The following is a 72,089-nucleotide window of genomic DNA, read 5'->3' on the forward strand; positions in this document are numbered from 1 at the left end:
CAGTTGACCAACTTTTATCTCTGTTGTTAATGCTGATATTTTGTATAATTTGTATTTATTTCATTAAACTCTGGAGATTGTTACTAAGACAAAGAACATGATTTTCTGGCCTATAGGAAATCAAGATTCCCTCAAACTGTCTGTATTTCTGAAAGAAGAGAACTCTGAGATTACAAAATTATTTACTTAGAAAGTTAGTAGATATAAACTCCAGGAAGATAGAAACTTTTGTTTACTGAAGTATTGCAAGTTCCTGAACAGCATCCGGCAGGAACTCAGTCCACTTTGGAAAAATTAATTAACATCTAATAATTTATAGAACTTCATATTTATCCAACACACATTTATTATATGATTATTTTATGTATGGCTATTTCCATGTGAATTAGACTTTCAGTGTATCCATTTTTAAGTTCTCCAAATATTGAAACTTCCTTCACTTTCTTAGTGAGACTTACAGCTCTTCTAGTTAAGGAGCTTTCCCTGACAATCAGATGTTTCATTTTTCTTTTTATTCTTCCACACTACTCAATCCTTCAGTTTCCTTCTCAGTTGATCTTTACTATGTGCAGTATCTTTTCTGCACTATATGACTTGGGCTGAATAAAGCATGATATGCCAGCTGTGAACTCTTGAGTCATTTTTGCAAGGACATATCAGTTCTCTGGATTAAGCACAATAATTAGTTCTAGTTTTTGTTGCATTGAGTTTTCATATTTTTCACTGACATAATTGCTAATGAGAATTACCTCTTCTTTTTTAACCTTCATTTGGGGCTTTTTCAGGATGACTGTCTTTTGAGTTTTCTTCAATATGTTACTTAAGCTAATATCTAAACAACTTCTACAACTAACTTGAGGAGTCATTTTATCTACATTATCTCATGCAATTCTCACAAAATAAAATCTCTGTGACATAAATACTACCATTGTGGCCATTATGTAGATAGAGGACAAGGTCACACAGCTGTATCTGAAATGTGAATCTGTTTGTTGTGACCCAAACCCTTAACCATTTTGCTCTTGTTGTCACACATTAGATTGAGTTTATTTACACTGCCTTTCCTTGACTACTTGTGATTTAATATTTAAACTCCTGTGCTTATTGTTGTTCTATATCTAAAGGACAAAATCTTAGAACTTAATTTTCTCCATGCTTGGTATAGTAATACACATTCAATTCGGAAGTAGATGTTTGTTGGTGGCATACCAGATATCCATTTCTCTTTCCCCTTCCTAAGAGCAACAAGATTTTCCTTTTGGGGATTAATCTCCCATTGTGCAGCAGGCATGTGATTTGAACAAAATTGACCCCACTTCCTGCTTTAGGTGTAGACTCCGAGTGACATCAATTCATCTATTAATGTAATCCCTGGTGGCTGAGGAAGGAACAGTCATTTAGATTACAAGCAGGACATGACACTCATTTGATTTCAGAGACTGGTTTCACTTGGTCTAGGGTGAAATTCAAGTGTTTATGACACGGTGAAGGGAAGAAAGGCCCTTCTCTGTCTCTGGGTAGCGTCGTATATGCAAATGAAACCTGCAATTGCTGCAAATGTTTGGTTATTATGATTGAGGCCGGTCTAGACAAACCAAATGCATAAAGTGAAACAGGATCAGGTGAACTGATAGGAATTTTAGCCAGTTTCCTGGTCAAAACATGACTGAGAACCACTCAGTACAGATGAACTAGTAGTTGTATGATATATGCCAGTAAATTTTTTCTGACTTTCGTTACTTAGAACTGACATCATCCAAACTGATAGACCGACTCTTGTTTCTATTTCTTTTAAATTTTCCTTTTCTTTTACTTTACCAAGAAGTTTCTCTCAAATTGCTTCTTTTGAAGGATACATTCTACGTTTAACTTTGTCCTGCGAATAACATAAGATTTAAAACCTTATTTAAATTAGTTTCTAGAGTTCTCTAATATCCTAGTTGTTTCCTTTTTTGGTGAATTATTCACTTGAAATTCTTTCCCTGAAGCCTGTTTATTAGTGTACTGAATTATCACAGTTCAAGGTCATCATAGCAAAGTTGCCTCTTAATTTCACATTGCAAATTAATTAGTTCCTGCCAATAAGATATAAATATAAATATTCCTGCCAGTAATCTGTGAATACAATATGGCTTTGCATCCATTCAGTTCACAAAAACCACATAGTCTTAATGCAAAAGGAGCCTTTGTGGTTGTTTAGTCGCTAAGTCATATCCGACTTTTTGCGACCGCATGGACTATAGCCGGCCAGACTCCTCTGTCCATAGAATTTCCCAGGCAAGAACACTGGAGTGGGTTGCCATTTCCTTCTCCAGGGGATCTTCCTGACCCAGGGATCGAACCCGCGTCCCCTGCACTGTTAGGCAGATTTTAACCACTGAGCCACCTGGGAAGCCAGAAAGGAAACTTAGAGGTTATTTAATCTGGCTTAGGGCTTTCCAGGTGGTGCTAGTGGTAAAGAGCCTAACTGTCAATGCAGGAGACTTTAGAGATGCAGGTTTGAGCCCTGGGTCGGGAAGATCCCCTGAAGGTGGGCATGGCAACTCACTCCAGTATTCTTTCCAGGAGAATCCCATGGACAGAGGAGCCTGGCAGGCTATAGTCCATAGGGTCACAAAGAGTCAGACAAGACTGAAGCAACTTAGCACAGCACAGTAATCTTGCTTAATTATTTTACAGGTTGGGAAATTGGAGCCAAAAGGAATTAAATGACCTGTCTAAGGTCACACAGTTAATGACAGGTCTCCTGTGATTCCTGGTTCTTGCCATTAAATTATGCCTCCTGGTGTGCAGTGATGCCTACCAGAATTGAATAAATACAATCCAGTATTTCGGGAGACTAGTATAATTCTGTGATGTCTGGTGTAACCAGTGTGCCATAAACCATGGAAGCAACATAAAAAGGGCACTGAATGAATTGATTTTCAAGTCTCAGTGGAAATTAATATAATTTTCTGTGGTTTAAACTCTGTTTGAACTTTGACAATCACTGAAAATTAATTTTTAATACATTTTGGATCATAAAGTTGACTTCTTAATGCTAAAATTTTTTCACTGATGATAAAATGTAAATTTATTTTTATAAAACAAGAGAAATTTTAAGTGCAAAAGAATTTGATTTGGGGTGGACTCTTCTTTCCCTACTTTAAGACAGTGATATTTATATATTAAAATTATTTTTCATGTACTTCTGTAGCACAGATAGATGTTCCTCTTTTTTCCTCCTCTTCTGTGGTGTGGCTCTCAAAATCTCTCTAATCACCAGAATCAGTCTGGGAGATTTCTAAAATTGCAGATTCTCAGCTGCATCTAGAACCAGAAACTCAGGGGAGTTCAGATATCTGTATTGTTTTAATAGCTCCTCTGGTGATTCTGCTCGGAGAAGACAATGGCAACCCACTCCAGTGTTCTTGCCTGGAGAATCCCATGGATGGGGGAGCCTGGTGGGCTGCCGTCTATGGGGTCACACAGAGTCGGACACGACTGAAGCGACTTAGCAGCAGCAGCAGCAGCAGCAGCTGGTGATTCTGCTAGTCGGACAAATTTAGGAAGTATAGCTCTATAGCATTCTATGCAATACATGTTTAGAAATGTCTTACTGTAAGAAGAAACAAAAATACATCAGCGTACAAACCCACACATCTATTCTGTGAACAGTGGATGATGACTACAAAACCTAACATGATAAATAGTCACATCTTCCTTGTTGGTGAAAATAAGTGGGCAAAAAAGGGCAAATTTCATTGACTCTTAAGACACCATTGACTCAGAAGCACCATTATTTCTGTACCACTGAGGGGAAAAAAGTTAAACTGACAAGCCATCACTTTAAGATGCCTTGTGATTTCAGGGATGATAAAAACATGCATCTTAAGATTGATGAAGTACAGTAATTTCTGCTCTTGTCATTGGAGTTATAATGGTGCCTGCCAGGTTGAAAGTGAATAAGAGAGATTAGCTTCTAGGCTATTAGGATAAGGGGAAATCATATTAGTGCTCCTAGCAAGGCTACTAAGACATCTCTGTGGATCTTATATGCATCAACTTCCAAGGCTTTTCTGATAACCAGAAATCTATCCTGCTGAGGTATGAGCTCCCATGACATATTGGGGAGCTCTGGTTAAAACTTATGGCGAGATGGGGCTTTCATCTACAGATCTTACTTTGAGGCACATCATCCCTACTCCCAGCCCACCCTACACACACTTCTCAGAGAGGTCACAGAGAAGCAAAGCATAGAAAGCAGAACATGCAAAAGAAAAAAAAAGTGACTGTTCATAAGAGTGGCATTCAATTGTTATTATGCATAGAGACGAGAGAATCTAATTTTAAAGGGTTTCATATTATTCTTGCTTGGACCAGAATCCTGGTTGTACTTCAGGTTTGGCTGCTCAACTTGGTTCCTAAAGCCAACTGTAGAAATACTTTTAGTTTGTCTCACAAAAGAAAAGCCATGATTTAAATGGAAAGTTTTGGGTTTTAATAGGTGAATAGTTATTTAAAAATATGGACTGAACTTACATTCTAAACAAAGTAAAGAAAGTGAAGTCGCTCAGTCGTGTCCAGCTCTTTGCGACCCCATGGACTGTAGCCCACCAGGTTCCTCCATCCATAGGATTTTCCAGGCAAGAGTACTAGAATGGGTTGCCACTTCCTTCTCCAGGGGATCTTCCTGACCCAGGGATCGAACCCTGGTCTCCCGCATTGTAAGCAGACGCTTTTCCATCTGTGCCACCACGGAAGTCGTAAAACAAAGTAAACCTCTTAGCCATTCTTCCTCCTTGCTATTCATTGCAAATAACAATACATCTGGGTTTATCTGCCTTCTTTTTTTCAAAACTACCTGTACTAATTTTGTGTACATCATATCCTTCCTTCCTGATTTATAATATTCTTGTTATATATTTTAGCATTCTCTCTGGCTGCCCTGCTAACAGGGTTCCTTTGGTACTGAGGATACTGCCTCCCTTTATGCTGTTGGCTTTCCTGAGGAGTATGAGACTTTTGGATGGTACGCTCATCTTTACCATCGGGAGTCCTTATCAGATTGTCTTGACACAGCTATTCACGGAGTGTCTTTGGGAGAACATGAATACTGCTGCCTCAGTTTGCACGCCACACTGTTTTCAGTGAGGAAGGGGGCGGGGCAAGATATGCCCCTCGGCAGTGGCTGTTTTCATGATCTCAGGTGATTCCTCTTTTAACCAGGCTTCCCTGCCCATTTTCATTGTTTCTAATTGGAGGCAGACTTCCTCTTTGGGTTTTGGGGTCCAAGGTAGGAACATGAACAGAGCTCAACATCCGTTTCTACCCTCAATGATCCTATCCCATGTCCCAGCTATGCTTGGCTTCCTCTAACTCTGTGGCTCACCGCTAGTGCTCCCCTGCACACTGGCCCACAACTTCTCTATTCGACTTGAGGTCATCTGCTTTCCAACATTCATGGGTTCATCATTGGTTTCAGTCTTCTAAGTTTTACGTAATACTGTCATGAGCAGTTATACGTTTATGCATGTATGAATGGGTAGTTTGAGAGGTTCCGTGAAGGAAGGTGGAATGTCAGTTGGCTCTCTTTTCAGCTCTCTGCTTCATACTGCAGTAAACTATGGTTCCTAGGTGCCCTCGTTTGCTTCTGTGTCATTTTGCTAATGACACTGGCCAAAGATCGGAAGATTGGAAGAGGGGAAAGCCAGGGTATTTTTCCTTCTTCTCTCTGTTTCTTTTGGCATCTTTACAACAGCTCTGCTTTCTCTGTGGCTTCAATACCCACGTACCCCCATGTTTTAGGATTCCAGTTAAAGGCTAAACCAATAGCTGTATGTTCTACCCTCTGAGCTTTGTTCCCAGAGCTTATAAATAGTGGCTTCCTGCTAATGTATGCCTTTATTTCTCTCATCATGTCCTCTTTTCCTTCTCTGCATTTTGAATGTGTGCTAACCAATCCCCTGTACTAAATTCCTTTCATTTAAAATTCCTAGAATAGTCTGTTTTCTAGAACAAACTATTACCTAAAATAGTATGTTTTCAACATAGCTGGTCCATGTTGTCAACCCACCATCTTAAACATTTAGAAATGTTAGTAATATTTTAAGAGCACAGTTGAAGTGCTATTTCAAATCACCTAGAAACAATGAACCTATTTTCTATTCTAAGTCTATAACTCCAGAGCTGAGTAATTTGATAGAGCGTTTGGGACCATTCTGGTCCTTACATAGTCCTCCATTTCCCAGCATACCTGCAAGTGTGCTTTAGTGACAATCATTATTATTTATCTAATACTATTTATTTCCATTTTTATATTTGCAACCTGAAAAAAACTGTTTTCAACATGCACTGCACGTGTTTTATGTTCAAAAGAATTTCAATGTCAACTCTGGCCAGTTGATGTCAACTCATGGCAGTTTGGTGCTGCCATGCTTGGCATGAAAGACATTGCTTCAGTTACCCAAAGCCTTTAATTGCATACTTTGATTTCTTTGGCAAGCACTTTTTTACCCAAGAAATCAAAATTGTTGCATTTTCTTTGTCCAAGGAGAATTTTCTCCTTACAGTGTCCTTGTCTCATGGCAAGTGAGGAAGAGAAAACTTCCAAGGGGCTACTGTATGCAACTGATATTTCTCCAAGGCCCTTTTCTTCTCAAGATTCACTAGTTACTCTTCTCCCAATTTACACCTTGCTTTCAACTGAAATTTTACGTGTAAATTGATAATGATGTATTATTTTATATAGAATGATTTATGATTACCCAGTTACTAGTTCAGCATATTTTTTAGCTAGAGATTTTTTTAAGGCCAAGCTTATTTTCTTCTCTTGAATGTTTATACCTCTGAACTAAACAGAAGAGCTTTAAGTCATCCGTGTGATGGTTTGTTCCCAGGTAGTTGTAATTAAGCAGATCTATTTTAAAGTGACCTGCCATATGCACCCCACTCCAGTACTCTTGCCTGGAAAATCCCATGGACGGAGGAGCCTGGTGGGCTGCAATCCATGGGGTCGCTAAGAGTCAGACATAAGTGAGCGACTTTACTTTCACTCTTTGCTTTCATGCATTGGAGAAGGAAATGGCAACCCACTCCACTGTTCTTGCCTGGAGAATCCCAGGGACGGGGGAGCCTTGTGGGCTGCCATCTATGGGGTCACACAGAGTCGGACACGACTGAAGCGACTTAGCAGCAGCCATATGTGGACACATCTTATACATGAATTATAAACATCTATTATAATAAAACAGGACAACTAAAATTTCAGTTTAGATCTTCCTTCTCTAAATTTCTAAAGCAACTCAGATTTTTTTTTATAGGACCTGAGAAAGTGCAGTTTGATAACCATTTAACAGCTTTTGAAAACACATAACAGCTTTTGAAAAATAGCCTCTGACAAAGCAGATTCCAAACACAGTTTCACTAGAGTTTTTACGAGGACCGTCATTTCTTTGTTAAATCACAAAATCAGAAAAACAAAAACAACAACAAAAAAAACCTTGTTGGTTTACTCAGTCTAAAGTATTTCACAAGGGTAGGTCCTTTGAAGATAACTGAAGAACAGCTACAAATCAAGAAAACAAAGTTTTCATTTCCTCTGGAACTTAGAATAGCTGCTTCTTCGTTTTGCACGATCTCACCCACTGAAAGTTTCAGCCACTGGTCTGACTGAGGCAAAGTAAGTCATATACTGTATCTCAGATATTTGCTCTGGCGGCCACTGACTTACTTCTCAAGCAAGCTAAAGCAAGGCACTGTGGAATATCATTGCCTTTATGACTAAGACGCTCTACAAAGGAAGTGGGCAATGTATATCACTTTTATACTGATTGACTCACCCTTCCCCAGCTTTCCATCTGGAAGTACCATTTTCAAGCAATTATCCCAAATACGTGGAGGGCCAAATTGGCAGGTTTGTAAGTACTTATGCCTCAGAAACCTTTATTCAAGGCAAGGCTGGGTTCCCCTGGGACAGTCAATGTGGGCACAGTTAGCATTGGCTTTTAGTCCCAGCTCACTCCTTCCTGCCTGAGTTTCTGAGCCACATTTGCTTTAATCATTCCAGCCCACTGGTTCATTGAAAAATAAACACGGAGGTGATAATTAATTAGCAAGGCTACATATTCCTCTCCTACAGCAAGTTAAGAGTCTCTTCCTGTCAGAAATTGACTTTCTGGAAAGGAGGTGTGTAATATCCTTATGTTTGGGTTTATACCGGTTCATTTTTCATCAGATCCTCCAAGCTTTGATACCTGTGGCTTAATACTCGTAACAGTTTCCTTGGATTTTCAACTTTATTCAGAACCGGTATAACTTCCACAACAAGTTGAGAAAAACCAGATGAAAGATTTCAACCACATCCACTCACCAAACTAATTTGTTGCTGTTTTCTCAGGTTTCTGAATCCCGTCTGTGTGACCTGGTCTGTGTGAGGCCAGATTTAGAGATGGGTGGGAATGTATTGCCTAACTAAAGGAGTGTTAATCATTTTCACTAAAAGAGAACTTTTTGTTGCTACTTTACGGAGGAAATCTTTCTCCCAGGGCAGAAATAATAACAAAATCCCTCCTACCTGCCTGTCTCAAGAGAATTCTAATCTGTCTGGGAGACAACCATCCCTGCAAGAGGGCTTTTACTGAATCCTTCAGGGGGTGGTACTCCTCTGGAAAGAAGCAACTGGTTAGGAGAGCAAGCACTGAGTTTGGAGGTTCTGGGTTCTGGTTCTGGTTTGCCATTTATATCAGTTGTGACGGTGGAGAAGAACAGCCGTCATTTACTGACCAGCACCAATTTGCCAGGCATTTTCCATTCATTTCTAAAAATGTCAATAATGCTACAATAATCATCAACCCCCTACTTTACAGATCAAAATGCACTAAGGCACAGAGAGATTCAGTGACCTGCTCACGTACTAATAGCTAACTAGCAATTTGCAGAGCTGGGAACTAGCCCTGGGTTTGATTTTTCAGACTCCAAAGCCTCCTGCCGTTTAGCTATACAATGACAAGTAATTTTCCTTTCCTGGGTTTTAGTTTTGATTTATTTTAATCTGAAAAAAATAAGATGAAAATTGGATTAAACCTTAAAAACCCCTTTGAACTCAGATACCCTGTGATTCTAAGCCTTAAACTTGTAGAGACAATACACATATTTATAAAATGAATTTGGGCAGCGTTGGGGAGGAGTTGGTATGAGATTAGGGTCTGGAATTAATCTAGGAATGCTTCTGGCCTAAAGGGTTTTCCTCTGGAATAGTCAGGAAGAGAACTGCGTAGGGTGGCAGATGGGAAAAGGTCTCTGGATTCAAAGTGAGAGACCATTAGCAAGTCTGACGGTGTAAATGACAGACTCTCTGGACCAAGGCATCCATGCTGAGGAAATGGGGCCTCATTCAGTATTCTTCCCTCCATGGGAATTCAATAAACATTATTGACCGACTGGCTGAGGCAAACTGAACTGCAGAATTGCTTTGAAGCCCACAGTTACAAGCTATAATTGAGAAACTGTCAAGAGATTCAAATTCATGGAAAACCATGAAAGAATAATGTTTCCATGTTTCAGAGCTTGCCAAAATACAGTTTCCTTTCTGCTGTTCATTTCCTCCCCCTTCTAATTCATTTTTTAAAACTTTTCCATCAAGGAGAAGTCTATTTTGTAACTATGAATAATTAATGTCTAGCATCTTTCTTTCTTTTCAAAATGTTAGCAAATGTTGAGAATTGTAACTTTTCTAGTATCCTAGGGAGAAAGGGGCACCAGTTGTTAAAGAGGGCTCTATTTGTTTTCCCTGATAAAGGTCTGTATTAAGAATGGAATTCTAATAGTCACAGTATCACTAGCTACAAATGTAAATACATGTAGGTTGAGAACTATAGTCCAACTCTGTGTAGTGAGTTCTCCCAGTCTTTTCCCTCTAACACAGTGTTATCCACTCCTGAGTGGCTTTGAACCTATAAAACCTTTGAAAGATGTAATCTTTGAACCTATAAAACAATCATATATACCATATGCGAAGCACCTTTTGTTAGACACTTTTTGTGTACTATTTTTAATCTTGAAAGCAGTTTTTAAGGGAAAAGAGCTGCCAGGACACAGTCACATGCCGAAGGTGGTAAAGCCAGGTTCCAAGCCTGGTCTGTTTGACGTTGATCCCTTTCTGCCCCTCCTCTGCACCTTACAAGACAGGTATCGACCAGCAGGTACCTGTGTTTGTCCTCTAAAAATATCACTGATGTGATGTTTAGTGATTCTTTCAGAGAATCTTTAGACTAGTTCCTTATAGAATCACATAAAACTTGCCATAAAGCTCAACCATTTACACCCAGATATGTCTCACACCTTGGCCTGGAATGAAATTTTCCATTTTGTAGTTAATGGGTGAAATTTTAAAGAAGGGGCATAGGTGTGAAGAACTGTTTACCAGAATGTTAAAATTACTCTTTAAACAGACCTCTTCATTAAGAAGTAAAGGCAAACCTAGAATCTGCTACATTCTCACACAGATTAATAACTGCCTTACAAACAGGGCACAGCGTGCAGACACTGTTGCTCCCAGAGAATTCTGTTTCTTGCAAAGATAAACAATAACATAGGCGCTGCTAAAATCAAATGCATCTGTTTAAACATACAGGCCTCCATGCCCATAAATGTGTACATATGGTGTATTTGGTTGTTTTCATTTGACAATTTTTTAATTAATAAAAGCCACTCACATCTTGACTCTCTAAGGAAACACAGTGCTTGATAATATTTTAGGTTATCTAATTGTGTGCCTGTTCAGTGGCTCAGTTGTGTCCTACTCTTTGCGACCCCATGGGCTGTAGCCTGCCAGGCTCCTTCGTCCTTGTATTTTTCAGGCAAGAGTACTGGATCCCTCCTGTAGGAGATCTTCCTGACCCAGGGATCAAAACTGCATCTCCTGCATTGGCAGGCAGATTCTTTACCGCTTGAACCACCTGGGAAGCCAGGTTATTTGATTAAGTAGGTCAAAATACAAGTTTGCCCTTCCCAAAGGATCAATGTAATATAAATATTCGGAAATGTACAGCCTAATTCATCTTAAGGAAAGGAACTAGAGGTCTCAGAAATCACAATAATATGTTCATTTCACTTTGGTGAATAAAAATTATAGATGCCATGGCGATTTCAACAAAGCTAAGAAAATAGTGTGAAGGCAGTCCATGAGGAAATTAGAAGAACAGTCTTCTTGATCTCCTGACTTTAATCTGTTGCAATTTATTATATATCTCCATGCTCTTTGAATCTCTGTGAAAGTTGTTTCCTTGTTCTTAAAGCAGAAGTTAGGCAAACACTAAGAATGAGACAGAAGTAAACAGATGTGTTCAGGCTATAAGCTCAGGGCTAAATCCCAAACTGTAGGTTTTTCAAGTCAAAACAAATGTGTAAACAAAGAAAAATGTCTTGGTAAACATCACCAACCCAAGTCTTCCCACAGGCAGAGAGCCTCAGAAAGCCTCAGCTATAAGACTCCCGTGGAAGAATGGAGTATTTAGAGACATTAGGTAGGATAGCCTCAGTAAGCAGATAGCATTTGGATCAATAAGCACTCCAAAAATAATCACTTCAAAAGGTTTCTTACTGTTTACATCAGATTTATTTTTCTATTCATGAACTTACTCTTGCCACAAAGATAACAAGTCATTTGTTCAAAGTAGAAAACTGCCATTATTTTTTTTATTTCATGCCTTCAAAGTTAATACAGTGTCTTCTTTCTATGGCACCACTAATAAACTTGGTGTGTTCTTTCTTGGTAAATTCTTAAAGATAAGCATTCAATAAAGACAGAAATTTTAAATTTCTTGAAATCTATGGAGACCCCTTTTTAGTTTTTTTCTCTATAATGCCTCACTTTTCTTGATTTTTAAAGAATGACATAAAGTTTAGACTCAGAAGAACTTTCTTTTCCAATTCTGAAATGTAATTAGAAAACCTTACTTATTAAACAGTAATTGGATACCATTTTAGAGCCGTTTCCCCTCAAAGTGTTGGCAGTATATATGGGCGTCTTTGAAATTCTCTGGCACATTGGACAACCTAACACCTTTAGCCTTTCCTTTCAGGGGAAGAACTTGCCAATAGATCTGTTTCCCTACAGTTTTACTAAGAAAATAGTGATAAATAATATTTTTTATATCAACCCAGGGAGGTAATCTAAGTGCTTTGAATTATTCGCTCACTCTTCTGAAAATGTTTAATGTGTATTTCCCTCATGCTTTAAAATGTATCCTATGAAACTGACCTACCTGGTCGTTGCAGTGGACCATCTCTAGAATGTGAGCCACATTCACAGAAGTAGCTGCTGTAATTGTCTGGTGTCTAAGTTATTGTTAACTTCTACCAGTAGCATGCAAATGAACTTATTTACAAAACAGAAATAGGCTCACAGACATAGAAAACAGACTTATAGTTTCCAAAGGGGATAGGGCAGGGGGAGCTGTATTAGGAATTTGGGACTAATATACACATTACTCTGTATAAGATAGGTAAGCAATAAGAACCTACTATTACAAGATATTGAGTATAGTTCCTGGTGCTATACTCAATATCTTGTAATAACCTATAATGGAAAAGAATCTGAAAAAGGATAGATAGATGGATATGTATAACTGAATCACTTTGTTGTACCTTTGAAACAAACAAACCTTATAAGTTAACTATGTATGTAAGCTAAGTCTCTTAAGTCATGTCCAATTCTTTGTGACCTTCTAGACTGTAGCCCGCTAAGCTCCTCTGTCCATGGGATTTCCCAGGAAAGAATACTGGAGAGGGTTGCCATATCCTCCTCCAGGGTATCTTCACAACCCACCTCAATTTAAAACTTAAATTATAAAAGAAAAAACCAAACCTTCATTTGTTGATACTAGATTAGGCAACACACAATCAAGCCCAATAGACACAATCTATTCCTGCAACAAATCCCCAAAATAAAATGACTGTCTTTATGTTATCACATATAATGTATGTTCATTCCATCCATCGGTGTGATTTAAGTTCTGATTTCTAGTCTGTCTTAGTAAAGGAAAATATGGGGGAAAAATATGTGTTGACCAGAATTCTTTGCAGGGAAGACACTGACATGCTTCATAAAAAAATTTCATAAACACTTGGGATTAAAGATACAAGTAGGCTGCTCTTCAAACTGTTCTGCTAGACAAAGTGGAAGAATTTCCTGGTTATATCAGAGAAGAATGGACAGGAGTGGAAATTAAAGGAAAATGGGAGGAGAGGAGAAAAAAAAGAGTGCAGACAAACGGTTGCTCCTACACAGTGAGACCCCATTCCCCTAATATCGCCCATAAAGGTGCGGAACTCCAACCTGCTTCACTTCACATAGATCGACCAGTAAATTTATCCACTTTTTAACTTAGTTTTTAAAACAGATGACAGGAGGGCAGCTGGGGCTACACATTGTAACAGAGAAGTGAAATAGACAAAGAAAGAGGAGATAAGCGTTAAATTTTAGGAACTTTGAGTCAAATTTTATTAATACCTCAAGGGGAAAATAGGCTTCAAATGGAGTATGGTTGCATACAGTTTTCCCAGAGCTTTTAAAACACCATTTAAAAGACTGTGAGATTAGTCTCATCTATAGAAAATTATCTCCTGAAGGATGGTACTCACTGCTGTTTGCCCTACATTCGTATGAACCTTTTTTTTTTTTAATTGAATATTCTGATATTATACAGACTTACCTTTTATGCCTATAATCCTGAATATTCTTCAGTTAGATTTTAGCTGAGATAGTTATGGACAAATAGAGGCATTTCAGGTATCTTTTTTAAAAACTATTTTATTTTTAATTGGAGGATAATTACTAAACAATATTGTAATGGTTTCTGCCTACATCAGCATGAATCAGCCATGGGTATACATATGTCGCCTCCCTCTTAAATCTCCCTCCCACCTCCTTCCCCATCCCACCCCTCTACGTTGTCACAAAGCACTGGCTTTGAGTTCCCTGTGTTATACAGCAAATTCCCACCAGCTATCTGTTTTACATATGGTAATGCATAAGGCAATGGCACTCCACTCCAGTACTCTTGCCTGGAAAATCCCTTGGACGGAGGGGCCTGATGGGCTGCAGTCCATGGGGTCGCTAGGAGTCAGACATGACTGAGCGACTTCACTTTCACTTTTCACTTTCATGCATTGGAGAAGGAAATGGCAACCCACTCCAGTGTTCTTGCCTGGAGAATCCCAGGGACAGGGGAGCCTGGTGGGCTGCCGTCTATGGGGTCGCACAGAGTTGGACATGACTGAAGTGACTTAGCAGTAGCAGTAGCAGCAATGCATATGTTTACCCTCTCAAATAATTCCACCTTCTCCCTCCCTCACTGTGTCCAAACGTGTTCTCTATGTCTGCATCTCCACTGCTGCCCTGAAGATAGATTCATTAGTGTTAAGTGTCCTTTTATGCAAAGATTTCAAAATAATGTACATCTCTCAAAATGTTTAACATTTATCAGGAATTACATATTTTCAAAGTATGAGGATAAAGTAATTTATGAATTCTCTTTATGCTGTTACCATGTGGCAGTCCCCACAGGCGAGCTGATAAACAGAAGTGCTTGTCAGTCTTTTTGATGTATATGGGGAAATTCATCTTGACTTATGCAGATTATTCCAGGTAGTTGGGAATGCTTCTTTGGCATACAGTAAGGTTGTCCTGATGTTAAAGAAATTGGAAAAGCATCAGAGAGTGGCTGGCATAAGATATGGAACTTAAGTGACAGGACTACAACAAGTGGAAATGAGGAGGTATACAGAAAGAGGGAAGTCACGGAGATAAGAAATCAGATGTGTTGTGGGGGAAGAGCCCATGGTCCCATTCATCTGGAGAGTGAGGTACAGGAGTCGGCCTTGGGAGCCAGTTCTTGGCACCAGTGTGGATGTTCTCATGATGAAGCAGCAGTCAGGCTCCTTCAAGGAGTTTTTTATGCAGCAGGCGTTGACAAGAGGAAAGCAGAAAGGAAGAAGTTGGAAGATGCCAAGTGTTGACTACAGCTGGCAAATGGGTGTGATTGAGACCAAAATTATTAACATATGACTACTGCCAGCCTTCACCATCCACTGACTGGCTCAAGAAGAATCTTACTTTTTTATGTCATTTCTTCCCTTTCTCCACCCACAGAGCAGGGCCGTTCCTTGTCAGTTCCATTCTTTAGAGTCTCACCATCTAGAATGGAAAGTTGACAAAAGAGTACATAATCAGAGAGGCAGAAGAGGGCCTGTGCCATTGTTACTGGAATATAAAGGAAGACAACAAGCTTCAGGAAAACCCAGTACACAAGCTGAAAACAGCTTTTTTTTCTTCCTTTTTTTTTTTTTTTTTTAAAATTCTAAGCACAGTTAGGTAATCAGAACCAGAAGGTTAAGGAACATTGTCTGCAGGGGGTAGCTCAGGACCATTATAATTTGGACATAAATATAATTTATATTCATTGGTTAGGGGGATTGGGGCTATTATGGTAGTTATAAATAACAGACTGGGAGATTTTGCTTAATTAGACAAAGATTAGGGGGACGTTGAGGGCTCCTGAACAAGGCAGTGATGTGATTAGTATTCTTCTTTAGGAAGAATTATTTAGCAGCTTTATCCACATAAATGAAAGAGGAAAAATAATGAAGACAAGTGAAATCTGATAGGAGGCTTTGCAATATGCCAGGTTAAGGATAGGATGGTGAGGAGTAAAAGGGGAGAGAGGGGATAGAAAAGAAAAGATGGCAAGGTATTTGGAAAGCAAACAGCACCATTATGAGAGGCAAAGTAAAAGACATAACAATTTGATGTTTGAGGCCTTAGGAACTGAAAGAATAGAAGTGCCATTAACAGAAATGAGGATACCAGAAGGAAAAGCTGACTTCAGGGTAGAAATAATTAGCTCAATTTTACATGCGTTGTTTTTGACATGTATCTGGGTGAGAATGTCTCCTGGACAACTGTAAATGTAAGCTCAGAGAAGAAAGGCCTGCAGCTGTCTCTCAGCTTTCCCCATGGTATCTCTGAAGCCCAGAGTACAGCAGGTGACCAATAAACACTGCTGAATAAATGAAGACTGAGTGAAAGTCTACCAGTGCTCTGAGTTCTTATGATACATGACTGCAGTTTTCTCATGATTATTTCTCTTTATTTACAGATTCGGCTTTATACATATGCATCTTAGATCTCCATTTCCAGAGTGCCCTCAATACTTATTTGTTGAATTAATGTTAGTAGCTGCTCTTTTAGTTTAGACACAACCCCATTCACAATTCTAATCTCCCTTTAGTATATTCAAAGAAGGGAAAACTCATTAAATGCAATATTAATAAAAATAGATAAATATACATATCCGTAGTACTTATTTTAAGGAAAAAGCAACACATAGAAGTAACTACAGGTGAAAGTGAAACTATTAGTCACTTAGTTGTTTCTGACTCTTTGTGGCCCCATGGACTGTAGCTCACCAGGCTTCTCTGTCCGTGGGATTTCCTGGGCAAAAATACTGGAGCGGGTTGCCATTTTCTTCTTGAGGGGATCTTCCCGACACAGGGATTGAACCTGTATCTCCTGTGTTACAGGCAGATTCTTTACTGTCTGAGCCACTAGGGAAGCCCAGGTATTAATAACTAGTCATTTCAACACTTGGTTATTCTATTTGGTTAATAGCTTACCTGAAGTTGTCAAAAATTACATTTCTTTCCAACCACAAGGAGCCTGAAAATGACCTTTGGGCAACAACTTGGAAATGATTGTTTAAAAGGTAAATATGTTTTAATTTCATAAGTGGGTAGAGCTTTCCCATACTCAGCAGTTAACACATGACTCGTGACTCCACGGCACAAATTTGTAGAGCAAAGTGTGTGCAGGTTCAGTTGTGTCCGATTCTTTGGACCCCAAGGACTGGAGCCCACCAGGCTCCTCTACGGAATTTTCCAGGCAAAGAATACTGGAGTGCGTTGCCATTTCCTACTCCAGGAGATCTTCCCGACCCAGGGATAGAACCCACATCTTCTGCATCTCCTATACTGGAGGCAGATTCTTTACCACTGTGCCGCCTGGGAAGAGCAAATAAGGATCACAAAACTGACTGTCTTACAAGGCTCCTGGGATGTAAACTTTCCCCAAGGTCTTCTCTCTCTCCTCCTGCAGTGTGTGAGGGGCTTTATAAGGAACATGGTGCTTCTATTTCAGAAAAATGGCACATCCTATTTTAAAAGATTTGACAGTATATGAACAGTATATATAATATATTTATACTTAAAGGGTCTCTTTGGTCATTTGGATGATTCACTAGAGATGTTCCTGATAAGTATGGTTTACTAGAAAAATATAAATTCAAATTTTTAGTCTTCAGTGATTTCCCTCCCACCCCCACCCCTTGGGCTGAGATGGCTTCATGAAAGTTAATTTTAAAAAAAAAAGGCAAACCTTGAAAACATCTGGTGTTGAGTTCAGAAATTAGAACCAGATATGCTTCCTTATCCGTATTTCAGTTCACATAAGTAGCCTGCCAGAATTGTGAAAGGAAAAAGGTTTATTAATTTGATTTTTGTCTTGTTTTTGAAAAATAATAGAAATATTTTAATGCTCAAAGTAGTTATGGGTCTTTTTTTAAGAAGTATATAAACCATCCCTGAATATACATTAGAAATATTAGAATTAATATAAATTTTAGATAATAGCATTATAATAATTCACATTCAAAGGATTTACCAAGGGAATCCTCTAAATCACAAGAGCCAAACAGTATAAAGGGCTCATAGACTGCTTTAAAAGCAGTTTTTCAAATAATTTACAGTATATAGATTCCCAAATAAAAACTGAGAAAGCAAATAACTATTTAATTTCATTATTTTTTGAGCATTAGTAGACATCCCATTCAGAAAGCCATCATAAAAGAACAGCTAGAATTTTTGTTTTCTAAAACTTCAACAATAATCATTATCATTAAAAGAATAATTACAGATATGCACAGAAACATTGGGAAAGATATTGATAGAATTCTAAGCTGGTGTTTAAAGTTTACCAAGCACTATGGAGTTTATTTTATTTTACATTTATAGTAAGCTTAAATTAAACGAAGCACATATTATTTCCATTTAACAGATGTTAAAATTGAAATCTTCAAACACAGTGTGTTACAGTTACTTTTGTAGAGCCTATAAGTACCAGAACCTAGAATATGTCTACCTTAGAGCTTTTTCTATTACATATTATCTTTCTGCATGATGAAAATCCAACAAACTGTATCTCTAATTGGTTGGCATTAGAAAGCTAGCTTTTAACTGCACTCAATTCTAGAAAAATCAACCTGAGTGAAACATCAGCTTTAAAAAAAGAAACGTATTAACACTGTACTTGAAATATCTGTGTGGTAAGGAATTCATTAGATCAGAAATTCATTGCTTTGACAAGATATCTTTATTAATGGATTTTTCCAATTGATTTTTTAAATATGATTTTTTTATTATCAGCATAATTTTTTAGTTAATTTTTTAAATGGTGTATACTTGATTTACAATGTTGTGTTAGTTTGTGCTGTATAGCAAGGTGAGTCTGTGATACATATATCCACTCTTTTTTAGATTCTATTTGCATACTAGTCATTACACAGTATTGAATACAGAGTTCCCTGTGCTATTCAGTAGGTTCTTAATAGTTACCTATTCTATCTATATCTATTCTACCCTAAATAAAGTAGTGTGTATATGTCAATTTCAATCTCCCAATTTATCCCTCTTCTCCCTTTCCCTGTTGGTAGCCATAGGTTTGTTTCCTTCAACTGTAACTCAACTTTTGTCTTGTAAATAGATTCACTTGTAATATTTCTTTAGATTTCACATATAAATGATATATGATATTTGTCTTTTTCTGTCTAACTTCACTCAGTATGACAATCTCTGTGTCCATGTTGCTACAAATGGCATTATGGCATTCTTTCTTTATGACTAAGTAATACTCCATGGTATATATGTACCACATCTTCTTTATTCATTCTTCTATCAATAGACATTTAGGTAGCTTCCATGTAAATTGTAAATAGTGCTACAGTGAACATTGGGATACATGTATCCTTTCGAATTATGGTTTCTCCAGTTACATGCCCAAGAGTAAGATTGCTGGATCATATGCTAGCTTTATGGTTAGTTTCTAAATTTATCTCCATACTGTTCTCCATAGTGTCTATACCAATTTACATTTCCACCAACAGTGTTGGAGGGTTCCCTTTTCTCCACACCCTCTCTAGCATTCATTCTTGTAGATGTTTTTAAATATGATTTTTACTCTCTACTTTTTCAGTTGTTTTACATGTAAGTTTGTCCATAATCTTTCCATTTCAAGCAATTATACATTATAAAAATATGTCCTTTGTTCATTCAAATGTACAAAAAGATTAAAAGTGTCTAATGCATATGCTACATGAGTCTGATTTATTTTTCTTTTGCGGTGGGGGGGTGAGAAGCCATCTTTTAAATTCTGCTCTACATCTTACAAAGGAGAACATTGAAATGGAATGTTTTCCTTTTTTAAAATAGTGTTTTTCCTGGTGGTACAGCTCTTGGCCATTCTGTCAAAGTCTGGTCCAAAGTCTTATTCCAGTACTAGATTATCAAGTTTTCCAAAATCAGCATAAACCCGGGAACATTTTGCCTTTTTCTTACTCCCTCCCTAATTAATAGCAACAGTAATAACAATAATAGATGTCTTCCATTGTTATAATTTAGTGTTTCTGGACGTGGAAATGTAGTAAGGAGGAATGAGAAATTTGTGATATAATGATAATGCATGCTTTTCTATACTTCATAGTAAATACAATTGGACTGACTCCTCAAAACCATGACATAGACAGTGAAATTTGTATTCTTTCCATCCTAAAGAAATAAAAGTAGGGACTCAGAGAAGATAAATAAAATGTGCAAGCTGAGATAGCCAGTAAATGGCAGAGTGGATTAAGAATCCAAGCATCTCTACTCTGCTACTGGTTTGCAATGTTTACACAATCAAATTCTCTAATTCTGAAGCTACATTCACTTTGAATAGCCAGATAAGACAAGTGCAGACCAGTCTGAAATTCAGAAGCTCTGAATTCCTGTCTCCACCCTAACTTGGAATTCTCAGGAAACATGGCATCACAATTAAGGGCACGGGTTCCAGAGGCACCTAGACCTAACTTTACATTCCCATTCCTCCATTACCACCTCAAGGAAGCTTCACAAGTTAGTTTCTCCAAGCCTTAAGTTCCTCATCTGTAAAACAAAGACTGTTATGAAACTTAAATACAATAACAAATGTAAAGTCTTGGCCACAATAAGTGTTGCATAAATCATTGCTACTAGCACTTCACTTTATGCTGATTTCTCTTTTCCCAATTTTATTTATATATATATATATATATATATATATATATATATATATATACACACACACACACACACACACACACACTTTTGGAGGAAAGTGAAAACCCATATAGGTTTCATTGTGCACAAATGCTGACCACACACAGAGAGCTCTCCTCTAGGCACTTACATTTTAACTCTTAGACACCTTGGAATTATTGCACAGGTTCTTGAATGTAGATGTACATGAAGAATTTCTTTGAATTGAAAAAGTAGTATGTCTTACAGACCTACGTGACCATTTCTTTTATCTCTAGGCTTTTTATCTCATAATAAATAAATTGAAAATTTACTAAAAAGCTTTACTGAATTCCAGTATAGAATTTCCTGATGAACAAATAGAGTATCAGCATAATTATAGATGGGATTGGAAAGCACTGCTTTGTGAAAAAATACTTAACGTTATTCAAAAGGGAATAAACACTGGCTTTCAAACTTCAGTCAACCTGAATTTATAAGTATTTCTAAAATCAGGTAGTCTAATTTGATATTGATTCCTTGAGGATAGAGGATTCCATTTCATTTATGGATCAGATTCATTTCTTTAAATGTATCCTAACAACTAAATATGGATCAGGTTTGGTGAAACAATCATATTCAAAAGCTGAGTGCGAAAGAATTGATGCTTTTGAACTGTGGTGTTGGAGAAGACTCTTGAGAGTCCTTTGGACTGCAAGGAGATCCAAGCAGTCCATTCTAAAGATCAGTCCTGGGTGTTCTTTGGAAGGAATGATGCTAAAGCTGAAACTCCAGTACTTTGGCCACCTGATGCAAAGAGTTGACTCATTGGAAAAGACTCTGATGCTGGGAGGGATTGGGGGCAGGAGGAGAAGGGGACTACAGAGGATGAGATGGCTGGATGGCATCACTGACTCAATGGACATGAGTCTGGGTGAACTCCGGGAGATGGTGGTGGACACGGAGGCCTGGCATGCTGTGATTCATGGGGTCACAAAGAGTCGGACACAACTGAGCGACTGAACTGACTGAACAATGAATACCCTGTTTTTTCCTTGCTCTTTTTAATTCTGTTGTCATTCCAAAAATATAGGGTTGAAATACAGTAGCAATAAATGTGATGGTAAGAAACTCAAGTATAATTTCAAGGGATTAATTCAAACATACCTCAAGACCTTTGTAAGAATATTAGTTAGTAGTGATTGCATTAATATACTTGTGTACATAAATTCAGAGTGTTTCTGTATCACTTACCATGTTCTCAGTAACAAGGAATTGGAGAAGGAAATGGTGACCCACTCCAGTACTCTTGCCTGGAAAATCCCATGGACGGAGAAGCCTGGTAGGCTGCAGTCCATGGGGTCACTAAGAGTTGGACACAACTGAGTGACTTCACTTTCTCTTTTCACTTTCATGTATGGAGAAGGAAATGGCAACCCACTCCAGTGTTCTTGCCTGGAGAATCTCAGAGACGGTGGAGCCTGGTGGGCTGCCGTCTATGGGGTTGCACAGAGTCAGGCACGACTGAAGCGACTTAGCAGCAGCAGCAGCAGCAGTAACAAGGAATAAGGTTCAAAATGGATTATACATTAAGGAAAATACTGGCTTTCATAGCTGGAAGTTCCGGGGTTAAGATGAACCTTGAAGGAGGCTTTGTCCAGTGGTTCTGGTTGGGTTCCACCTCCCTGGTGGCTCAGTTGGTAAAGAATACACCTGCAATGTGGGAGACCTGGGTTCAATCCCTGGGTTGGGAAGATCCCCTAGAGAAGGGAAAGGCTACCCACTCCAGTATTCTGGTCTGGACACGACTGAGCAACTTCCACTTTCACGGTTCTCTTAGCTGTGTCCCACTCCCTACATAACATGATCCTCAGGACGGAGCAGAATAGCATCAGAAGATACAAGCCGCACAACAATAAATGACCACAGCCTAGAGAAGAAAAAAATAGCTTTCAGAACTCTTCCATAAAAGAGAGGGAACTTCTTTCCTAATCTCCCTTCAAAGGTGTTTGGCTATAATTGAGTTGCATGCTCATTTGTATACCAGTGTTTGAGGTGGTAGAGTAATGGAATTATGGCCATGCAGTATAAACTGCCCCTGAGGTTCTTGGCTGCATAATAAAAGGGTAATGAATACACAAAATTGGGATTCTCTTGGGAAGAAATAAGTAGAGAACGCGTACTTCTACATAGGCAACCATCAGTATCTTCTACCTCTTACAGGCAGATTCTTTACCATCTGAGCCACCAGGGAAGCCTCTTCCAATATCTACCCATTTGTTTTTTTAAGAGGTATTAACTGAGATAGTTAAGATCCTGAAACATAAATATTCCTTCTGATATACACTTGGAAGAAAACTACAAATGTTTTAAGTATTAAATAAATTGGCTTGAGCTATGAAATTCTTATACTGCTGGCAAGCAACCATGTCACAAGGCATGGACAAGATTAAACTTTAATGGATGACTGGGATAAGTCCAAGTAAAGGAAAGGAGGCCTCTGCAAATATGTTTCATGCTCATATAAGGATGTATATCGCCTCTTAAAAATATAAACCAGAAGATTTCATGCAAGCTAGCATTAAAGAGGAAAAACAAGTTTTCTCATGGAAAGCACTCAGCTTTGGGATAGGCACCCAACAACGAGATGGTATTAAGATTCATATAATGCCAGCTACTACTATGGTCTGAGATTAATTTTAACCAGTGATCTGTTCAGAACCCAGTAACAAACAATACTTCCTTGGAAATGAGGTTTTATTTACAAAGAGATTTATATATGACAATATTCACCATGATTTTTTTAAATGAAAAATAAGGATTTTCAGAGTCTAATAAAACCAAGAGGAAAACAAAGATTTTCTGGAAATGCTGTTTTGGAGTGTTGACTGCATTAACGTACAAAATGTGTATTTTTATTTTTAGAATTTTTTTTACTCATGCCTTATAATTGTTCTTAAAACAATTACAAATCTCTTTCCAAAGAAGAAATTGTGCTCTTCTCTAAAACTAATTTAACTTTGAAAAATACTTTATATTAACTGAGTATTTAAGTATTTATAAAATGGATAGTATATCCAGAAAGAATTAAAATACATAGTTCCTGCCCTCAAAGAACTTAAAACTTATTTGAGGACATCAGTCTAAAATATAAGAAGCAATAGCCAAGAAAATATAGCATGTAGTTAATTGTGCATCAGGGCATAGTGATATAGAAAAGACTGGATGAAGAATATCATACCAAAATTACAGAAGCCTTACTAACATCATACTAACATCTCTCGGAATATTCACCATGTACCAAATGTGTTTAATAGCTTACCATTTAATCCCACTACAACCCTATACATTGCAATCATTAGCATCAATATTTTACAGACAAATGAACTGAGGCTTAGAGAGATTCATTTGCCCACGTTGAAAAGTTAGTAAAAAGCAGAACTGGGAAATGAACCCATATAGTCAAATCCTACCATGTGATTGCTTAGCTACTAAGGTATTCTGCCTTCATGGAATAAGACAAACTCAATGAGCGTTTTGAAGACTTAGTGGTCCTTCTAAATGAAGGAGGATGGAGAGAGGTATTTGAAGAAGGAGGAGCAAAACCAGTGAGGGCATAGTCGCTGGAGTGTCCATGGTACATTTTAAGGCCCTTAAAAGAAACTGCCCAAACAGAATCCAAAGTTTGAACAACATTGAACGTGAAGACAAAATTGGACAAATTCAGTGGAGTTGGGTTACAGAGATTACAAAGGCATTGACGAGTTTTACAAAACAATTTTTCAGTTTTTTTTTTTTCAATATAAAATAACTGTTTGAACTCTTTCATCTCCTCTCTGTCTCATCCTCAGCTGCATCTTCAAATTCCAAAAGACTTGAAATGAATCACGGGAGACCACCCAACATCTTTCAGACCTTTAGATTAAACTCAAAAGCACAGAAGTGTTCTTAATAGCTAAAAGGTTAATGCTTTTCAATCCTGGATCAGCCGACTTTAAGGAGACAACAAGAGACGTCCTGGTGACCTGGAAATCCCACAGGCCCCCCCAAGTGACCTCCCAGGGGTACTTCTCCACATTCCATACACTTGGCAGTCTGGTCTCACCCTGTCAGTCTGAAATGGAATGCAGTCTCACACCCTGTCAGAACAGAGGTTTTCCTACACTGAAGTGGAAATAGTTCCAACCCTGGAACAGCTTATACATGCATGTTTATAAACATGTGGTTAATCTCTGGGAGAAAACACAAAAACTGGCCATTGTGATTGCCGCAGGGAAAGATAGTTGGGTAATTGGGAAACATTCAAAGAAACTTACTTTCCATCTCCCTACCTACCCCTTGACTTCTCTTTGAAGGCTATACATGTATTATTGTGTATTTGAAAATATGTTTATTGCAAATGAATTAACTTTCTAGTGGCTTTTTTTGCCTGTCCCACAATGCACTCAAAGCATCATTGCCAGCCAGTTCCCCAAGGCACAGCTCTTATCACTCCCCGCCCCTAGTCACAAACCTTCAATGCATGCCCACCACTAATAATGAGTTCCCAAGGTTCACAAGAATTGATTTCCTGATATAATTTATGTTTCACACCACATTTTGAAGTAGGTTATGCCTCATATGACAAGTAGTAGTATGGCATGTAGTGAATTTTAAAAATTTATTCATGGCTACACAGCTAACTGGTCATACTGCTGAGACTTGGCCCTGGAATACATGCCTCTTTCTATGATATCATACAGTTTCTTACATACAATATATTAAATTAAATCAAAACACTTTAGCCTACCATTGATTTCCAACCTTCCTGAGAAGTTTTCTCAGGCAAATCCCTAACATCTATCCTTTGCTCCAGGGAAACTGGTACTTAAACACGGGTTCCTCAAATATCCCTCACTCAACTCTCACTGTACCTTTCCTTGTTTTCTTTCTGGTCCTTTAGAATGTCTCCCCACTTCATTTGTCACTTATGAAAATCTTCCACAGTTAACCACAAGTGGTCCTCCTCAAGGCACCTTTCCTGAATTCCCCCAGTTCTCAACTCTTCTCTTCTCCATACTTTATTGCACCACTCACAAACTACATGTTAGTCTTAAATTATAATTAACTTGGTGTTTGTCTTAACCTAACTAAAAACTATAAACATTGAGAGGAAAGATCATGGCTCTCCATGTTCATTTTCCCAAATATCTAGGAAACTAGTTTCACTTATTAGAGCCTCAGAAACATTTGTTGAATTCAGTTTGCTAACTGATATTCTGGAACACCAGGGGTGCATTGTAAGATGAAGCGGACTTTGGCAAGAACCCAGAAACTGATTTTACGGTAGAGATCGTGAACTGGTGATCTGTGACACTCTGAAAGACGTGTGTGTTGTTAGCACAGAGTCATTTCTTTTGAGGGTTTAATTTTTTATTTGCATTATTTTCCAGCATTAAAAGCAGAAGATCTCATGTGAAAATCTAAATTTCTAAGTTTTAAAAAAATGGGAAAATCTAGCAAGACAGAGTCTGTCCTACCACATGAACAATTAGCTAGAATTAGTAAAACCTGCCCGTTTTCATGATGATATAGGCTGTCTGGTGTACCAAAGCCCACCCACCATTCATGGTTGTCTTACACTGAGGGAGCTATACTGATTTGTGATGCCTGTTGGATGCTATATATTCACATTTGCAATTCCTATTTGAAATGGTGATGCTTTTTCCTTCAGAAAAGAGTCGCTAAGTCTCATTAACTCTACAGAGAGCTCTGTACCTCTGTCAAGAATGGCCTGGTGAAAGAGATTTTCTCAACCATCTTTGAAAGAGTAACTTATCCTCCTCATGTAGGAAAGCCTCAATTAGAAGTTAAGTCAGGGGACTTCCCTGATGATCCAGTGGCTAAGACTGTTCTCCCAATGCCTAGGGCCCAAGTTGGATCCCCAGTTGGGGAACTAGTCTCCACACACTGAAACTAAGAGTTTGCATGCCATAACTAAAGATCTTGCATGCTGCAAGTCAGACCTGGCACAGACAAATAAATAAATTTGTTAAAGATTTATTTATTGAAATTGGAGGATAATTACCTTATAATATTGTGATGGCCTCTGCCATACATCAACTGAATTGGCCATAGGCATACATGTGTCCCTTCCCTCCTGAACCCCCCTCCCACCTCCCTCCCCACCCTATCCCTCAAGGTTGTCACAGAGCACCAGCTTTGGGTTCCCTGCTTTATACCTCAAACTCCCGCTGGCTATCTATTTTACAAATGGTAATGTATATGTTTTAATGGTATTCTCTCAAATCATCCCACCCTCTCAATATTTTAAAAGCAGTTAAGTCAGTTGTTACATTTGGGTATATTAATGGAAATAGAGAAAAATTCTATACAAAAAAACAAAATGTCATTTGAACTACAGACGTCACACTGAGACATGGCCAGGGGAGCGACCTACTAGTGACCCATAAGCAGGGAGTAGAACACTATGCAAGTGACAGAATTCCATAGCAAGGAGGGATCTGAAGAAAGGCAATCCAATGCTTTTATTATTTTTTTTCCCCATAACTTTTTTTTCCCTCAAGTTCTTTGTGCCTGTTATCACCTGTATGCTTACAAGCATATTAACACAACAAATAAATGAATAACAGGCAAATAGCAATAGGAGAACTCAAAAATATGATCTCTTTATCATTTTTACTTTTTTTAAAATTTTATTTAACCTTACAATATTGTATTGGTTTTGCCATATATCAAAATGAATCTGCCACAGGTATACATGTGTTTCCCATCCTGAACCCTCCTCCCTCCCCATACCATTCCTCTGGGTCGTCCCAGTGCACCAGCCCCAAGCACCCAGTATCATGCATCGAACCTGGACTGGCGACTCGTTTCATATATGATATTATACATATTTCAGTGCCATTCTCCCAAATCATCCCACCCTCGCCCTCTCCCACAGAGTCCAAAAGACTGTTCTATACATCAGTGTCTCTTTTGCTGTCTCGTATACATGGTTATTGTTACCATCTTTCTAAATTCCATATATATGCGTTAGTATACTATATTGATGTATTTCTTTCTGGCTTACTTCACTCTGTATAATAGGCTCCAGTTTCATCCACCCCATTAGAACTGATTCAAATGTATTCTTTTTAATGGCTGAGTAATACTCCATTGTGTATATGTACCATTGCTTTCTTATCCATTCATCTGCTGATGGGCATCTAGGTTGCTTCCATGTCCTGGCTATTATAAACAGTGCTGTGATGAACATTGGGGTACACGTGTCTCTTTCTCTTCTGGTTTCCTCAGTGTGTACACCCAGCAGTGGGATTGCTGGATCATAAGGCAGTTCTATTTCCAGTTTTTTAAGGAATCTCCACACTGTTCTCCATAGTGGCTGTACTAGTTTGCATTCCCACCAACAGTGTAAGAGGGTTCCCTTTTCTCCACACCCTCTCCAGCATTATTGCTTGTAGACTTTTGGATCGCAGCCATTCTGACTGGCATAAAATGGTACCTCATAGTGGTTTTGATTTGCATTTCTCTGATAATGAGTGATGTTGAGCATCTTTTCATGTGTTTGTTAGCCATCTGTATGTCTTCTTTGGAGAAATGTCTATTTAGTTCTTTGGCCCATTTTTTGATTGGGTCATTTATTTTTCTGAATTGAGCTGTAGGAGTTGCTTGTATATTTTTGAGATTAGTTGTTTGTCTGTTGCTTCATTTGCTATTATTTTCTCCCATTCTGAAGGCTGTCTTTTCACCTTGCTTATAGTTTCCTTTGTTGTGCAGAAGCTTTTAAGGTTAATTAGGTCCCATTTGTTTATTTTTGCTTTTATTTCCAATATTCTGGGAGGTGGGTCATAGAGGATCCTGCTGTGATGTATGTCGGAGAGTGTTTTGCCTATGTTCTCCTCTAGGAGTTTTATAGTTTCTGGTCTTACGTTTAGATCTTTAATCCATTTTGAGTTTATTTTTGTGTATGGTGTTAGAATTTTATGACATTCCTACCAAATTGACTTTTTAAACCTTCAATTCTCCAATGAGGGCAAGCCCCCACTTAAATTTTCACAATTTGTACTTTGAAAGAATTATTTTTTGCATGTTGGGAAAAAATGATGTATTGTAATTTTCCCCCCAATAGTCCTTCATTTTCCCTCTGGGGTAATGCTAATCACATGACAGACTTTTTTTATATTTAAAGATGATAATCATGACCTCCCTGATGACTCAAATGATAAAGATGCTGCCCACAATGAGGCAGACCTGTGTTCCATCCCTGGGTCAGGAAGATCTCCTGGAAAAGGAAATGGCATCCCACTCCAGTATTCTTGCCTGGAAAATCCCATGCACATAGGAGCCTGGCAGGCTACAGTCCATGAAGTCTCAAAAAAAGAAGATTAGGACATGACTTAGCCAGCAGTTATTATTAGTCCATGGGGTCACAAAGAGTCAGACACAACTGAGCAACTAACACTTTTACTTTCTTCATCATGTTGCCTCAAAGCCTCCCATTCTTCAGGTGAAACACCTATGGCTTCTGGTTAGTAAGACTCTCTTCATCCCCTGGTTGTTTCTTCTCTCATTATATTCCACCAAATTCTTGGCAGCCCAAGCTGGCCAGAGCATTACAGGTATTATCATGTCCAACAGAGCATAGCAGAGGATATTGAATCATTTCACTGTAATAGCTTTATCTATGCAGTCTTAAAGCTTAATTAGTTATTTCAGCAGCTGCAAATCTCTGTTGACTCACACGTGGTTGCACTCGACTGGAACCCCCAACTTCTGTTAAAGTTCATCTTTACCATCATATCCTTCCACAATTGGACACTTGGACTCCATATCTATCCCTATTAAGTCTCATCATGTTTATATTGGCCCATTATTCCAACCTGTCAAGGTTGGATTCGATTCTAGAACTCTCTCTTCTTTATTTCTGTCTCTGCAAATCTGATGTGTATGTAGTAAATTCTTCCCTCCAAGTCAGTACAAAATAAGCAGAGTAGGAACAGACTTTGCTTCAGGTCCTCCTTCCTGGTTTCCAGATTCAAGCTGGCCCCTCAATTTTTTTGAGAAGAGCCATTTACCTGTCAATGGCCTACTCAGCTCTGTTGTCAGCTTTCTACCTGTCTTTAAGAATGCTCTGGGAAAAGAATGTTCGAGTGCACATGCATGCACATAGATATATACTTTCCTTGGGAGAGGATTCATAACTTCCACCAGAGCTTCAGAAAGTTTCCTGACATAAAAAATATTAAGAAACATTAACTTTGTAAATTCTCTGAACACCCAATATATTAAAATATCTATTTTTTAAATCTCTAACGATCATTATTTATTGAGTGCCTATTGTGTGCCAGGAGAGCTCTAACTATTGAGATTTTTAGAACACAACAGACCAATCCCCTGCCTTCATGGTGTTTACATTCTAGTGAGGCAGAACACTAGACCATAATGACCAAGAGTAATAAGGAAGCCAGTAGTATGTTTAATACTGATAAATGCCAAGGAACAAAAATAATGTAGTGGATATGAAGTGTTGAGCAAGAAGGCTCCCTCACTGAGATGACATTTGTATTAATACAGCAGCAAATGTGAGGCACCCTGTTAGACCGGACACTTAGTCTGCCCATGAGCAGCAAAGCTGCAACAGAGTAAGCCAGGGGAAATAGTGGAGATGATTTGGGAGAGGATTGTGGGTGGGGAAGCCAGAATGGTCCTCCAACATAGGTTGCGGGGAGAGGGATTCCCCCTCGGGTGCATTTGAAAATGTAGGGGAGAGGTGTTTTTAGTTGTTACAATGACTCAGGGACCCTACTGACACTTAAGGGGCACAGAGACACTCTGTAGGGTTGTTTTGTATGGTGGGAAACTGTTTCGCCTCCAATGCCAACAACATCCCATTGAGAGACCCCAAGTAACTTTAGCCGTTGTATAAACTCTGGACTTTACTCTGAATGAGATGGGAAGCCATTAGAGATCTCAGTGAAGAAGAATGAATGGTCTAATGCGTTTCTCAAGGCTCAACCTAGCCATCCTGTTGGAGATGAAGGAGACCACGGCAGAAGCACAGAGATCGGTTCAGCGATTGTCACAATAATCCACGTAAATGATGATGGCTGGACCAGGGAGGTAGGAAGGAGGAGATGACAATTGGTTGGATTCTGAGTAAATACTTAAGATTGACAGGTATTGCTGATGCAATAGAAGTGGTATGAGAGAGAAAGAGAAGAGGATAAATCCAAAATTTTAGGCCTGATAAGAATCTATCAGTTGGAAGGATATACCTGTCATTTGTAGTTGTGATGGAGCACAACTTTAGTTGGAAGTGAAGTATTAGGAAGAAGGCCACATGACATAGCCACTTAGACTGATGGATGAATGCAAATATATGAGTATGTATTGTATATAGATACAGTTACAGAGAGATAAAGATACAGATATGAGAACTGACATAGACAAAATATAGAGGTAGAGACAGAAAGAAATCTAAAAGAGACCAAAAATGTTAACACCAGCTATCTCTAGTTGTTTTAGATTTAATCTGCAGGTTTTTCTTTTACACATTTCCTAGATTAATTACATTAAGCATGTCTTAATTTTGTGAAATGTAAAACCTTTGAATATCTGCAACACCACTTCATACAGCTTATTTATGAAAGCAACAGAGATCTGCTTCGATTTTTCTTTTCTGTGGACTTGGCCCCTCTTCCTCCAACTGCTTACTCATCAGTTAGCAATGGACTCCCTGCTTGCGAGGCCACTTGTCAGGATTTAAAATCTTAGCCTTACTCTACTGTGGTCATTATAAGCATGCAAGACATTTCCAGACCCCCAAGATTTTCATTCTGAGGAGAAATGAGGGAATTGTTAGCAGCTGAATCCTCTTTGAAAGAGCAAGCCACACATATTTATAGAGCTTTAGGGGATCGTACGAGGAGCAAAACAATTGTCACTCAGGTCCCCTTTCCTGGCAGCCCCTCAAAGCTTACCAAGTGAGAACAAGAGTGCCCAGCTGCCCTGAACAGCCAGAGAGAGTGAAATTTAAAACTCGAATTGCTTCTCTTCTCATTATGTATTATTTGTCAATCATGGATAAAAAGTGGTTTTTGCCCTCCAGCCGCTAGCCCTGGGGCGCACATATCACTCAGCAGTGCCACTTTCTTCTGGAACATTGCAAGAAAAATCAGTGATTACACCTTTCGTTGAAAGGAAGTGTGGTCTTTTGTCCTTTTTTTTTTTTTTTTTCTTTTTTCATTTTAACCTGATGAAGGCAAGTCACTTGGAAAAAAAATTAGTAAACTTGGTTGTTATGGTGGTAGACATCTTAAATATGGAAATAATGTCTATTAGTACACAGATGCTTTCCTCTTTCCTATTGGAGCCAACATGTCTGAAAAGTACTTGATGGCTACAGCCTAGTGGGAGAGGGAGATTGTACTCCTTTGTACCAGACCTTGCAAATAAGCAATAAAATGCACATTATCAAAATGCAGACTTTTAAAAATAGATTCATTTTGATGCCCACCTTTCAAGCTTGTTTTACGACATCAAAACACATTGCCCTCATTTGTACGTTTCACTCATGTGACAAGGGAGCCCTTTTTAAAATTTTTTCACACCATTTAGGACTCAGTAACTTTTTATTGTACTGTATAGGGAGTGACAATATGAAGCTTAGATATATTTTCAGTTGCTATGATAAATATACATTAAGCCATACTGCACACAGCTTTCTGTCTAATATTCTTAAACAATGTACCAAAACATCACCTCAGTTATTCAAGCACATTCTAATAGGAAACATCAGCATCTCTTTGTGTCTAAAATTTGCACCTTTGACTTGTATAAAGGAGAAAAGTCCCAATACAGCAATGCTGAAGTTTTTAGATTTCTTTAACCAGGAAAAGTGCACTGAAGGCATTAGTAGGCACAGCTCTGATTCTTTTTTAAGTTAAATACCACTCACCAAACAATTCAAAATTCAAAAACTATATGTTTTACAGGTGGATCAAAATGCTAACATAATTGATGACCTTCAATGAAACAGATCCTGTTACAGTAAGACAATATTGGCTCCCTACCATTCTTTTCTTTTTGTCATAATTCTATCTAGGAACAGAAATTGATGCCAACTGGAAAAATCCAATCATGGAAGCCCCAGCAGGTTCAGCTTCCCCTTTCATGTTCTAACTTACATGGCAATGTGAGGTGATCACATTGTCATAAATTTTACAGAATGTAGGTCAGGGCAGGAAGGACAATCAATAGTTTGGGCCCACCTACTGCTTCAAGCTTCTTATTTTCTGTGGGCAGGATATGGACCCTGCAGTAAGTTCAGGTTCAAATGGAAGGCACTGAACTGGCTAGGCTTCCGGCCAAAGCTGTGCATTGTCAAGGCATTTCACATGGTTTCCATCTAAAGCTACAGAAGACTGGGGCAAGTCTGTCTGTATGAATGTGTGTGTGCAGATTGCCACCTCGACTGGTTCTGATTTACACCTAATTCTCTCCAGGATCCCTAGAAGTGAACTTTGCTGAACTTCGTACAAGTTCAACCTTTGTAACCAGTCCTGAAATCCCAAAAGTGTTGTCTGGAATTCAATTTCAAAATAAAGACATGTCTTTCCAAGTTACATGTTTCCAACTATTGTTGAGTATTTGGCTCCAATATCTGTCATGTCTAATGCGGTACATTCCTAAATATCTAGGTAGTGTAAGAGAATTGGAACTTAGAGGAACAGCATCATGAAGTGGGTGGTTGCAGAAGATCTAGAGTTTCAAAGTGCATCTCATTCAAGGAAGCTTCCAAATACCTGAGGATTTTTCAGTGGCCCTTGGCAACAAGTATCTATTAGTTGCTTTTAATGTTCTTCTTTATATCTCTTTTCTCTTCCCAACTAATCCATCAAAACCGAGATAATAAGTCTAAACTGAATGCTTACCCTTGCTCTGTTGATTCTCTGGGTTTTCAATTTTATGCCTTTGTTCTCTTGTCCTTTACCTGAGCTACTTTTCTCTTTTTGCCCTATGTTCATAATCTCACTAATCATAAGGCTCCATTTACAAGCTCTTCATCCATGAAGCCTTGCTTGACCCTATCAACAGGAAATCATCCCCCCTTTATCTGAACTTCCATAACTCTGAATGGCATGGCATCATCATCCTGTATATGTGTGTATATTATCTCCCACACTAGACCATAAGATGCCTGAGAGCAAGACTATCACTCAGTTGTTAGAAAGATGATGGAGTCACTCAAATGACATTCGTTGAAAGAATAATGAATGCATAGATGGATATTCATTCAAATATAAAGTGACAGGAGGACATAAACACAGGCAGCATCATAACAGAAGGCTGCAGGGACAAGAAGCATTTAAAGAGGAAGGACACTTTCAGCGTCCTCCCTGCCTCTGTGTCCTTCAGGTTAATGCCCACTTCACCGCTATGTGAGCCTCAGAAGGAAAAGCACCTCCTGGTCCTCACTCAAAGTTACATCTCCAGCCCCTTCAGCACAATAACTGGTCCATAACAGATACTCAATAAATGTTTGTTTGATTGAATAACATATTGAATTTTTAAAAGCAAAGACTCTTTATATAATGTAAGCCTCTAAGCTAGAGGAGGGAATTTTAGGGACATCAGGAGATGATAAGATTAAAAAAACAAAAACAAAAACCTAAAGCATCTTACGGTAAACCACTAAAAAAATGGTCTCCCAGTTTCTACCTGTCTGACCTTGTCTGAGCCTCCTTGAGCTTTGAGTTCTCTTCCTGTTCAATGTCAAGTTGATGAGACAGCCACAAGTGATAATCTGTGTAAACTCAACCACTCTCTCATTAGCCCAGAAACAGATTATAAAAACTGATACTGGCTCTTGAGAGTTCTTCTGTAGAGTACTCTCTTATTTCCAGAATGGCTCCAAACTTGATAAGATCCACGCCTTTGGAAGAGAGATTAGCATCAGACCCAGTGGGGATTTTTAATCACATTAAAACAAGATAACATATTATCTGAGAGAAAATTAATCCTCATTTCTAGGCTGTGTTATTTATGCAACTTGACAGATGGGAATTCTTTTAAATAGTTATCTGGTCCATTTCTTTTCACAGGCTTTATTGCCTTGACATCTAAATATCTTTAATTTATAAGCATTCAAATGGTTCTTGATTAAAATAACTAGCAATTTTATTAGTTCTTGCTTCATAAAATAAGTCATATAATCAAACTCCTAAAGATAGCATATTGATATCATATTTCCAATTAGATTTCCAGGTTTATAACATCAGGTACCCAAAGATGACAGCATAAATAAATTCATTTAGCTCAGCACTTACAACTTAATATTAGTTGGAAGAGATCTGCAGAAAATTGCCTGGGATGAAGGAAGGTGGATACATATTTGAATGAACTTTGTAAAACAAGTAACTGCTTGTTTAAAATTCCTTGCATTTCCAGACAGTTCTTGTGATTTTTGATGGTATCATATCCTATTTCAAAATATGTAAAACCTTTATTTATAGAACCAACTATTCACACCTCTTTTCACAAATGACTTTAAATAGATTCCTCCTGAGTATGATTTCATTAGAAGTGAAAAGGAAAGTTTACAATATTAAACAAATTTTATCTACCTGGTTATGAAAAAATGAAAAGTATAAATGAGATAATAAACAGAGTTTAAGATATTTCAAATACCTTCTACAAATCTAGTAAGTATCATTCATATATCAATTACTTAGCCAGGAAATATTTCTCAATCACTAATATTAAGTAAAGCAAGTATAGGCAAAAAGCTATTTAAATCCAGTTATATGAAAGTTAACATTCCTATATTATATCAAATTACACCCAATGAGTGACTAGTTCTTCTTATTTACTTGGAAAGCTCGTCCCAAAAGCTGTTATCTGGCTTGTTAATGTTTATAATTGTAGTTATGATAGCAATCAAATTCCTATAAAGTCACTTAAAGCATATTAATATCACATTGTCAATTAAACTACAGTTTTACAATGTCAGGTACCAAAAAGTTAAGAGTATAAACAAATTCATTTAGTTCAAACACTTATTTTACCTTAAAATGTTCTACTTTGTGTGTGATATGAATTCTAGCAAACTACTCATAAGATGAATTCTAATCTTCAAAAACAAACTACAAAGGCCTGCATAATTACATTACTGACTTGGACTAATGCAGTAAAACAGTTTCAGAATTTTGATAAGGAAAGCATTCACTCAATATTTTAGGTAATCATTAATTTTTAACGTGAAAACACAAAGCATTACCTCAATGATGAGTTCAAGCTTAATCGTAGGTTCCAAAATGTTACATTAGTTAAAACATGACAAGCAACCACACAATCAGCATTTCTTTTTTACCCTCACTTATTCATGGAAATGCTATGACCAAGCTAAAGCTACGCTATCACATATTCCCCTTTTTGAAAGTTGAAACTGATAAAGTAGGTAGAATAGCATTCTCACTTCATTTTACATATGAGAAATTTGAGACTCAAAGAATCGAAGTTCCTCAAGACCACACAGTTGGTAAATAGCAGACCCAGAGAACCAGATTGGCAGAAAAAGAATTTACCAGCAAAATTAATGAAGCATTTTACACTCAGGTCAGCCAGAACTACCAGTTCTTCATTTCCTATATTTTTCCAAGAACCCTTATTTGCTTTTCTGTGGATCAACCTAATTTGCTTCTACTCTACTCACATGGTAGCATGGCTTATATATGTGATCCATTTATTCCAGTCAGATGTTATTTTTCCATTATCCTTGGATTCAAGTGTTGGTATCCTTACTCAGCTTTTGCTTTTGTAGGTTGTCAGTCAAAGGTCTTATAAATTTTTCTTCCTTTTAAAGTACTGTGTACCTGAGAGAAATTAGAGGAGCAGAAAAAAGTTCAGCCACGTCAAAAACATATCTTAGAGAGAAATTTGCTTTGCATGCTATCATTTAACAAACAATCACTTGATTGATACTACCATGTATCTGAATATGACTGACAGAGTCAAAGCCTAACAAGGAAGACATATAATAAGCCAGAGATGACTACACGTACCGTGGTATGTGCTCTAATAGAAGCAATGAATTAGAGAGCTTCCAAGAGTAGGTACATAACACTGTGGGAGTTAGGGAAGGGAAATAGGCACGGGACAATTGAAATAACCATTGAAATGTGACGAAATCAGCAAAGAAGTTCAGTCCAGGCAAAGTGGCCCAACCTGATGTGGCACTTTTAAGAATCTGCCCCTTACTGGCATTATAGGATGGTGTTCCACAGAATTTCCCCCCGTGTGCCCATTTTTACTAAATTTGTCTTCCTGAAACACCAGTTTTCACCAGCTTTGAATGACTCATCTGCTACTATAACTTGGCCTCCACCAAATCCGCTCAATAAAGGAGACAGTCTGTCTTACACTTTGATCCTAGCAACGGTTTATATCTCAGCATAACTGTGGGGAAACAATTATGGATTACACCGCACTCATTCAACCCAAAGTCTAGCAACTTTCAAGGATCCATAGCTCCTTTAAGCATTTTTCTATCAAGTCTTCCTCTTCCTCCTGGGCAGGACCTGAAAAAATGGTGGAAAATCAAAATATCCTCTGGAGACAGACAAAAGTTGAATATGGCTAAGAATGTTTGAGAAAAAGCAAATACTAGAGCTAGAAAGGTTAAAACAACAAAGTAGTAAAACTTTTCAAGCCCTGAGCAGTAATTAGGTGTCAGGCATCATGTCAAGTGTGTTTTGCATTATCTAATTTAATCCTTCAACTTCCCAGGTGGCTCAATGGTAAAGAATCTGCCTGCCAAGCAGTTTGATCCCTGGGTCAGGAAGACCCCCTGGAGAAGGAAATGGCAACCCATATCAATATTCTTGCCTGGGAAATCACATGGACAGAGAAGCCTGGTGGGCTACAACCCATGGGGTCTCAGAAGAGTCAGACATGACTTCAAAGATAAACAACAACAACAGTTTAATCCTCACAACAATTCATGAGGTAGATCCTGTTACTCTCCCTATTTTACAAATGAAGTAACTGAAATTCAGAGAGGCTCAGTACTTCCTGAAGATCACACAGATGGTAAAAAGACCAGTCAGGCTCCCGCTGACACTCCAGAATCCACACTCTTAAGCTATATGCCTCTCAAATACAGGTCATTATATTATATTCATTAGTATGGAATGCAGATTTACAATCCAACGTGACCTATATTTGGAATGAGCCATTGAAGGTTTATAAGCATGGATGTATTTGGACTTGAATTTTGGAAAGATCATTCTGGGGACATAAGATGGGGTGAAGAGAATGGACAGAGTTCAAAGACCACTGCCGGACCCTGTGGTGATGAGATGAGGCCCTCAACTTGTGTGGTAGCCATTGGCAAGGAAATGACAAGAAGTATTTGAGAACTTACCATGTGTGAGTGGATGAGGAAGGGGGATTGAAGAGGATTCCAAAGTCTCTGGTCTAGCTGGCTCTTGGAGGTTGCGAACAGTATCAGCAAAGAGAGAGAACTCAGAAGGAACTGGTTTAAGAGACAAGATGGGGAGTTATATGACAGCCCACCACCAGACACACTTCCCTCTGTGGTCAAGCTTGCTTGTGTTCAGATTGTTCTTCCAAGTCAACTTTATAACTGATTTTTTTTTTTTTTAAGTAACTTTTTTGGAGATCTTTCAAAGAGGGTAAAATCCACAGAGACTAAGAGTCTGGACAGTCTGTTCTGATGGGTCTGGCTTCACTTTCCCTTCCTACTCCATTTTCTAGAATAGTCGTAGGCACTACAAAAAGAATCCACTAACATCATCCAAATGAGCTTCTAGGCCCTACAGGAAAAAGCCCACCCAGCAGGTTTTTAATTGCCTCTCCATCTCACCACCCAAACATCCTTGTTATCATCTTCTTTTTTTAATGCCATGACTCATCAGACCACCAGGTAAAAGCCCCAGGTCACCAAGCCAGCAGCCAGGGAGGGCATGGAAAGCGGAGACAATGACTCTTACAGTCTCTTATTTGAAAAAGATTTTGTAGCTTACTTTTGCTGAGCAGAAAGCACCTTTTGAGTGGTCCAATTTATTGAGATACCACAAGGATGACACAGTTGAAAATAAGCCTAATATGAAAATATAACTTGGCTTCCCACGTGAAAGGAAACAAAGCTAGTGACATTTCCATAGAGCCAAATATTTCATCACAAGAACGAAAGTCCTCTGTCTTAGTTCTAGGTCATGTGTCAATAAGAGGGTTGTTATTTTTTAAACCCCGTGTCATGTGACCCAACTGAATCATCTATAATAATTTTGGGGAGTGAACCAGACAACCAGGACCCTCTCTCAAACACAAATGCTGAGGCCGACTCAAATCAGCAGCTGCTTTGTGTTTCTGAATGAGTTGTTGTAATTTAAATGTCTCATCCCATTGGGAACTAAGGGAGGTGACATAACCCAGAAGAAGCTCGGAAGTGAGAGTGTTTGTAGGGGTGGCTGAACTACGTGACCTTTAAGGCCTGCCCTCCAATTCTGTCTTCAGGAGTCAATGGATGTACTTCAGGAGTTTTTGGCGTTCAGGGCAAGCTTCTTGGGAGGTTTATTTGAAAGAAAAAGAAAAGTGAGGCTGCAAGTAGGTGGGTATGATGAAAGGTTTTTCTTTACATCATCTTCCATGGAAAGTATTTTTTTTGTTTTTTTTTCATGGAAAGTATTTTTAAGTAGCTAGTTCAATGGTGAGTGTCTGTTATACTCTGTATTATGAGAAAAGAGGGAGTTCATCTTCTTGGACAAAATCCATACTACAATGCTTGAGCAGCAGTAATAGGCAGAGATGAAGCTGATTCTAGGACTTTGTTTTAATTCCTTTAAGAAGAGTATCACTAAGCACGCTATATTCTGTTGTTTAAAACACAAAATAGAGATAGTTAAAATGGACCTGGGACATGATATACAGAATGCCACTTCAGTTTTGTGGTCAAATGAAGGGCTAATCTTAATTTTTATTCTGAATTGTACAGAGTCGATTTTTCTGTGTACTAAATGGTATCATTTAGTTAGCATTCAATAATGCCTAAGTAAAAAATTGTATGATTCACTCAACAGATGCAGAAAAGCATTTGATAAGATGATAAGATTCAACACCCTTTTAGGATAAAAATCTTCCACAAACTAGACATATCATACACTCTTAAAAGGCAGAAAATCCTTATTGTTTGCAATAATATGGATAAACCTGGCGGACATTATGCTAAGTGAAATAAGACAGATACAGAAAAATAAATACTGCATGATCTCACTTATATGTGGAATTTTATAAAATCAACCTCTCCAAAGCAGAGAGTAGTTTGGTAGTTACCAGAGGATGGAGGATGGGGAAAAATAAGGAAATGATGAAAGGATACAAAGCTTTAGTTATTTAGGATGAATACACTCTGGAGACTGAATGTACAGCATGGAAACTATTGTTAATAATACTGTATTGTACACTTAAAATTAGCTAAAAGAGTAGACTTAATCTTTCTCACCAAGTGAGTGAAAGTGAAGTCGCTCAGTCGTGTCCAACTCTTAGCGACTCCATGGACTGCAGCCCACCAGGCTCCTCCATCCATGGGATTTTCCAGGCAAGAGTACTGGAGTGGGGTGCCATTGCCTTCTCCAAAAGAGGGAGGGAAAAAAAATAGTATGAGATGATAGGTATATTAATTAGTTTGATTGATTATGGTAATCATTTCACAATGTATATATTTATCAAAATAGCACACTGTATACCTTAAATATACAGTGACAATTTCAATTTGTCAATTATACCTACCTAAGGTTAGAAAAAAAATAAAGAAAAGAATGACTAATATGCTTCCACTTGGAATTTGGCTTGTTGTATTATATTCCAGTTTGAGGAGGAGGGCACAATGTAAGATTTAATTCCTCACATTGGCTAAATATTCCAAGTGGGGTTTTCACTATTTATTGTATTATTAATCTTTAAAGAAAATTTATCAGCATGATCTTTTGTTTTAGCCAAGAGCATTTTATAGATTTATATTCATTCCAGTGAACAGTAGTGTGTACAAAAAATATCTTAGAAATTTTCCAGCTAGTTTAGGGCTTTTATCCAAAAGTTAAGATTGCTATCAAAGCTAACATTTATGGAAAGATCATGATGAGATTAAGAAAACATTGAGATTTTGTCTCTATAAAAATAAATGAGATCTCTGGATATAAGGGTCTAATTATCACAGTAGAAAGTCATGTGCCATATTCTAGACTTTATCATGAACTCTGAGTTTATGTTCTAAGTGATATATACTACTAATTTCAATTCCAAAGGATCTAGAAGTTACTCATATTTAATCATTTATGTTATATATTGAACCAATTTCTCACTCTGTGAGAAGTGCCTGGGAAGTTTTATGAGCCTGAAATTCCCTCATAGGCCATCTCGTGTGTATCCAAGGATTCTGTGTTATTTGGATCAAGGTGATCTTTTTACAGTCTTTGACATACCCCATGGCTTCCAGTGATTTCTGATGCTCTGTGAAAGTTTGGATTTGGGAGTGCTTGCCAAATGTGTCTCGTGGACACCAGCAGACATGGAGTCCTGCCCTGCTCTGTTCTTGCCCTCTCTTGACTCCCAAATCCAGGACTGCTGGCAGGATAGTTCACCCATAGCTCAGCTTGGAAGCAAAGCACACCCAACCAAGCCTTAAGGACAGCTTTCAAAATGACCTTTGGAGAGTAAATCTTCTCAAGCCTTCAATTGGGATTCTTTTCCAAACCAGTGCTGCTGCTTATTTGATGGGCTCAAATTGGAACAATTTCTCAAGTACTCTGAAGATCTCTCTGACCATGAGGAGAGAAGCAGAAATATTTCTGAAGCAGAGAGCAGAGAAACCACTGCCTCTGCTGATCTCAGAGACCAAAGTGTCCTAGCCAGCAGAGATGATTCAGTCATATCAACTGCCTCCTACTTTTTCTGGCTTCTGATGGGCTTCAGTCTTGGGTTCTGTTCTGTTTTGTTCGTTTTTTTTCTTGTTTTGATTTTGTTTCTGTTTTCTAGCTCTTGGCTTAGCTTGGCCTTTGTCTTTTATTGCTGAAATAGAACAGTTTAAAAAACAGTGATTAATGGATTAGTGTGAAATTGGAGGGAGCTTTTCAGAAACCTGTGCAGAGCATCCTTTGCCATATTCTCACATTCACATTCCCATGGCTTGGATAAGACATTAATGCTTGTCAAAGTTGCAAACTCTACATAGTAGAATTGATATTAATATGCTTTTTATTTATTCAGGGTTTTGCTTTCTTAAAAAGTTTCTACATATAGTGCCTCATTTGATTCTAGGAATGATGGGTACAGATGATAAGATAAATTTCAGTTCAATATGAAGGACAGTTTTCCATAAACTGATCTGTCCAAAACTGAAACAGCAAACTTCACAAAGAAATGAGTTCCAAGCAATGACGATGTTTGAGTAGGTGGTAAACAATCCCCTCTCAGGGATTTTGTGTGAACAGCCTTGGTTTGGGTACAATCTTGGATTAAATGATACTATGATGAGAAAAAGAAAGAGAGAAAATGAGAAGAGATATATGTTAATTCAAATAAATTGTCTCAGGAGAGAGGAAAAGATGAGAACACAGGTTACAGTTTTCTTAAAATCTTTGGCAAGATTATAGAACTCCCAAATGTAGGCTTAATATACCACATGTAGTTGAGTAATTCATCATTTCTTAGGTTGTGTTTCAAAAGCTCAGTAAGAGTCTGAAATAGTATAGGCTTAAATCATGGTCTTGAGAACTGACCAAAAACTGAAGGGTTAAGGGGAGAGTTAAGTGTAAGTGGGAGCAAGATGCATATGAAGACTGAAGATAAGCCCCAGGTATAGAAAGAAGGATGGAGTGGGGAGGGCAGATGTGGAAAACACTGGAATGGCCAAAATGAAGGGAGCAGAATTACCAACCCAGCACAGGGCGGGGCTAGAATGAGGTCCTGCTGTATTAAACTCAAAACGAATCAACCAAATACCAAACTAGTTTGCATTAGTGCTCCCATAACTGGAAGAAGTACTTCCCTTTTTTCCTCCAAGACTCCAGTGGAATGTTTTAGTAAAATATCCACTTGGCCTAGTCCAACTTTACCTTAAAAAAATCATTTTTTAAGTTCTTAGAAGAAATTTTTAAAATGATTTTAGGGTTCTGAGGCAGGCAGGTAGGGCAGGGGACCAACACGTTTTCCTTTCTGTTTTACCAACGTGACTTTTGGAAAGTGTGATATAATGTAAGTAACATGTTGTAGTTCGGTCAGTCAGTCATGTCCAATACTCTGTGACCCCATGCACTGCAGCACGCCAGGCTTCCCTGTCTTTCACCATCTCCCAGAGCTTGCTCAAATTCATGAGTTGGTGATGCCATCCATTGTTTATAATGTAACATAAATAACATTACATTCAAGTCAGTTTCTCTTTCATATCTGACTCACATCACATACACGAAAAAAGGTTATGAAAAGTGTTCTTTGCCTAGCTTGGGTACATTTTCTATTGTATACCTGGATTGCCATTGACAGGAATGCCAGGCTAAAAATCCCAGATGTTCTTCAGATTTTATCATGTGTAAATGTGTCACCTGGAAAATGTTCAGGAAAGTTGCTCATTTTTTTCAGGAAAAACTGATTATAAATTACCAACAGGGCTTCGTAAAATGTTAAGCACCTAGGAATTCAGATCTTGCTGTTTTGTCTTGTGTTTTACCATTCTGCAATAAAAGAAACCAGCACTCCTTGGAGGAACATCTAATTCTAGGACTAGAGCAAGAAATATATAAAATGACCCTGGAGCATCTTACAGTGCCAGAAAGTAAGGAAGCTCTCGAAAAAAAAAAAGCAAAAACAACAAAACAAAAAGACCCTAAAAAGGCCACAATGATGGAGAATGTCAAAGAAATACAGGAGCCAACTGAAAACTCTCCCAATGGCCCAGCCAAAGCTGAAATGATTAGAGCAACAAAGTAAATACAGTTGTATTTGATAATAATCCAAAGTATAAAATAAATATTTATGACTGAAAATGGCTATACGAAAATAGGATTGGTTAAAAAAAATAAATTGGATAAAAAGATAAATTGTTCATCCAAAAAGAATTCCACATAATTTATGTAGATATTCTGTCCTCAAGGAAATAGAACGTAACTCCCTACTCTGTTAGTTTGGATTGCACACCGGAATTAACTTCCTGGCCAAGAGTACTGTATGGAAAAGGTGAAAAAGAGTAGCTTTAGAGTGTAGAAGTTTGACAAATACCATCTGAACAAAGTGGTCAAGGTTAGTATCACAGTCATAAGTCATATGCATAGCATGTGATGAGAGGGCACTTTACCTTCATCTAGAGGCTCTTTAGTTCCTCTTTGCTTTCTGACATCAGGGTGGTATCATCTGCATATCTGAGGCTGTTGATATTTCTCCCAGCAATCTTGATTCCAGTTTGTGTTTCATCTAGCCCAGCATTTTGCACGATGTACTCTGCATATAAGTTAAATAAGCAGAGTGACAATATACAGCGTTGATGAACTCCTTTCCCGATTTGGAAAGGGTCCATTGTTATAACTGTTGCTTCTTGCTGCATATAGGTTTCTCAGGAGGCAGGTATTCCCATCTCTTTAATAATTTTCCACAGTTGGTTATGATACACACAGTCAAAGGCTTTAGCATAGTCAGTGAAGCAGAAGTAGATGTTTTTCTGGAATTCCCTTGCTTTTCTATGATCCAACAGTTGTTGGCAATTTGATCTCTGATTCCTCTGCCTTTTCTAAATTAAACTTGTACATCTGGAATTTCTTGGTTCACATACTGTTGAAGGATAGATAGCTTGAAGGATTTTGAGCATTACCTTGCTAGTATGTGCATGCGTGCATGCTAAGTCACTTCAGTCATGTCTGACTCTTTGTGACCCTATGGACTGTAACCCACCAAACTCCTCTATCCATGGGATTCTCCAGGCAAGAATACTGGAGTGGGTTGCCATACCCTCCTCCAGGGGATCTTCCCAAATCAGGGATGGAACTCTCATCTCCTGCATTGGCATGCGGGTTTTTTTTTTTTTTTTTTACCACTAGCACCACTTGGGAAGCACCTGCTAGCATGTGAAATGAGCACAATTGTCTGGTAGTTTGAGCATTCTTTGACATTGTCCTTCTTTGGGATTGGAATGAAAACTGACCTTTTCCAGTCCTGTGCCATTGATGTTTTCCAGATTTGCTGGCATACTGAGTGCAGCACTTTAATAGTGTCATCTTTTATGATTTGAAATAGCTTGGATGGAATTCCATCAACTCCACTACCTTTGCTCATAGTGATGCTTCCTAAGGCCCACTTGACTTCACACTCCAGGATGTCTGGCTCTAGGTGACTGATCAACCATCGTGGTTATATGGGTCATTAAGACCTTTTTTGTTCAGTTCTTCTGTATATTCTTGCCACCTCTTCTTAATCTCTTCTTCTTCTGTTAGGTCCTTTCTGTTTCTGTGTTTTATCACGCCTATCTGCATGAAATGTTCCCTTGGTATCTCCAATTTTCTTGAAGAGATCTCTAGTCTTTCTGTGGCTCAGATCATGAACTCCTTATTGGAAAATTCAGACTTAAATTGAAAAAAGTAGGGAAAACCAATAGACCATTCAGGTATAACCTAAATCAAATCTCTTATGATTATACAATGGAAGAGACAAATAGATTCAAGGGATTAGATCTGATAGAGTGCCTGAAGAACTATGGATAGAGATTTGTGACATTATACAGGAGGCAGTGATCAAGATCACCTCCAAGAAAAAGAAATGCAAAAGGCAAAACGTTGCCTAAGGAGGCCTTACAAATAGCTGAGAAAAGAAGAGAAGCTACAGGCAAAGGAGAAAAGGAAAGATATAAGCATCTGAATGCAGATTTCCAAAGAATAGCAAGGAAAGATAAGAAAACCTTCCTCAGTGATCAGTGCGAAGAAATAGAGGAAAACAATACAATGAGAAAGACTAGAGATCTCTTTAAGAAAACTAAAGATACCAAGGGAACGTTTCATGCAAAGATGGGCAAAATAAAGGATGGAAATGGTATGGAGCTAACAGGAGCAGAAGATATTAAGAAGAGGTGGCAGGAATACACAGAACTATACAAAAAAGATCTTCATGACCCAGATAACCACGATGGTTGATCACTCACCTAGAGCCAGACATCTTAGAATGCGAAGTCAAGTGGCCCTTAGGAAGGATCACCATGAACAAAGCTAGTGGAGGTGATGGAATTCCAGTTGAGCTATTTCAAATTCTTTAAGGTGATGCTGTGAAGGTGCTGCACGCCATGTGCCAGCAAATTTGGAAAACTCAGCAGTGGTCACAGAACTGGAAAAGGTCAGTTTTCATTCCAATCCCAAAGAAAGGCAATGCCAAAGAATGGTCAAACTACCGCACAATTGTACTCATCTTACACACTAGTAAAGTAATGCTCAAAATTCTCCAAGCTAGGCGTCAACAGTAGGTGAACCGTGAACTTCCAGATGTTCAAGCTGGTTTTAGAAAAGGCAGAGGAACCTGAAATCAAATTGCCAACATCCGCTGGATCATTGAAAAAGCAAGAGAGCTCTAGAAAAACATGTACTTCTGCTTTATTGGCTACGTCAAAGCCTTTGAACGTGTGTATGACAACAACCTGTGGAAAATTCTTAAAAAGATGGGAATACCAGACCACCTGACCTGCCTCCTGAGAAATCTATATGCTGGTCAAGAAGCAACAGTTAGAACTGGACATATGACAATAGACTGGTTCCAAATCGGAAAAGGTGTACATCAAGACTGTATGTTGTCATCCTGCTTATTAAATTTTATGCAGAATATGTCATGTGAAATGCAAGCTGGATGAAGCACAAGCTGGAATCAAGATTGCCAGGAGAAATATCAATAACCTTAGATATGCAGATGATACCACCCTTACGGCAGAAAGCGAAAAAGAACTAAAGACCTCTTGATGAAAGTGAAAGAGGAGAGTGAAAAAGTTGGCTTAAAGCTCAACATTCAGAAAACTAAGATCATGGCATCCAGTCCCATCACTTCATGGCTAATATATGGCAAAACAGTGGAAACAGAGACTTTTTTGGGGGTTCTCCAAAATCACTGCAGATGGTCACTGCAGTCATTAAATTAAAAGATGCTTGCTCCTTGGAAGAGAAGCTATGACAAGCCTAGACAGCATGCTAAAAAGCAAAGACATTACTTTGCCAACAAAGGTCCTTCTAGTCAAAGCTATGGTTTTTCCAGTGGTCATGTATGGATGTGAGAGTTGGACTACAAAGAAGGCTGAGCACCGAAGAATTGATGCTTTTGAACTGTGGTGTTGGAGAAGACTCTTGAGAGTCCCTTGGACTGCAAGAAGATCCAACCAGTCCATCCTAAAGGAAATCAGTCCTGAATATTCATTGGAAGGATTGATGATGAAGCTGAAGCTCCAATCCTTTGGCCACCTGATGCTAAGAACTGACTCATTTGAAAAGACCCTGTTGCTGGGAAAGATTGAAGGTGGGAGGAGAAGGGGATTACAGAGGATGAGATGATTGGATGGTATCACTGACTCGATAGACGTGAGTTTGAGTAAGCTCCAGGAGTTGGTGATGGACAGGAAAGCCTGGCATGCTGCAGTCCATGGGATTGCAAAGAGTTGCACATAATTGAATGAGTGAACTGAACTAGTCTTTCCCATTCTATTGTTTCCCTGTATTTCTTTGCATTGTTCACTTAAGGCTTTCTTACCTCTCCTTGTTATTCTCTGGAACTCTGAATTCTATTGGGTATATTTTTCCTTTTATCCTTTGGTTTTTGCTTCTCTATTTTTCTCAGGTATGTGGAATTGTACTACACTAATGGCATCTGGTCCCATCACTTCATGGGAAATAGATGAGGAAACAGTGGAAACAGTGTCAGACTTAATTTTTTGGGGCTCCAAAATCACTGCAGATGTTGATTGCAGCCATGAAATTAAAAGATGCTTACTCCTTGGAAGGAAAGTTATGACCAACCTCGATAGCATATTCAAAAGCGGAGACATTACTTTGCCAACAAAGGTCTGTCTAGTCAAGGCTATGGTTTTTCCTGTGGTCATGTACGGATGTGAGAGTTGGACTGTGAAGAAGGCTGAGCACTGAAGAATTGATGCTTTTGAACTGTGGTGTTGGAGAAGACTCTTGAGGGTCCCTTGGACTGCAAGGAAATCCAACCAGTCCATTCTGAAGGAGATCAGCCCTGGGATTTCTTTGGAAGACTGATGCTAAAGCTAAAACTCCAGTACTTTGGCCACCTCATGTGAAGAGTTGACTCATTGGAAAAGACTCTGATGCTGGGAGGGATTGGGAGCAGGAGGAGAAGGGGATGACAGAGGATGAGATGGCTGGGTGGCATCACTGACTCGATGGATGTGAGTCTGGGTGAACTCCGGGAGTTGGTGATGGACAGGGAGGCCTGGCGTGCTGCAATTCATAGGGTCGCAAAGAGTCGGACACGACTGAGCAACTGAACTGAACTGAACTGAAGAAATTTCTCTGAGATCAGTTTTTGCTGCTAAGGAAAACCACCTACAGAGATAAGAAGCTTTCTTAATTTTTCTCCATTATTACCTTGAAGATTACTTGTAAAAAGGAATGCTGGATACACACTTCTTGAAGGATTTGTCTGTGAGAAAATTAAAATGTATAATGAAATATGTGCCACTGTATAGAGCATTTATACCAACTCTTTTATGCATTTACCTCTGAAGTGGAGATTAGCTTCTTTCAAAATCCATTTGCAACATTTAAAATACATATATTTTAAGGCAGTAGTAAGCAATGGCACCCCATTCCAGTACTCTTGCCTGGAAAATCCCATGGACGGAGGAGCCTGGTAGGCTGCAGTCCATGGGGTCGCTGAGGGTCGGACACGATTGAGCGACCTCACTTTCACTTTTCACTTTCATGTATTGGAGAAGGAAATGGCAATCCACTCCAGTGTTTTTGCCTGGAGAATCCCAGGGACAGTGGAGCCTGGTGGGCTGCCATCTATGGGGTTGCACAGAGTCGGACATGACTGAAGTGACTTAGCAGCAGCAGCAGCATCCACATTATAGCAAAGTAGCTAGTTGAAAATGAAATGTTAACATGTTGGTTGTTTAGACTGTAGAAGCTATCAGGCAACAAGGGTGAACAATTAACATGAGCCAGCTCAGTTCGCTAAATGTAAATTTCCTCTGAAAGATCAGTGAAGAATGGGCTTCACTTGGTATGAAAAGCAAATGTGTGTGCTTTTTTTTATTTTGTTCAAAATTTTGGTTTTTAAATTATACTGTCTTGAATGAGTTATCTTGAAAAAAAAAATAAAAGTCATTCAAAATGCTTCAGTTTTACATAGCAAGGTAGGTGTGTCTGATCATAAAATTCCTAAGTTTAAATTAAAGTTTATCACTTTAAGAAACATAAATCAATTGCCAATAAATACGATCACCCTTTGCCTTGAGTGGCTCTTAGAAGAAAATTATCCAAAAGGAGACAAAGCCCTGTTTTTTTTGTGTAAAAACCTTGGGAAAGGGGGTATCAGTGAAGAGTTTGGCTTACTCTGATGGGTAGAACTGAGTATGAGATGTGGAAGGGAACATCATAAAAATATAATTTATATTACAGTGTAGAACCTGACTCTTCACACAATGACATCTATACTGGCCCTGCAAGAGATTCATCCTGAAATGGTAGGTAGTAACTGGGACTACTAATCTATGTATCTTCGGGACTCACTGGCGGTCTAGTGGTTAAAACTGTGTGCTTCTACTGCAGGGACATGGGTTCGATCCTTGGGGAACTAAGAAACTAAGATCTTGCATGCTGCGTGGTGTGGCCAAAAAAAAAAAAAAAGAAATCTATGTAGCTACACATGCAGGAGACAGATGAGAAAACAGGTGCACAGAAAGCCCCAGAAATCTGCAATCTTACCATCATGCAGGGGGTCCTGAACTGGGGCTCTGTCCATCCCTGCCTCTTTTAACTGAGGTTAATATAGGACCCCCTGCATGACGGTAATTAACCTCAGTAGAGACACCTACCTGGTGTGCTGGGAGACTACAGACACTTAAATGCCTGGTTAAAAACAGTCCATTAGTGAAGTTCAGGTGGATTGATCCCAATTCTTTTCTTAAAGCAGAAGGAAGGAAAGATGCTTCTACCCTTTCATTGTCTCCAGCCGAGACCTCAGAGGCAGGAAAGCTCTGTCTCAACCGTGTCACTTGGCCACACAAATTCGATCTGATGGGCTCAGACACGTGTGCAAAGCACAACAAGCTTGTGAAGCAATCACTCGAGGCTCGTGGTGGGAGTCTAGACGTGTTCGGATGCACATTAAGAGCAGGAGATGTGTGCTGCGCATCTCAGCATTTGTGCAGGACCGACATGCTCACTGCTCTGCCTCAGGCAGAGCCAGCACAGCATGCCCCCTTGTCTCCAGCTCTGAAACCCAAGTCCTGTGCTGAGGGTCAGAGGAGGGGGCTCTGTGCTCAGCTCGGCCAACCCTGCTGTGGGCGGCTGCAGAAGCACATCAGTAATAATTTAGCACTCAGCAGCTGCAAGAGCGGGGGTCCCTGCCAAGTGCCAGTCTTTGATTCTCTTCTCTACCAGGCAGTAGCTAGTTCATCCCCTGGGCACCCAGCCACATTTCAGAGAAAGCAGGACGGCTGATGGCTGGGGTCAGCACAGACACCCAGCCCCCTGGACAAACCACCAATATGAACCAGCCTGCACCATTAACAGGGCTGAAGAATTGAGCCATTAGCCTGTAACTAAGAGGACACAGAGAATGATTTACTTAAAGAATTGTATAGCCAGTAAAAAGAAAAAATAAGAAAGTTCTAAATAAACACATTCTAATAAGCAGGATGTGATTTAGAGCCCTTAGCTTGGGGTAGGGGGTGGGGGCGTGGGCATGTTTCTAATGTAAGATCCAGTTTTGTTTACATGGATTCTGGAGCTCCATTGGTTTTCTAATTAAAAAATAAATAAACAATCCACCATTTCCTGTCAGATCCCAAGATCCCAAGGTGCTTCCCTGGAGCCAAATGGGCATCAGTCATTCCAAACATAAGATAATCAATGGACTGGAGTGTGTGTGTGGGAGGTAGGGTTTATAAAACCTTGGTCGCCTCAGCAGTGTGTGAAAGGCTCCTTGGATTACCACTGCCCAATAGAAAATCTCATTCATATCTTCCCTAGTTTTTCACCCTCAATCTCATCTAGATCAGATCTGATATTTCAACAGCAAGTTCTGTTTGCTGTGGCTTTATTGAGGCCCTCTCTTTTTATTCGAAATGGCAGCCCTTATTCCAACAGACCCCATGGCTTCTGTTTGTGGCAGTCTGGATTTGTGTTTGTTGTCAGCCTAAGGGGTTAAAATTCATTTTAAATAACAGCATGATGGATGCAATCCTGCTTTTCACTTGCCATAGGAACCATTTGGTAATTTGCATTTAAAGTCACAGACCCTATTTGAGTTTAAAAGCAAATTGTATTACAATTAAGCATTTTTTTTTTTTAAGGTACAAGGAAAAATAAAATCTTTGGTTAATCGACAGTGAGCTAATCTAGGCATGTTGCAGAAAAGTTTTTGAATGCTAATGATAGGTTAATTCTACAATTTAAAATAGATGACAGTGTTATTGCAGTCACCACATTTTTAACATCTGTATGCATAATTTTTCAAGAAAGAAAGAACTTTGAAGCATCCTGTAGTCTTAATCTCTTAGAAGTCCTAAGGGTTGCTTGAGCCAATTAATAAAGAGCCCCCTCACCTGAAGTATTTAAAAGCCAACATTTGTGGTGAACGGGGACCATCAGTTAATCACATATTAGGAATGATTCCTTTGTTCATTGTATGAAAGTATCTTAGAGGAGATATTCTTAATATTCCCATATACAATATGTATCTTCTCAAAGCCAGACTAATTTCAACAACCAACATTTATATGGCATTTTCTTTTCTGTCTCTTAGAAAACAATTTAAGGGGCTGCACTATATTAGTGGGATTTTCCCTTTTTTCCCTAGTCTTCAAAAGATTTTCCTTTCATCTTCTTTTTCTTTCTCTCCAGCTACAAAATGTGGTCATTACAGCCCTATCTGCCAGCTACAAAAGGGAGGAGACTCCTTCTATTTCAGTAGGTATGAATCTCAATAGCTGCTTTCATCTCCTGAGAGCTCAATTCTGCTCTATTTAATAAAACCTAACACTTCAGTTATCAGAGTCATTAGGAGGAAGCAGGATTGGAAGAAGGAAAGCCTTCATTTTTTTTTTTTTCAGTGTCATATATAATTACACCATTTACTTCCCCAATGGGCTCTACTTTTCCATTATCTTTTTTTTTTTTTTTTTTACTTTCAGAAAATTTCTGATGGAAAGTTCATCATGTAGAAAACAAAGACTAAGCAGTAACAACAACAAGAGCAAAAAACGCTCCTTCAGAAACCGGAGTAGTTCTAGGGCAAGGCAATTAGCACTCAGTAAGTGCCAGGATGCTATTCATTCCTATATAAACTAAATCCCCCCTGAAATCATTGTCTCTTTGTTTATTGTCTTTTACCCTCAACTAAGGTGAAGGGTATTTGATGAGCCAAATTTTCTGTATGGCACAGAATAAAAGGGGTTTAAATTTGATAACTGTAAAGGGCTACAAGTCTCTGTGGACTGCAGATAAGACCAATAAACATTATAAAATGCATCTTCTGAAGGTACAATCAGAAATCCAATATTGCATTAGTACATGAAAATCAACATCAATTAGTTAATTACTTCTAATCAACTGTCTTTTGCTTAAGAAACAGTTGCAATTAATTGAAAGAGCAAAATATCCTGAAAATCATCAGTGTTAGGTCCATAGGGAAGTGGATATCAATTGCTTTCCACCAAGGTCATCCATATTCGGATTCCCCAGAATTCTGTGAGTTATGAGATGAACCACCAGCTCTTCCTAAATGATATTAATTCATATGATTTAAAAATGAAATCATATCATCCTAGAATTTTTTAATCAGAAGAAACCCTCAAAACCCATATGGTTTGGAAATTGTTTACCTGGAGTTTATCACCTCCTGAATGTTTAAGCTTGATTATTTGTAGATTTGTGCATACTTTTTGGAAGAGGATCCTTAGGTTTTATCAGTTTTTGTAAAAGATTTATGACCAAGGAAATGTAAAACTTATTCAACTAGTTCATTCTCCATCTCTGCAAGTACTTGCTATATAAAAAGTCTGCATTTTTTCTAATGTTCTAGGCTCTTCCATTAGTTGATCAGTTTGCATACAGTCAGCTAGCATTGTGTGACATTCTCCACATACAGTTGTTAGTTCAGGGTATTTAATGAACAGAATCAGAAACTTTGCAACACAAAGCAATATGTTCTCTATCTTGGTCTCCTAGGTCAACTGCTTTATTATAGCCACATAGATTAATCTGATAATCTTCACTTTTCAGAAATTGTTGGTTCTTATTCGATCTCTCTATAAAATATAATATAAATAAATTTTGTGCATTTTTCATAATTTTCAAAGCCTTTTAAAGGTATGCTGAGCTATAATTTTTAGTCTTGATGGACTGAGACTGGAAATGTGAATTTCATTGAGGAGTGAACTGGAAACCTGTAAAGATTATGGGTGACATGTGCACCATATGGAAAACATTGTTCAAAATTCAAATTGTACCTTTCAAGTGTCTCTCACATCTCAACATGGTTTTGTTTTTCTAATATAAAAAGGTCAAATCACTGGTATTAGGTGTCTTTTGCTTCAATTTGACATCCTGCAGCACCAAGAATCTTTTCTCATTTTGTTTTTCTACTTCTTTTCCTGGTGTTAGTTTAATCCTCATCTCTTCCCCATCTCCTGCACTTCATGTATTCTCTCCTTCCTGCTCAGCCTTACCAACCAGAAAAAAAAAATTAAACTTGTAATGTTATATAAAAGTAGACCAAAATAAACTGTTCTGACAATTATGTGGAAAACAACAAAATCAAAAGTCATTACAAAAGACAAAGACTCTCAGGCATCTGAAAATGAAAGGGAGCTAAAATCTTACTTTTCAAAATTTATGTGAAATGTATAAAGAAAGAGAAATATATTTTAATAGGTAGTCACAAATGGTGGTAATTTCCTCTAGATTTATTCAAGGAAAGGCTATGGGTCTGGTTTTGTTAAAACTAGTTTCCCTGGCAAGAAGAGAATGGAATTATAAGTGCCTCTTACCCTGTATAAATGTATACCACTGATTTCAAAACTGATGGTATTCGTGTGTCACTTTCTTTTTTCAGTAACACTTTCATTTATCTAGCTTACAGAATTCGGAGGTGCATGACATGAAAAGGGCTGACCTGGTGTCAAACCATCTAAGTTTCAGCCTAGCGCCACCGTATACTAACACTGTTTAACTCATCTCAATCTCCTGAAGCCTTCGTATATTTAACTACAAAATGGGGATAATAATAGTAACTACTTTACAGACTTTTCCTGAGGTTTTAATAAGATTGTGAATGTAATGCAAACTGTCTGACACACTCAAGTTTGCCATAAACATTACCATTATTAGCACTGTTATTTTTCTTAAGTTCCTGGCCTTGTGCTTTTGTTTCAGAAAACAAGCCACAGTGCCCTTCTCTTTAGATTCCAACTTGAGATCATTTTCATCTTCACATCCTTCTATACCAGTGGTTCTCAAACTTTAGCCTGCATCAAAGTCACCTAGATGGCTGGTTTAAAAACACAAATTGCTGGGCTCCATTCCCATCGTCTCTGATTCAGAAAGTCTGGGTGATCCTAAGACTTAGCATTTCTAACAAGTTTCCAGATGGTGATGCTGCTGCTAGTCAGGAATCACACTTTAAGCACCAATGCTTCTATATCAGGGTTGGCAAACTTTTTCTCTACAGCACCAGACAGTAAATATTTCAAACACAACGTTGGACAATATGTAGATAAATGAGTGTGGCTGTGCTTTGGTCAAACTTTATTTCAGCACAGTGATACCCTGCATTTTACATAAGGAACTTGAGCATCTCTGGACTTTGGTATCTTGGCTGGGGGCAGGTTGGGGGGGGTGTCCTGAAACTAATGTCCCCAGGGACACAAAGGATGATTATATTAGAATTTTATAGAATTTTTACTTTATGAAACATCATTCTTTAAAAAATGTATGAGTGATTAAAAACTAGTAACCATTCTTGTGGGTCATATGGAAATAGACTCAGGGCCATTTTTGGACGGTGGGCCATGGTTTTCAATCCTTGTTCTAGAGAGACCCAAATGCCTTCACTTGCCCAGTCTGAGGCAGAGTCCTCTACCTTCCTCCCTGGCTGAGCCTGAGCCTGGTGGTTTGTTTTCGTTTAGTCACTAACTCAGTGTCTGACTCTTTGCAACCCCATGGACTGTAACTTGCCAGGTTCCTCTGTCCAAGGCATTTCCTCAGGCAAAAACTGGAGTAGGTTGCCATTACAGGGCATCTTCCAGACCCATGGATCGAACTTGCATCTCTTGCCTTTCCTGCACTGCCAGGCAGATTCTTAACCCCTGTGCCACCTGGGAAGTCCCTGCCTGGTGGTTTACTACTACTAAATGGAGTCTCCCCATAAGGTTGGATGAATTACTGGTGATTGAGCCTGCTTACTACTGCTACTCCTATTCTCTAGCTTATTTGCTGCAGCTACAGCCTCTCAGAGCATATTCTCGAATATGTTTAAAGGAAAGTTTTCTCTCCAGCATTGATGTCCCTCTGTTTTCTAACAAGTTTACACTAACTTCCTTTACTATGTATGCCTAATTTCCTCCACTGGTGATGGCCCAGTGATTTGGGTAGGTTAGGCCAATCAGAGCATCTGATTTCTCCTGGTCGTAGTCATTGGTTTAGGACGTCATTCTGGCCAATGAAACATGAAAGGATTTTTGCTGGGGGAATATGGGAAAGGAGTTTACTTGCTCTTTGTCAGGAGCTAAGGAAGAGATCCTTTCTTTGTGGACTGCATGCATGCTCAGTCACTCAGTTGTGTCTGACTGCAATCTCATGGACTGTAACCTGCCAGGCTCCTCTGTCCATGGGATTTTCCAAGCAATGCCATGAAAAGAATACTGCAAGCAAGAATACTGGAGTGAGTTGCCATTTCCTCCTCCAGAGGATCTTCCCAACCCAGGGATGGAATCTGTGTCTCTTGGATTGTCCAGCAGATTCTTTACCACTGCATCACCTGGGAAGTGCTGGACTGCATGGTAAGGAGGCACATTCTGAAATTGCTGTTATCCATTAATGCTATTGTGAAAGAAATAAGGGTGAGTCAAAAGCAAAAATATGGAGATTAGTGCGGAGAAAACTATATATAAACAATCAGAGTCTTATTCACCGTTCTAGATCTTACTTCTGGACCAAGCCACATCTGAATCAATAGGATTCCTTGTTAACTGTGATTAAGGTTCTTTGTAAGATTCTTTGATTTAAGCAGCCATTGAAAAACTTCATCAAATTTTCCCCTCCTCTTTTCTCTTATGGGATATACTTCAATTAAGCATTATACCCAGGAGTAAGGGATAAAAGAACAAGTAATTAAACCATTGCTATAATCTTAATTACCACTAATTGAATGAACCCTTGGTGTGGCAGAATCAGATTGTTTCTTGCCGTCCTTATGTCAAAAGGCTGTTTGAGGGAATGGAAGGATTGTCAAGGCAAGCTGGCGAGAATTATAAGTATCCTTTGATTCCCTTTCACATTTGTTTTTCATTATAGAAAGATGACCTATGACTTATTTAGAAACATCTGGATATCTTGAGGCATCTTCTAAGAACTCTCTCCTTATTAAAGGACTCAAATTATACAAGTGCTTGGGAAGTAAGTAGCATAATTATGACTAGAATCATAAGTGGAGTAGATACTACTTCAGTCATGTCTTGTGTTTTGCAGTGTTTAAAAGGATCACCTAGCTGTTGCTTGCCTTCATCTAGTTGTCCCTGTCCTGGTTAAGAGATGGGAAGCATTTAACCAACCACCTATTCTAAAGGACATTATTAGAAGGGGCACTTGACAATAAGGTCTTCGTGGATTCTTTAGTATAAAGAAATAAAATAATACTATGTATAAAATATACATAGTATATTATATAAAATATAATACTATAAAATAATATATAGTATAAAATAATACTATGCAATTGTGAGAGTCTCTGGGTAACTTACATGTCCTTGAACCCCAATCTGCCCCCTAAAAGGGGTGTGTTGGAATAGTTATTTTAGTTTCAAACAATAGAAACAAAACTTAGCTAATTTCAGCCAATAAATTAAAATAATAGAGTAGAAAAGTTACTAGAAAGGTTTTGAGAGTTCTCATAAGTATCTCACCAGAACACTGCCATTAATGCACTTCAGCTCCACTCACTCCAAGCTTCATTGTCTTTCCAAACCAGGTTTCAAATACTTGGAGGGAAGAAACCTATTTCTTGTCAAATTCCATCAGACTAACAGCACTTTGGCAGCAGATTTCCCTTTTTTTTTTTGAAGGATTTTAACTCTTGTTCCTGGGATGTATGTGGCACAGGATTGAACATCTTCATAAATGAGAGTGTTCCTTTCTTTCCATTTCATGTATATTTACTTCTGGTAAGTCCCTTGGGGTGAGAGGATGAAAGAACGGCATGTTGGTTCCAGGTTCTGTATAAAGCCAGGGCAAGTATAATCATCTCATTGTCATTATTCCTGAGAAAATGATGTTTGTCCTCTTTTGCTACTACGTAGCCCTAGTCTCCAAATTAATACTCTGATTTAATCTCCACTTTCCAGGTGTGCACCACCCCCTCTTTTGTTTTTTACCACCTAGTGAAATGCCACTGAAGGGAATGGGAAAGCATAATGATTGGATACTTTTGATAGATATTTGCTGCTCTGATGCATGCTTAGCATTTGAGCCCTTTCTGGTAGGGTCCTTTCGCTCCTACATAAATAGAAAGGACCAGGTACTTTCTCTACTCGCCCCCATGGCAGCCAGAGCATTATCAGAAGGCCTAAACTTGACCAGTAGTAATTGTCACTGGAATAAATTGAAATATTAGACCCAATTCTTTATCCTGCCCTGTATCTGTGACTTCTGCTATGTGACTTCACAGCTCTTCTCTTTAGAGGTGAAATGGATTTCATTGTCCCCTTGACTTTGGGTTTGCCATGTGACTTGGATTTGCCAATGGAATGTTAGTAAATTTGCTCTGTGGAAATTCAAAAACTACCTACACAACTTGACTTGCCATCTTGAATTTCTACCATCATCATGAGAAGTCATGTCAAGTAGTTGACAGATGCAAAAAAAATGAGAGGAAAGGAGTTTAAATTGAACCCAACTTCAGGTTTGGAGCCAAGTATAGCTTAAATCAGCTAACCCCCAACTTACCCACAAATGAACAAAAGTAAAATATTATATTAAACCATTGACCTGCCTCTTGAGAAATCTGTATGCAGGTCAGGAAGCAACAGTTAGAACTGGACATGGAACAACTGACTGGTTCCAAATAGGAAAAGGAGTACGTCAAGGCTGTATATTGTCACCCTGCTTATTTAACTTATATGCAGAGTACATCATGAGAAACGCTGGGCTGGAGGAAGCACAAGCTGGAATCAAGATTTCCGGGAGAAATATCAATAACCTGAGATATGCAGATGACACCACCCTTGTGGCAGAAAGTGAAGAAGAACTAAAGAGCATCTTGATGAAAGTAAAAGAGGAGAGTGAAAAAGTTGGCTTAAAGCTCAACATTCAGAAAACTAAGATCATGGCATCCGGTCCTATCACTTTATGGCAAATAGATGGGGAAACAGCGGCTGACTTTATTTTTGGGGGCTCCAAAATCACTGCAGATGGTGACTGCAGCCATGAAATTAAAAGACACTTACTCCTTGGAAGGAAAGTTATGACCAACCTAGACAGCATATTAAAAAGCAGAGACTTTATTTTACCAACAAATGTCCATCTCATCAAGGCTGTGGTTTTTCCAGTAGTCATTTATGGATGTGAGAGTTGAACTATAAAGAAAGCTGAGTGCTAAAGAATTGATGCTTTTGAACTGTGGTGTTGGAGAAGACTCTTGAGAGTCCCTTGGACAGCAAGGAGATCCAACCAGTCCATCCTAAAGGAGACCAGTCCTGGGTGTTCATCGGAAGGACTGATGTTGAAGCTGAAGCTCCGATCCTTTGGCCACCTGATGCAAAGAACTGACTCATTTGAAAAGACCCTGATGCTGGGAAAGATTGAGGGCAGGAGGAAAAGGGGATGACGGAGGATGAGATAGTTGGATGGCATCACCGACTCAATGGAGATGAGTTTGAGTGAACTCCGGGAGTTGGTGATGGACAGGGAGACCTGGCGTGCTGTGGTCCATGGCATTGTGAAGAGTCGGACACAACTGAGTGACTGAACTGAACCAGAGCCACTGAATTTTAGTGTTATGCAGCTCCTGTGCGACAACAGTTGACCAGTACACTCAGTCTTGGGATGTTGTAGCCCATGATGCATAGGGACAGTGACAGTGAAGAATTTATTTCATTCACATCAAGACTGCACTCAGGAACAAGTGATGGGGTGCTGATGACAAAGCTCAGTGTGCAGCTGGGGTATTAACTTGGCTGAGATTTTGGCTACCTAGCTTCCCTCTGTTCTTGTTTGATTTCCTTCCCTGGTTTGCTGGTCTTCTGGGTTATTCAATGAGATAACTAATATCCTTCCAATAATTTGTTTTCTGTTTAGTTTGGTCTAGGTCAGTATGTGTTGTTTGCAACTTTGTCTGATTTTTTTGCCCTTATATATCACTGGAAAGTAGAGGATTTGGAAAAGCAGAGGGTGAAAGAGGCCAATAGTGGAAGAAGTATAAACATGAGTTCATGGGTCTATAGTTCTGATGGCGGGGTGTGGAGAATTTCTGTGTAGTGTAAGGTGGGATTTTTTTTTATGTTTCTGACAGCTTTCAATGATTGCTACCTTCATATTGAGCATGTGAGTAATGGGGTTAGTGAGTAGGTTATCTTTCAAAAAGATTGATCAAAGTATTTCAGTCAGCAAATTATGTTCATCAACAACCCTAAAACTAATCAGTTATGTCTCACTAACACTTCTATTCCTTATCTAATTGTTAATACTTAGATACTTTTTTGATATGCTCAGAATTCCTAGTGAGAAAGGTAGAAGAAATCATTAGGTTAGAAAGAAGACTTCAGTCATTACCCACAACTTCTATATAATAAGTTTCTTCAAATGACACTCATTAACCTGGCTTCAGTAATTAACAGAATTTATGAAAAAAAAGTTTTATATGTCTGAAGCTATACATAACTGCTGGAAAACCATTCATGCTGATTTTCTTACTAGACTTGTTAAGTGTTTCATTTTTTCAAAAGCTTCAAAGTATACATAATTGAACGGTGTAATAAATACTAAATTCCCTAAGTATTGTATTAGGGATGTAATGTGAATGGAGATATGTTTGCCCTTAATGCATTAACCAGAGAATCAGGATATTTTATAAAGTTGACATCTTTGTGCCATGTTATTGAGGAGAGATGTATTTTATTTCATTTAAGATAGAAAAGAATCAAGTTTCATTGCTCAAAAAAATAAAATAAACTCATTTACTTAGCATTAATTTTACATTCTGTGTAAGGCACTTACTTCTGTAACTTGGATCACACTCACTGTGTTGTATATGAAAAACCTTCATTGACTAGTATATACATTTTAAGTTTATTATCTTTTGCCTTTACACAAAACCCTTGGCAGACTAGTCTTAATGCATATGTGTTCGAGATAACCAAGTCTGTTTCTTGTCAATTGTAAATTTAAATGATTTACTTTTCTTGATGGTTGAAAATGCTTGAAGTCGGGGCATTAGGGGCTAAATTCAGTCCATTGTGCTTCTTCAAAGAATTTAGAATTTACATGATAGATGAAAGTTTACTAAATACTGTTCACATTCTGGATTTAGAGATGCAAATAAGGAGTGCCCATCCTGAAATACATTAAATTTATATGAAACATCTAGTTTGAGAAAACGAGTGTGGGAGAAAGTGGGAAAAAGGGAAGATTAGAGTAATAGATTTAGAGATAAAATGACAAAGACCTTTTATATTCTCATGGGAATGAAACAAAGAGAGGGAAAAAAATCAATAAAGCAAGCTGAAAAAGGAGTCTGATGGCCTGAAAACATAAGCATGAAGAAAAAAAGTAGAGCATGAAATTCAGTTGTACATTTGTTGCTGTTTATTTTATCATTATGTTTACCATAAAAATGCAGATTTAAAAAATAAAAGGGAAGAAAAACCACTGTTATTCCTTCCCCCTAGAGAAAGTCTTCTTTGCATGTTGGTATATATTTTTAGTCTTTTCCTATAAGTGTGTGTGTGTGTGTGCCCATATACACCCAGAGGATTTTTTTACACTAAGGGACTGGATTCTATAAAGTGTTTTGTAACATGATTTCATCACTTAATATATTACATGCATCTTTTCATGCCAAAAACTGACTTCAATGTACATTCAAAGGCTGCATAAATATTTCATTTTGTAGAACAAACAAATAGATGAATTTTATCAAAATTTTCTGTAAACGGATCCCTCACAACTTCCATTATTAAAATGGAGCTACAGACCCACTGCACCTTGCGTGAGTGAAAAACTGTAGAAGCAGAGGCATCAGGAGGCTAGAGGGCGGTTGCATCTGGGGGTGCTTTGCTTAGCCTGAAGATCTACAGCGCTCCCCAGCTTCGGCTCATTTCCCAGGTTCCTATTCTGATGTTATTCTCTCTCTCTCACTTCCCAGATGCCTAAATCCTTTTGCCCAGCGTGGGGAAACATCTCTATTTCATCTGGTGTCCTGCAAAGTTTGATAGCACTGGATCTAAACACGGTGCTTCCGTGGCTGATTTCCACATCTAACGCACACAGGTACTTCACTGAAGACACATGGTCTTGGGGGAAGGAGTGATTTAAAATGCATTGTGCCCGACTTTGCTGCGAATTGATAAAATATGAATGTTAAGCTTTTTAAGGGGTGACTTCAGTTTGCAGGTAGAGGTGAAGTGGGGTGATATTTCCAAGTGCCTTTGAAATAATCAGAAGTGAGCAGTCAATCCTTTTGGGTACATGTGCCTCTTACTCTTTTTTACATTTTAATTACTTAATTTATTTTTGGCTATCTGGGTCTTTGTTGCTATGTGGGCTTTTCTCTAGTTGTGGCAAGTGGGAGCTACTTTCTAGTTGCAGTACTTGGGCTTCTTATTGCGGTGCTTTTCTTGTTGCAGAGCATGGGTTCTAGGGCATGTGGGCTTCAGCAGTTGCAGCGTGTGGGTTTCAGTAGTTGTGGCTCCCAGGCTCTAGAGTTGTGCCCAGGCTTCGTTGCTCCATGGCATGTGAGATATAAATTCGTGTCTCCTGCACTGACAGTTGGATTCTCAATTATTGAGCCACCCAGGAAGCCTGTGTCTCTTATTTTGAAAAGGATACCTACCTGTTCATGCAGACCTAAGTGAAAAAGAATATGCACTTAACTTACGTATCTGTGCAATATAAATTAATCTTAGAGGACAGTGATGTGATTTGTGCCATGCTGTCCCTTTATAAATATGTCATTTCCAAAGTGGAAACAATATAATTATCCAGTAACAGTCTATAGGCTATATAAATAAATTATTATACCATATAGCAGAATACTCACCAATTATTTAAAATGGTATAATAGCAAAAATCTATAATTTGTGTAAATGTTCAGGATGTATTATTTTTTCAGATTTTATTTTTTATTATTATTACATTAAACATTTTTAAAAATTTAATTTTCATTATATTTTATAGTTGATTTATAATTTTGTATTAGTTTCAGGTGTGCAGCAAAGTAATTCAATTGTTCATATACATATATTTATTCCTTTTTACATTATTTTCCTATATTGGATATTACAGAATATTGAGTAGAGTTCCCTATGCTATACAGTAGATCCTTGTTTATCTCTTTTAAATACAGTAGTGTGTGTATATTAATCCCAAACTCCTAATTTCTCTCTCCCCCAACCTTTCCCTTTTGGTAACCATAAATGTGTTTCTAAGTCTGTAAGTCTATTTTTGTTTTGTAAATAAATTCATTTGTATCATTTTTAGATTGCACATGTAAATGACATCATGTGACATTGTCTCTCTCTGACTTACTTCACTTAGCATCATAATCTCTAAGTCCATCCATGTGGCTGCAAATGGTATTACTTCATTGTTTGTACGGCTGAGTAATATGCCATCATACATAAGTATCACATTTTTTAATCCATTTCTTCATCAGTGGACATTTAGATTGCTTCCCTGTCTTGGCTATTGCAAATAGTGCTGCAGTGAACATTGGGGTGCATGTATATTTTTGAATTATGATTTCCTTTGGACATATGCCCAGGAGTGGAATTATTGGATCACACTATTTTTAGTTTCTATTAAACTAAACAAACTATTTTTAGTTTCTTTCAAAAATTTTATTGAAGTATAGTTGACCCACAGAATTGTGTTAGTTTCAGGTGTATAGCAGAGTGACTGAACCATACATATACATGTTTTCATTCTTTTTCAGATTCTTTTCTTATATATGGTATCACAGAAAACTGAATAGAGCTCCCTGTGCCATATAGTAGGTCCTTGTTTGTTATCTATCTTATATATAGTAGCGTGTGAATGTTAATCCTAAGCTCCTGATTTATTCCTCCCCCCAACATTTTCTCTTTGATAACCATAAGTTGTTTCAACATCTGTAAATCTATTTGTGTTTTGTAAATAAATTCATTTCTGTTGTCTTTTAAAATTAGATTCCACAATGAATGATATCATTTATTTGTTGGCTTCCCTAGGACTCAGTGGTAAAGAATCCACCTGCAATGCACGAGACACAGGTTCGGTTTCTGGGTCGGGAAGATCCCCTGGAGAAGGAAATGGCAATGCACTCCAGTATTCTTGCCTGGAGAATCCCATGGACACAGAGCCTGGTGGGCTATATATAGTACATGGGGTCGCAAGAATCAGACATGACTTATCAACTAAACCACCACCATATATATTTTGTCTCCTTAGGTATGTTTATTCCTAGCTATCTTATTCTTTTTCATGTGATGGTAAATGGAATTGTTTCCTTAATTTCTCTTTCTGATCTTTTGTTGTTAGTGTATAGGAATGCAAGAGATTTCTGTGGTATTAATTTTGTATCCTGCAACTTTACCAAATTTATTAATGATCACTAGTAGTTTTCTGGTAGCTTCTTTAGGATTTTCTATGTATAGTATCATGTCATCTGCAGAGACAGCTTACTTCTTCTTTTCTAATTTGGATTAATTTGGATTTTATTTCTTCTCTGATTCCTATGGCTAGGACTTCCCCAACTATGTTGAACAAAAGTGGCAAGAGTGAAGAGTCCACTCTTTTTTTTCCCCCCCATTTCTAATTATTATTAGAAATAATAAATTTTATTCTAAAAATAAAATAAACATGGAAGGTACTAGACCTAGTTAAAAGAAAGCATAGAATTTGATTGAGGGTTTCTAAGATGGACTTGCATAAATGGAGGTATATACCCTGAAATCAGTGTTATAAATATGAAATCTTTACCAAATTAGTATATGAATTTACGGTAAATATTTGGCAAATCGATACAATCATATCTTTGTCCTATTCCTGATAGTAGATGAAATGCTTTCAGCTTTTCACTACTGTGAATGATGTTAGCTGTGAGTTTGCCATATATGGTCTTTAATATATTGAGGTAAGTTTCCCTATGCCCACTTTCTGAAGAGTTTTTCATAAAAGGATGTTGAATGTTATTAAAAGCTTTTAATTTTATTAAAAGCTTTTTCTGCATATATTGAGATAATCACATGGCTTTTATTCTTCAGTTTATTATTGTGGTGTATCACAATGATTGATTTGTAAATATTGATGAATCCTTGGATCCTTGGGGTAAATCCTACTTGATCATGATGTACAATCCTTAGTATATTGCTATTTGGTTTGCCAGTTTTTTTGTTGAGAATTTGTGTCCATGTTCATCAGTGATATTGGCCTGTATTTTTGTGTGTGTGTGTGTGTGGTACTTTTGTCTGATTTTGGTATTAGAGTGATGCCTCATGGAATAAACTTGGGAGTGTTTGTTCTGCAAAATTTTGCAAGAGTTTCAGAAAGATAGGTGTTATCTTTTCTCTAAATGTTTGATAGAATTGAACTATGAAGCTATCTGGTCCCACACTTTCACTTTTGGGGAGTTTTTAAATTACTGTTTCAATTTCAGTACACGCGATTGGTCTGTTCATATTTCTTATTATGTTTCTTCCTGGTTCAGTCTTAGAAGGTTGTACCTTTCCAAGAATTTTTCCATTTCTTCTAGGTTGTTCATTTTATTGGCATATAGTTGCTTGTAGTAGTCTCTTATATCCCTTTGTATTTCTGTGGTGTTGGCTGTAACTTTTTTCATTTCTAATTCTATTGATTTGAATGCTCTCCCTCTTTTTTCATGAGTATGGCTAGAATTTTGCCAATGTTATCTTTTCTAAGAACTAGCCTTTAGTTTCATCAGTGTTCATCAGTGATGCTGGCCTGTAATATTTTGCAATTGTTTTGTTTCTACTTCTTTTATGTCTTCCCTGATCTTTATAATTGCTCTCCTTCTACTAACTTCGGTTTTGTTCTCCTTTCTCTAGTTGCTTTATGTGTAAGTTAGGATGTTTATTTGAGATTTTTCTTGTTTCCTGAGGTAAGATGGTATTGCTATAAACTTCCCTCTTAGAATGGCTTTTGCTGTATCCCATAAGTTTGGGGTCATGATGTTTTTATTGTCATTTGTCTCTAGGTATATTTTGCTTTTCTCTTTGATTTCTCTAGTGATCACTGGTTATCTAATAAATATTGTTTAGCCTTCAGATCTGTCCATAGATCTGAAGTGGGCCTATTGTAGAGGGCATATATACAGGTTTTGTTGTGTATCTATTCAGCCTGTCTATGTCTTTTGGTTTGAGCATTTAATTCAGTTACATTTAATTATTAAAATGTATGTTCTTATTGCCATTTTGTTCAGTTCAGTCACTCAGTTGTGTTCAACTCTTTGTGACCCCACTGATTGCAGCACACCAGGCCTCCCTGTCCATACCAACTCCCTGAGTTTACTCAAACTCTTATGTCCATTGAGTCGGTGATGCCATCCAACCATCTCATCCTCTGTTGTCCTCTTCTCCTCCCACGTTCAATCTTTCCCAGCATCCGGGTCTTTTCAAATGAGTCAGTTCTTTGCATCAGGTGGCCAAAGTATTGGAGTTGCAGCTTCAGCACCAGTCCTTCCAATGAATATTCAGGACTGATTTCCTTTAGGATAGACTGGTTTGATTTCCTTGCAGTCCAAGGGACTCTCAAGAGTCTTCTCCAACACCACAGTGAAAAAGCGTCAATTCTTCAGTGCTCAGCTTTCTTTATAGCTCAACTCTCAACATCCATACATGACTACTGGAAAAATCATGGCCTTGACTAGAAGGACCTTTGTTGGCAAAGTAATGTCTCTGCTTTTGAATATGCTGTCTAGGTTGGTCATAACTTTTCTTCCAGGGAGCAAGCATCTTTTAATTTCATGGCTACAGTCACCATCTGCAGTGATTTTGGAGCCCAAAAAATAAGTCTGTCATTGTTTTCATTGTTTCCCCATCTATTTGCCATGAAGTGATGGGACTGGATGCCATGATCTTAGTTTTCTGAATGTTGAATTTTAAGCCAATTTTTTCACTCTCCTCTTTCACTTTCATCAATAGGCTCTTTAGTTCTTCTTCGCTTTCTGCCATAAGGGTGGTGTCATCTGCATATCTGAGGTTATTGATATTTCTTCCGGCAATCTTGATTCCAGCTTGTGCTTCATCCAGCCAGGCATGTCTCAAAATGTATTCTGCATATAAATTAAATCAGCAGGATGACAATGTACAGCCTTGATGTAACCTTTCCCAATTTGGAATCAGTCAGTTGTTCCATTTCCAGTTCTAACTGTTGCTTCTTGACCTGCATACGGATTTCTCAGGAGGCAGATAGGGTGGTCTGGTATTCCCATCTCTTTCACAGTTTCCCACAGTTTATTGTGATCCACACAGTCAAAGGCTTTGGTGTAGTCAATAAAGCAGAAGTACATGTTTTTCTGGAAATGTCTTGCTTTTTTCTATGATCCATCAGATGTTGGCAATTTGATCTCTGGTTCCTCTGCCTTTTCTAAATCCAGTTTGAACATCTGGAAGTTCATGGTTCATGTATTGTTGAAGTCTGGCTTGGAGAATTTTGAGCGTTACCTTGCTAGCGTGTGAGATGAGTGCAAATTGTGCAGTAATTTGAACAGTCTTTGTCATTGCCTTTCTTTGGGATTGGAATGAAAACTGACCTTTTCCAGTCATGTGGCCACTGCTGAGTTATCCAATTTGCTGGCATATTGCATGCAGCCCTTTCACAGCTTCATCTTTTAGGATTTGCAATAGCTCAACTAGAATGCCATTTTGTTAATTATGTGGATTTTTAAATGTTTGTTTCTACCCTTCCTCTTCTGTTCTCTTCTCTTGTGCGTTGATGACTAACTTTAGTGTCGTGTTTGGATTGCCTTTTTTTGGTGTGTGTATCTATTGTGTTTGGATTGCCTTTTCTTTTTTGTGTGTGTATATATTGTAGCTTTTTGGCTTGTGATTCCCATTATGCTTTGACATACCAGTCTCTATGTGTACAAGGTTGTGTTAAGTTGTTGGCTTCTTAATTTCAAATGCATTTTCAATATCCTGCATTTGTACTTTCCTAGCCTCTCAATTGCTGGTTTAGATATCATTCATGTGTGAATGATTTCCTACATGCCTTTACTAGTGAGCTTTCCCATTTGTAATTTTCTTGGTTTTAGCTGTACCTTTTTCTTTCTACCTAGAAACTTCTCTCTATACTTGTAAAGCTGTTTTGGTGGTGGTGAATTCTCTGTGCTTTGGCTGGTCTAAAAGACTTTTGATTTCTCCACCAAGTCTGAGTAAGAGCCTTGCTGGGTATTTTCAATTGTAGGCTCTTCCCTTTTGTTACTTTAAATATATCATGCCACGCCTGTCTGTTCTTCAGAGTTTCTGATGAAAAATCTGATTACTTTATTGGGATTCCCTTGTATGTTATTTTTTGCTTTTCCCTTGTAACTTTTAATGTTTTTTCTTTGACTTAATTTTTGTCAGTTTTATTAATATGTCTCAGCATGTTGCTCTTTGGGTTTATCTTGTTTGGGACTCTGGTTCCTGGACTTGAATTTTTCCTTTCTCATGCTAGGATAACTTTTGGCTATAATTTGAGTTTTCTGTCTCTCTTCTCCTTCTGAAGCCCCTATAATGCAAATGTTGGTGCATTTAATGTTGTCCCATAGGTCTTTGAGACTATCTTCACTTGTTTTCATTCTTTTTCTTTATTCTGTTCCGTGGCAATGATTTCTACCAATGTTTTCCATTTTACTTAATCATTCTTCTGTCTCACTTATTCTATTGTTTCCTTCTAGTGTATTTCATTTCAGTTATTGTATTGTTCATCTCTGTTTGTCTGTTAAATCTTTTTATTAAACAACTCTTGTGTCTTTTAAATCTGTGCCTCCATTCTTTTTTCAAGATCTTGAGTCATCTTCACTATCATTACTCTAAATTCTTTTTTCAGGTAGCTTGCCTGCCTCCATTCATTTAGTTGTTCTTGGGGATTTTGATCTTGTTCCTTCATCTCAAATATATTATTCTGCCATTTTCTTCTGTCTCATTTTCTGTTTCTGGTCTCCTTTCTGCTGACTGCAGGATGGTATCTCCTCTTGTTTCTGTGCCTGCCCCTGGGTGGGCGAGTTTTGTCCTGGAGTTTGTTCAGACTTCCTGTTGGGAGGGACTGAAGCCTGCTCACGGATGGGGGTTAGGTCTTGTCCTTCAGGTGGGAAGGACTATCAAATATTATGTTTTTAGAGGTGGCTGTGCAATCAGTATGGTTTCAGACAGTCTGTCTGATGATGGATGTTGCTGTATTCCTATTCAGCTGATTGTTTGGTATGAAGCATCAGGAGTCTGTAGCTGTTGGGTAGGACCAGGTCTTGATGCCAAAATTGTGACCTTTGGGAGCACTTACTCTAATCAATATTCTGAGGCCTCTGCCACCAGTGTTCCCCCACCTCACAGCCCCCTGGCAAGCTACAGCCTATCCCCGCCTCCCTAGGCAACCCTCCCAAGCCTCGTAGGTAGGTTTGGCCCAGGCTCCTGTGGAATTTCTGCTTCGGACTTGGTCCCAGTGCATATGTACCCTTGTGTGCACCCTCCAAGAGTGGAGTCACTATTTCCCTCAGTCTTATGGAGCTCCTTCACTCAGCCCTACTGCCTCCAAAGTCAAACGCTTTGGGGATTCCTCCTCCAGATACCAGACCCTTAGGCTGGGAAACCTGACATGGGGCTCAGGGCTCTCACTCATGTTGGGGAACCTCTGTGATGCAATTATTTCCAATGTGTGGGTCACCCACTCAGTGGGTATGGAATTTGCTTGTATTGCCTCTTCCCATCTCATTCTGGCTTTTTCTTTGTCTTTGGGTATAGACTATCATTTTTGGTAGGTTCAAGTCTTTTTTGTCAATGGTTGTTCAGGAGTTGTGATTTTGGTGTTTTCATGAAAGGAGGTTAGGCCAAATCCTTTTACTCCGCTATCTTGTTCAGGAATCTCCCATGATGTATTGTTAAATGGGGAGGGTACAAAAACATGTATTTTGTCCTTGTTTGTAAAAATAAATTGTATGCTTTGCCTTTACATGCATGTCTTTACATGACTATCTTTATATGAATTGTTAATGGTAGTTGTTTTTAGACTGTTAGGATTACTGGAAACTTTTATTTCTTTTTGTGTATTTGTACTTTTTAAGTTTTCTGTAATTCATAGATTTCACTTTTGTAATGAGAAAAAAAAAAAAATTGAAGGGCCTCATTACACCATTTCTCAACCAGATGACTTATCATTTAGAGGTCACCATTCTCTTAAAAGGCAGAAATTTCAATAATTTCAATAGCAGAAATTAGAAATATCTCCCACTGAGTGACTCATACTATTCTAGGATGATGAGGGGTAAGGGGCGGCTACATTATTAGCATATTGCCTTGGATTTTTCCAAGTAAAAACATTTGGATGGCAGAGAGTAGGGAGGAATGATTATCAATTAAAGGCCCTAAAGTTATTTTCTTTATATTGTTTTACTCCCTTTTCTTTCAAGTTGATGTGGACATTTCCATTTGCATGGTGTAGCTAATAGGTGAGCTGATTCTTGCTGATATTCAGAGTAAGTTAATCTCATGATTAGGCTTAAAAAAAAAAAAAAAGGTAACAAGCACATGCTTCCTGAATATTTTCTACTGAAATAACCACTGTTGTAATCACATTCTGTCTCCCATAACTCTTTAAAATGATCAAAGTGAGCCCTCACAGAGTTTCTGGCAAGGTGAATTCCTGTGTACATTTCACAAAGTACAACTTCCAAGCACAGTGGGGTTTCCAAGAATATGCCTGGAAAAAATCAAATGAATCTTCACTCTCTAAGAGCTCTGTCTCTGCTTAACCAACTGCTGAGAAATATAAGTGGGGGCCAGTGAAGAACAACCTGTTCTATAAATACAGGCTAGTCATAGAGTTGGTCAAGCTTTTAAAGATCATCAAACTCCAATCTGAGAAAGATGAGACTCTCCCCAAAGTTCTGTATCTATTGTACAGATGGTGGCTCCCTTATCACCATTTTCCCACTATATAAGTGAAGGAGAACTGTGTTCATTTTAAGCTGAAGTTCTATTACCTCACTCATCTCTCTCATTCTGCCTTTTGGCATTTATGCTACAACTGCAACTATTACATACCTCAGTGGAAGGAAGAAGTGGGAGTAGGATTTGCAACATGAGCTATACCTAGATTATGTGAATGAGAATACTAAATACTCAGGGATATGTATGCTCAGTCACTCAGTCGTGTCTGACTCTGTGACCCCATGGGCTGTAGCCCAACAGGCTCCTCTGTCCATGGGATTCTCCAGGCAAGAACACTGGAGTGGGTTGCCATTTCCTACTCCCAGGGATATGTGTCCCCTTTCAAAAAAAATTAAGCAAAAGAATTCAGTTCATTTTAGTTTTAAATCTCAAGAAGTTTATTTTCTGAGAGCCAATTTCTCTAGATGTCTAGAACTAAAAGGCATTTTTGGATGGACAGAAAAAGTCCCTATGAAGTAGACAGTGTTAATATGCTTAAGTAGAAGAAACCATCTGTAGAATTAGTGATACATGACTAAGTTTCTGTAAAGTCTGCTGGTGTACCAGCGCTAGCTCACCAGTACCTTCCGAAGACCACTTATTTCCTTGTAACTCCACTGGGTGTGATTCAGAGTGTCCAAGATCATTTATCATTTCGTTGGACTTCTTCAGTCCCTCTGCTTCATGGCTGAGCTATTTATGTAACATTATTCCACATGGGAAAGCCCAGCTGTTAAAAGTTTTAGAATCAGGAATAAGAACACATTTTTATTAGATCTTTCTTCTTGTCTACAGTGTGTTTTTCTTGGTTTAAATATGAAAACAGTATGCTAGCTCCTCTGCCATAACTCACTCTCCTGTACATGTCTTTGGGGCGGGTAGGGGGAGAATGCCCGTGTTGTACTTCTGGGGTTCCAGAATGAGGCTTATATAAAACTGAATCTGAAATCTGTGTGGGATTGTGTAGTCACCTGTTGAGTTTGAACTCATATGCCCGGGGTAGGCACTGCAGAGGTTAAAAACAACAACTATGGATTGGTGGGAGCAAGGGAAGATGTGAGTCAAAGAGGAGTTTAGGGGGTTAGAGAGTTTCAGTAATAGAAAGAAAGTTGTACTATTTACAAAAATAAACTCAGAGAAGCAGATTTAGAAGGGATAAACAGCTTTGTTTCGAAAATGTTTTGAATTGCTGGGAGGCCATCCAAGTGGGTCTTAAGAGGGTATGATGCTCTTGTAATGTGTCAGCTTGGTTGATACATTGCAAGCTTGGCCATCCTACATTTTTTAGAATTCTTAGTTTCTTATAGTTTGGTTTGAGTGGGCTACGTGACAGTCTCGTGTGAAATTTGGGGGGCAAAGGTGAAGCTACCACCATTTTGTTAGTTCACACAGGTTGTCACAGATGCACTAACCTTGTTAGCATGAGGCAATGGCTTGACCTATAACTATTCCACTTTCTCCTTCAGTTTTTCTGAAACTGAAAATTGTGTTTAGCTCCGAAGTGATGGGCACTGGCTTCCTTCTGCAGGGCATCCACAGCATCAAGATTAGAGCAATAACTGACAATGGCTGCAGTCCATCCTGAGGCTTCTTGCCTGTCCTTCCATATTACCTACCCTGTGGAGTTTAGTTGCAATATGAGTGAGATCCAAGGACAGCCTTATAGACCCTATACCTCTAATTTCATAATCAAGTTATTGATTCATCCTTTATACGAGTCTCCCAGTCTATGGCTCAAAGCAACTGCATAATTTGGTCCATTTTTCTATTTAACTTACACCATTCTTTGTCTCAGTTCATGCTAGTTTCTTATCAATTTCTCCACCTCAAGTCCTGAGTTCTTTCCCATCTCTCAGTCCTCAAGTATGCTGTTCCTTCTGACTCCTGGCTCATGCTCTTTTCATCTGCA

At 38.4% G+C, this 72,089-nt stretch overlaps 1 long non-coding RNA gene across 1 annotated transcript; it reads right to left on the reverse strand.

Annotated features, from left to right (window-relative positions):
* Nucleotides 1–17,411: 17,411 nt before the first annotated feature.
* Nucleotides 17,412–38,343, reverse strand: LOC133252061 (uncharacterized). Its single transcript, XR_009737798.1, has 3 exons — nucleotides 37,769–38,343; nucleotides 36,059–36,218; nucleotides 17,412–17,492 (listed from the first exon to the last, which is right to left on the reverse strand). It is a non-coding gene; the product is annotated as an uncharacterized LOC133252061 (long non-coding RNA).
* Nucleotides 38,344–72,089: the final 33,746 nt, after the last annotated feature.

The sequence above is a fragment of the Bos javanicus genome, chromosome 7 (assembly GCF_032452875.1).
Source record: "Bos javanicus breed banteng chromosome 7, ARS-OSU_banteng_1.0, whole genome shotgun sequence".
Taxonomy (NCBI): Eukaryota; Metazoa; Chordata; class Mammalia; order Artiodactyla; family Bovidae; genus Bos; species Bos javanicus.